Here is a 70,784-nt window from a genome sequence, read left to right as displayed (position 1 = left end):
CAACAGACAATCAGATATCTCATACCGCATAAGCATGTACTTAACAGTTTAAGCATTCATATTTTCCACGTATTCAGCATACCAAGTATATCACTCCATATCAATAATCAATCCACATACGACAACAAGGGTTAACGCCCTTAGGCTGCACCCTCTATTTGTCTCACTGACTCCGGCCCGCTTAAACCGAGCTCAGTGAATATTAAGCTGTCTTCGGCTACAAGTGGCTGAGCCGTGTCCTGTGCGCAAGTATAATTTACGGCACCTTTAGGCCGTTTTTCACAAGTCCCATGGCGTAATACAATCTAGGACATTATACAGATATCGGGAGCACTTAGTCCCATCATAAACACATAACCGAGTGCAGTTTTCTTACCTTTGGGTTTGCTAGCTTTGTTCGATTTGATCCTCAAGCACGATCCTTCTCGAGCCCTAGCGCACACCTAGTCACAATCATAGATTAGAATTATCACCAAACCTCAAGCCCAAAACCTAGCCTTGGGACCAATCCTGAGCCCTCGGGAAGCCCTAATTCCACCAAACGGTGTGGTGGAATCAAACCCCGAACCCCCAGGCAAAAACCCTTGAAAATAACCCAAAAACCCTTTTTCTGAAAACAGGGTAGCGCTACAGCGCTCTTTGGAGGGTGCTACAGCGCTACAAACAGAGCCTACAAATGCCCTAGAACACTTGGTTTAGCACTACAGCGCCCAAAGGCTAGCGCTATAGTGCTAGTCACAGAACAACGACCCTGCATTTTTTCCTCCTCAGATTTTCCTGAGCCAAACCTTACCAAAACTTTTCCAAACTTAAAAACAAGCTTATCAACATGTCTAACTCATCCCAAATGACCCAACCACATAAAACTTAAGCACATGCACTCCAAATCCCAAAATTCACCATGGCTAGACCTCAAACTCAGAAACTCAGCAAAACAACCAAAACCTCAAGATTTTAGAGCTAGAATTTCATACCTTCAATGGAGATTCGACCTTAAGCTAGCCTCTACACCTCCTTGGCTCACTCCTCCTCAAATCCTCAGCTGTAATTCCCTTAACTCCCCATAAAAAATTCAGTTCAGAAAGTCATCTCAGCCAAAACCAGAAACATAAGAGCAGACCCTATAAACTTACCTCAGTTGGATGCCTAATCCCTGCTGAATTCTCACACTTGATCAAGGTCTCAAGCATAAGGCCTTAGCCAAGAACTCCTCTGAATTTTAGCTCCAAAAGACCCCAAGGAATGGAGAAGAATCCTAAACCGACAGAGAGAAAAATGAACTTCTATTTTTCCTTCTTCTTTTCTTTTCCTTCCTTCAGACTCTAGACTTTTCCCACTAAGGCATAAAGTAATTTAACTCTTATCCCTTATAATCCAAGTGACCAATTTGCCCTCCCTTTACTTCTAAGCCTTTTAATCCACCTAGGGGAATTTTGGTCATTTCACCCGATTCCCGCTAATTTCTCAAATGTCTCTAATATTTACTGCTTAATTCCCAATACCTAAATAATCACCAATTATATTCCTCAATGTTAAAATTTACCCCAATGTACCCTCTATATTCTATAAATACCCCCAGGCTCACCCCGAGCCGGTACAAATCCCCTTCGTGACTTTTTCACTAAACCGCTCACTGGGATCGCCTCGAATCACAAATTACAGATATATCCACATAATAATATGGTCTCAACAATTTATCACATATATATACAGTTATGCCCTCAACGGGCCAAAATTACAGTTATGCCCTTCTAACCTAATCAGGGCCTACATGCATACTAATACACATAGTCATGCATCTCAGACATTCAAATAGTCATATAACATGCTTTTAAATCATTAAATCACATATAATCTAATTATGCCCGCACGACACACTAATCAAGGCCTTTAAGCCTTATTAGCAAATTTGGGTCGTTACAACACCCCTAGTTTCCTGGGTTAGAAAAATTCAAACCGAGTACCAAACATGGGAAAGTGTTTAGATTCTCATTCTCATCTCCAAATTCCTACATATCAAACGACCCATGAGAGTAACTTATGAAAACTCTATTTACATATTCTTTAATTGTTTGACACATAAATTTTATATTAATTTATTATACTCTTGAAATGTTGGACTAAAATTACGCAAGTTAGGGTGTTATCACCCACCGTCTCACTTGTAATGCCTTGGATACCAAGACTAGAGCTGTAAATATGGGGCGGACTTTCTTGCACAACACGAAACCGGCACGAGCACGACATGGCACGAAAAAATATGGGCTTGGGCCAAGCACGACATGAATTGAAAATTGGCACGGCACGGCACGACATAGGCCTGAGCACGACACGACACGACAAGCCCGAAGGCACGACACAAAAACACGAACAAACTAGCCAGAAAGTACGACACGATAAAAAGCACGATATTTTGACATTAATAATGATAATAAATTTTTATATGTCAATTATCTATAAATTAAAATGAAAATAAAAGTCTATTATTTTTCTCAATGTTTATATTTTTATAATTATATTAATTTATTTTAAGATTTGTGCGTTAAATTTTTTAGCATTAATTAGTAGATATTCAAATTCTAATAATTATCTTTGATATAATTTTGGGTAAAGTATTGTTAAAATGTATATAAAAATATCTAAAACTATAACTTAAACAAATAAATGTATTTGGATTGGTGGTGAGTCCATTGATTATTAAAGAGGAAGTGGAGGGTTCAATTCTTCATCCTCACATTTTTTGGCAATAATAAAATGGGCCTAAAAGTGGGTCGACCCGACACGGCACGACAAGGGCCGGGTCGTGCTAGGCTTACTCTTTCATATATGGGCTGGCTCAGCCCGATATGAATTGAAATACGGGCCCGACCTGAATTATTCGGAGGCATGAAAATGTGGGTCGGGCCGGCCAACATTTACAGCTCTAGCCAAGACCGTTACACTGTGTATTTAAATAGTGCTAGACTCGCTAAACGAGTCATTTGGACATAAACGTGTAACTAAACATGGATAATGACATAGGGTTAAATTTTTTGGATGAAATGAACAATCATTTTATTAAAACGTTAAGTTCGTACATAGGATCCCAAAATAATCATTTACAAGGTCGTTTACAGTCCCAAAAGGGTAATTACAACTTAAAATTTACAAACAACCAACCTAAGCAACAAAATAGGGTTTGACCCTAGTTCCTCTAAGAAAATCCAGCCATGGTGGTCGAGTAGCCGCATATGCACACGTCGCCACCGAAGCTCTCCAACTCATGGCTGGTCCAGCTTCCATGTTTCCTTACCTACACCACATATCACCCATGAGCCAAGACTCAGCAAGAAAACTTAAGCATGTTTATAAGCAGATAATAATCATATTACAGAATCATAATAAGCATGCCCAACAGTAATAACCTTACTCATGCATGCATTCTATTCAGATAAGTGACTGCAGCTTTACCCCGGGGTCCGTTGCCCTAAATAAATTATCAATGAGTCATATCGGGGCCTAACCCTAGGATATGGGACTTGTTGACGCGGTTCTTCGGCAACAGATAATTAAGAGAAGAAGAGAAAGAGATTAGTACTAAAAGTAGAACCGTCACAGATATGAAATCTTTTGGAAAGAACTAGGTGACTCAAGACACGTTTTTAAGTGGTTCGAAGGTTAAAATCCCTCTACTCCACTAGTCCATATTATTCATCTTTTCTGGGTATTTGGTTTACAAAGTATATAGTTCTTCAAAGACTATTTTTTCCAACCCCTATCAACTCCCAGGGTCTCCCTATTTATAGGAGAAGGCACCTGGAAGTTGGTAGGGAGGTCATCCCGTGACCTTACCATTTGTCATATCAAATCTATGACATTCATGATTAATTCCTAAACCTGACACACAAGTGTGGTCTAATCAGTATGGAAGGAGATAATGGGCCGCATGGCCCAACCCGTCCGCGGGTGTCTGAATACGCACGGTTCCTGCTGCGTGTCCGAGAAGTCAGGGGGATATCAGACACGTGATGGCAGGAATATGCACGTTTATCTTGCGTGTTGACTTCCCATAGGGTCGGAGCTTCCTGAGAAGCTCGTGACCGGAGCAGTTCATAACCCGAGCTGTTCCCGTCCGTGGCCTTCGGATGTCATTCTCAGCTCCTGGGAAACAAATGCGAGCTGAAAACAGGACCCCCTCGAGCTGACAAGGGTCCGTCCTGGAAATAGAGCCTCCGGCCTGCGGGAGCCTCGGACTAAACCTGATTAGTCTGAGGCTCGCCCTGCTAAACAGCCCGTGGGAAAACCAGGGCGTACATCTGCCCCCCAAGCTCCTGCTCGTGGTCTATGACGTCATATACAGGAGACCACAGTAGGGGCTTCTAGACTTCCCCCACAACCCTTCGCATTCCATTCTTTTCGCAGGCGTCTGATACGTGGAACGCCGTGGGTGGCGACGGTACACTCTACGAGAACCGCATTAAATGGCCTAGCCTACTGTCCAGCCGTCGTTTCACATTTCGAGTGGAGGGTCTCCCAAGAGCCTTTTACACGTGATCCTTCCCTTGTATAAAAGGGGGTGGTCATCCCACGCACGGGCCACCTTATCATTAAAAAAATTCCAAAATTTCCTTCTTCTTTCTCTGACCTTCCAAAGAACGAAACCCTCATCTCTGTTGTTCTCATCTTCTCCGTTCACGAAGCTTAAGCGTACGAGTTCCTTCAAAGCCTTGGAGGTCACTGTACCAACGAAGCTCCTACCAGCGCAGCAACCTCGCTCACCATCCAACCATATACTGTAAGCTCTTCTGACCCTGTTCACTTTGAAAGCATGCCACTGTAGCTTAGGCAAAAAATATTACTGTAGCCACATGCAGGGGTTTTCTGAGCTGCGTGAACACAGAGGGTGACAGCCCTTCTTAGGTTAGGGCACGCCTGCCATGGGACACCGTCTTAGAGTATGGGTTCATGGTGTTTCTTCAGGGACAATTTCTGGGTAGGACCTTTAGGAATTTTGGGTGCAAAACCGGGTAGCTTAGGGAATACGCCTCAAAAGCGGTTTTGCATGTTTTGCCTGTTGAAACTTTCCCCCCAAGGCAAATTTTTACTCTGAGCCCCCTGACACACGAATTCCGAGTAATCTGGGATCTGTTGAGGGCCTAGGCGCGTGTTCATTGAACCGCGTGGTTCTACTCTCCACGGGCTGGGCTTACCCCAGCTCGTGTAATTAACATTTGTTTCATCCTTCTGCTTGGGTCGCCTTTTCTAAAGTGTTTTCTTTTGTTCGATAGGCGACCAGATGGCCCCGAAGAAGAACCTGTCCCAGAAGAACATGGGAAGCTCGGCCTCCCAACAAGATAAAGGAAAGGCGGTGGTGCCCAGCTCGCCGATTCCCCACTTTGGCCCGGCCGTGGAGAAACAGGCCGAGGTGGCCCCTGACGCGTTTTTCGAGGCGGAGAGAATCGTCTCGAAGATAACCGAGCAGGCCAAGATCACCAAACTCTTCATCACCCACAACATTCCCTTGGGGAAAGCCTCAGTGATTGCCCGACCTGCCGCGGAGGGTGAGCGGAGCTGCACGCCGCTCGATGAGTCGTTCGCGGCCTGGAGCGGCGAACACTTCAAGGCAGGGGCCTTCCTCCCCCTGGACCAGTATTTTGCTGACTTCCTGAATTATGTGGGGCTGGCCCCATTTCATCTCCCCCCCCCCCCCCCCCCAACTCGTACCGTCTGTTGGCGGGGTTGAGGTATTTGTTTCAAAAGCATGAGTGGGAGGTCCCCACTCCTGCTGACATTCTATACTTCTTTTGCCTCAAAGCCAGCCCGGACCAGCGGGGGCGAGGCGACGGGTTCTATTACTTAACCCGCTTCCCTAATACAGCAGCGATCATCGAGCTGCCGAGCCATCCGAACGACTTCAAGGACCAGTTTTTTATGTCAACTGGGTTCCGCAACTGCGATCATCACTACTTCAACCGTCCTCGTAAGTGATCCTTGATCTAGCCCGCCTTCTAAAGGTTATCTTATTTTAGCTCTTCCCTTATTCCACTTCTGACTTCAACCATCCTTGCAGCCATCTACGCGAGGACCGAAAAGTCTGTGACCCTCGGGGGTCAATACGACACACTGGCGAACTTGCCCCCCAGTGAGAAAGACTACCGCGTGCTCGTGACGGACGAGACGATGGTATTCTGCAAGCTGATTTTCCCAAATCAGACTTTGAATTTGAAGAGGCCTCGGGGGCTTCCCCCAGCCCGCGACAACAGACCGATCACCGCGGAGGGGATTGCCGACGACGAAGGCGAGGAGGAGGGTGACGAAGTCCCTCTCGTGATGAACAGGAAGAGGACCTTGGAGGTCGCCCAGGGTATGGGCGAGGAGAGGGTCCGATCTGGAGCAGCCGCGGGTCCCTCCGGCCAAGGTAATCCTTACTTATTTAAGAATGTAGATAGGGCCACTGCAGACCCCCGGCTGGTTAGGTTCAACCCTAGGCAGCTCGTCCATCGTCACCCGAGGAATCCGGACCTAGACACGCTCTTGCTCCATTGCGTTGACCAGCTCGTGCTGGACAACCAAGAGAGTCGGCCTAGGGGTACCGTAGTAGTAGATAACACCCTAGCTTTTAGGTCGATCCTTTTTTAGGAGTATGGGACCAACTTACGCACGTGGCCGGCGCTCCAGAGGGGCATCTATGCCCCGGGGACTAGGCAGTATGTAGAAGAGTCCAGCCCCGAGTCGGAACCGGACCTAGAACCTGCACCAGTTTGTGAGACAATCGTTTTAGACTCTTCCAGCTCGGGGGGTAGGCTCCCTTAGTATTCGCTTACTCATTGCCTTCAAACCTTTTCTCTATTTCTGCATGATTGCTATCTATTAATAACCATGTTTTTTGTTCTTAGCAGAAGAGATGTCTCAGCCCGGAGGTATTCTGCGGGGCGTGGTCTTCGGTGGGAACCCCCCAGCAGGGCCGAGGTTAAAAAGGCTCCGCGAGTCCAAGAGCTCGGCTGGGACCTCCACCAAATCCCCGGCTAAGGAGAAGGAGAAAGCCCCGCCATCCCAGGTCGCGGGCGCGATCCTTCCTATTGCCAGGACAGGGCCCATGCAACCGCCACCCCAACGATCTCCATTAGCCACCCAGGACGGGGTAATAGAGATCGGGAATCTGGCCGCGGCAGCCCCGGATGTGCGTATCCCGGTCGATCCCCGGGCTCTGGAGAAGATGCCCGAAGCATTCCGGGGTACGGTGTATGAGTCGGCTAGCTATGCCGTCAGCCATTTCTACAATCTCAAGGAGAGGGAGCTCCGGGCCATCGAAACAACGAGCCCGGTCCGAGTTATGGAGTCTTCGATGGACATGACCCTAACGGTAAATTGCCCAATCTTTTAGAGCTTTAACATTCACACGCCGCCCCCCCCCCCCCCCTTTTTTTCTTCTTTCTGTTAGTTAATTTATCCTTTCTTTCTTGCAGGGCATTGCTGCCGCATACAGAGGCATTGCTAGGACCAAGGTCCAGCTCGAGGATTTGGAAGCTGAGCGCCAGACCGCCCTCCAGGAGGCTCAGGAGGCGAGAGACGCGCTGGCGGCCTCTAAAGCCGAGCTAGAGAAGGTCCGCTCCGATAACCGAGAGCTTAAAAACTCCCTGGCCGCATCGCGGACAGATCTCGAGGTGGCCAAGACCGAGGCCCAGGCTGCCTTGGAAGCCGAGCGGGCCGTCTCGGAGCAGTCCATGCAGGACCTGTTCTATCACTGCTGGGCCCATAATCCAGACGCGGACTTTTCTTTCATGCCGCCGGACCTCTGGGCATTCTTGCTACCGAAGCTCCAAGCCCGCCTAAATAAAGAGGTACCTCCCTCTGAGACTGGAGAGGCCTCTGCCGCGGCGGAGCAGGACGAGACCGCGACCTCCAAAGGGCCAACTGATGGGGCTTAGGATACTTCTCTTTTAAGTATTTTGAACTCTTACTTTCTATTGTAAACATTTTTTTTTATGAGGTGTTTCTACCTCGAGACAATTTTCTCAGCAATTTTAACATATATATTTTTATGCATTTGGCTACAATTCATCCCTTTGTTTTTATGAACTTAGTTCGGGTTAACCGTTATTTATATCCCGGACTTTTAAAGAAGAGCCACGATCTATAAATTTTTAGTTAAACTTCTAAGTTTTATGACCTGGTTAAGACCAGGAACTTATTTTGAAAACTTAGTTCGCGTCAACTTTTATCCATATCCCGGGCTCTTTAAAGAAGAACCACGGTCAATAAATTTTAGTTAACTTCCAAGTTTTATGACCTGGTTAAGACCAGGAACTTATTTTGAAAACTTAGTTCGCGTCAACTTTTATCCATATCCCGGGCTCTTTAAAGAAGAACCGCGGTCAATAAATTTTAGTTAACTTCCAAGTTTTATGACCTGGTTAAGACCAGGAACTTATTTTGAAAACTTAGTTCGCGTCAACTTTTATCCATATCCCGGGCTCTTTAAAGAAGAACCGCGGTCAAAAATTTTAGTTAACTTCCAAGTTTTATGACCTGGTTAAGACCAGGAACTTATTTTGAAAACTTAGTTCGCGTAAACTTTTATCCATATCCCGGGCTCTTTAAAGAAGAACCGCGGTCAATAAATTTTAGTTAACTTCCAAGTTTTATGACCTGGTTAAGACCAGGAACTTATTTTGAAAACTTAGTTCGCTTCAACTTTTATCCATATCCCGGGCTCTTTAAAGAAGAACCGCGGTCAATAAATTTTAGTTAACTTCCAAGTTTTATGACCTGGTTAAGACCAGGAACTTATTTTGAAAACCTAGTTCGCGTCAACTTTTATCCATATCCCGGGCTCTTTAAAGAAGAACCGCGGTCAATAAATTTTAGTTAACTTCCAAGTTTTATGACCTGGTTAAGACCAGGATAAGGCTTAGTTTGTGATAACTCTTATCCATGGATAAAAATTAACACCTAAGTCGTTAAGGAGACCTGGTTATATCCAGGTACCATATGCCCCCCAAGTAACTGGGAAAGGGTCTTTCGTGGTTACTTTAAAATCACACTTGCAAATAAAGAGAAACATTTGATTTTTATTTATACATGGAAGGTGACCTTCTAGGCCTTACAAGTGGATCATTGATAGTATTTCTTTAGGTGGATAGCATTCCAAGTCCGCGGGACCGCCCCTCCACCAAACCGAGCTAACTTATAAGTTCCCTCTTTGATGACTTCCATGACCTGGTATGGTCCTTCCCAGCTTGGTCCCAAAACCCCATCTTTGGGATCTTTCCCGGCCAGGAAGACTCTCCTTAAGACCAAATCACCGACGCTAAAGGCACGTCTTTTGACCTTAGTGTTGAAGTAGCGAGTGATCTTCTGTTGATAATGGGCGAGCTGGAGTTGTGAATTTTCTCGCCTTTCATTCACTAAGTCTAGGGAACTGCATAGGAGCTCGTGGTTCCTGTCTTGGTCGTAGGACTGGACCCTATGTGACAGAACTTTAACCTCCACGGGGAGGACTGCTTCACTCCCAAAGGTTAGGGAGAAAGGAGTGTGACCCGTGGGAGTCCGATGTGAGGTCCTATATGCCCACAGGACTTGGGGGAACTGTTCTGGCCAGACCCCCTTTGCCTCATCTAGCCTCTTCTTGAGGCTCGCCTTCAGAGTTTTATTGACAGCCTCGACCTGGCCGTTTGCCTGGGGATAGGCCACGGATGAGAAGCTCTTCACAATCCCGTGCCTTTCGCAAAATTCGGTGAATAGATCGCTGTCAAATTGAGTTCCATTGTCGGAGACGATCTTTTTAGGTAGGCCAAATCGACATATGATGCTTTTAACCACGAAGTCTAGCACCTTTTTCGATGTTATTGTCGCCAACGGCTCTGCTTCGGCCCACTTGGTGAAGTAGTCAATGGCTACTACGGCGTAACGGACCCCGCCCTGTCCGGTAGGCAGGGCGCCTACCAGATCTATCCCCCAAACGGCAAATGGCCAGGGAGACGAAATCATTTTTAGCTCGACCGGGGGAGCTCGGGCAACCGCAGCGTATCGCTGACACTTGTCGCACCTTTTTACATATGAGATCGAGTCTTTGGACAGAGTCGGCCAGTAATAACCTTGCCGGAGAACCTTCAAGGCCAGGCTTTGCCCCCCAGTGTGGTCTCCGCAAAATCCTTCATGAACTTCTTGCAGGATGGCCTTCGCTTCACTTGGAAGAACACATCGGAGGAGAGGTAGGGAATACCCACGTCGGTACAGCACCCCTTCGACTAGCGTGTATCTCGAAGCTTGATAAAGGACTCGCCGGGCGTCGTTGCGCCCTTCGGGTAACTTGCCCTCGATGAGATACTCAAGAATGGGAGTCATCCAGGTCGGCCTAATGTCAATCATTTCAATTTCCGCCTGATCCTCGTCTATGCTAGGATTCTCCAAGAACTCAACTGGCACCAACCCTAGTGTTTCCGTCTCGCCCGAGGTGGCGAGCTTGGCGAGAGCATCTGCGTTGGCGTTCTGCTCCCGAGGTATCTGTTCGATTGATCCTCGAACAAACGCAGACAGTTCGGACTTTACTTTTGCCAAATAGGCGGCCATCTTGGGCCCCCGCGCCTGATATTCGCCCAGAACCTGGTTCACCACGAGCTGGGAATCGCTGAAGCATTGGACAGAGCCCGCCTTTAGCTCACTAGCTATCCTAAGTCTGGCCAACAAGGCCTCGTACTCTGCCTCGTTGTTAGACGCCTTGAACCCGAACCTTAGCGCCGAGTGGAATCTATGACCCTCTGGGGATATCAGAATGATTCCGGTACCGGAGCCGTTCTCGTTAGATGAGCCATCAACGAAGATCTTCCACGATGAGCGTGAGGGAGCGACCTGAGACGAGTCTTCTGATGGAATCTCCTGAAATCCTGCGCATTCAGCCACGAAGTCGGCCAAGGCCTGACTTTTTATGGTAGTTCGGGGAGTATAGAAAATCTCGAACTGACTGAGTTCGACCGCCCACTTTAGCAAGCGTCCCGATGCTTCAGGCTTTTGCAAAACCTGCCTTAAAGGCTGATCGGTCATGACGTGCACAGAGTGGGACTGGAAGTACGGCCTGAGTTTTTGCGAGGCCGTGATTAGGCAGAACGCCAGTTTTTCCATCATTGGGTACCTTGATTCAGCTCCGAGGAGTCTCTTGCTGATGTAATATACCGGTTTCTGAGCCTGGTCCTCTTCTCGTACAAGAACGGCGCTGGCTGCGTCCTCAGTGACGGCCATGTAGAGGAAAAGAGGTTCTCCTACCTTGGGCTTTGATAGCACGGGTGGTTCAGCCAGATGCACCTTCAGATCGAGGAATGCGCTTTCGCACTCTACTGTCCATTCGAACTTCTTATTTCCCCGGAGCAGGTTGTAAAAGGGCAAACACTTATCGGTCGATTTGGAAATGAACCGGTTTAGTGCTGCCACTCTTCCTGTGAGGCCTTGGACATCTTTCCGCGACCCGGGGGAAGGAAGCTCGAGCAGTGACCTGATCTTGTCGGGGTTTGCCTCGATTCCTCGGGTATTGACCATGAAACCCAAGAATTTCCACGATGCGACACCGAAAGTGCACTTTTGAGGATTGAGCCTCATGCCGTATTCTCGCAGTATGACAAAGCATTCTTCCAGGTCGGTGACGTGGTTGCTGGCAGTCTTTGACTTGACGAGCATATCATCGACGTACACTTCCATGCTTTTCCCGATCTGGTCCGCGAACATTCTGTTAACTAGCCTTTGGTAGGTAGCTCCGGCATTCTTCAGACCGAACGGCATGACCTTATAGCAATAGACATTAGTCGGGGTCATGAAGCTGGTATGTTCCTGGTCTGCTGGATTCATCGCGATCTGATTGTAGCCCGAGTACGCGTCCATGAAGGACATGAGCTCGTGCCCTGCCGTGGCATCCACCAATTGATCGATCCTCGGCAATGGAAAGCAATCCTTAGGGCAGGCTTTATTCAGGTCGGAGAAGTCAATACAGGTCCGCCACTTCCCGTTGGGCTTTGGAACTAACACAGGATTGGCAACCCAAACGGGAAATTTGGCTTCGCGGATAAAGGCACACTTTTTGAGCCGGGCCACTTATTCTTCAAGGGCTGCGGCTCGGGTCGTCCCTAAACGTCTCTGATTTTGAGACTTGGCAGGGACGCTTTTATCTAGGTGGAGCGTGTGCATGATGACGCTCGGGCTGATTCCTATCATGTCCTCATGCGACCACGCGAATACGTCAAGGTTCTCTTGCAGAAACGCAGTCAGCTCCGCCTTTCTTTTATCGCAGAGGTTCTTTCCGAGCTTAACCGTCCGTGACGGGTTTTGTTTGTCGATGCTCACCTCCTCGAGCTCCTCAATAGCTTGTAGCTCGGACCTATCCTCGCCTACACGGGGATCAATATCCTCACTTAGGGCGGTCTTTTCATCTTCGGAAATCTTAGGTTTTTCAATCTCAGGAGCTGCCTTTGGTCCCTGAGATTCCCCTTCGTCCTGAATGGCCATCGTCACCTGCCCGGGTTTAGATTTTCCCTTCATGGAAATGCTGTAGCATTCCCTGGCAGCGAGCTGATCGCCCTTGATAGTACAGACCCCTGTTGAAGTGGGGAACTTCATGGTGAGGTGCCGGATGGAGGTGATAGCCTCGAAGGCTATGAGTGTAGGCCGGCCCAAAATGGCATTGTAGGCAGCGGAGCAGTCAATGACCACGAATTCGAGTAGTTTGGACACTGTCTGGGACTCCTCTCCTAGGGTGATCACCAGCTCGATTGTCCCTATCGCTGCTGATCCTTCTCCTGAAAAACCATACAGCATCATCGAGGTTGCCTTAAGCTCGGCAACAGTCAGACCCATTTTTTCTAAGGTGGATCGGAACAGGAGGTTCACCGAGCTCCCATTGTCCACCAATACTCTCCTTACTTTCCGGTTGGCGAGCTGGACTGTTATGACCAAGGGATCGTTATGAGGGAATTGGACATGGCCTGCGTCCTCCTCCGTGAAAGTTATCGGTTGTTTCTCTAATCTTTGCTGTTTTGATTGACGCACATCCGGGGCGAACTCCGCTCCGTTGTGGGCCTTTAATTCATTCACATACCTCTTCTGGGCGCCTCTACTCGTGCCGGCCATGTGCGGTCCCCCAGAGATGGTGGATATCTTTCCCTCAACCACGGGGGGGGGGGGGGGATGTCCTGATCTACCCGAGGTCCGGGCTGACTGGCTGGGACCTCCGTAGCGGGTCGACTTGTCGGGACCCTGTTCCGCGAGTATTGCGCCAATGGACCTGCTCGGATGAGAGTCTCGATTTCATCTTTGAGGTGCCTACATTCGTCGGTGTTGTGCCCGACGTCGTTATGAAAACGACAGAATTTGGAAGCGTCTCTCTTTCCCTTAGGGTGTTTCAATGGCTCCGGCCTCCTCCAGGGGACTCGAGTAGCGTTGGCCAGGAAAATATTTTCCCTGGTCTGGGTGAGTTCGGTATAGGTTGTGAACACGGGCTTGAATTTATCCACAGACTTATTCTTCTTTTGAACGTGCTGGCTGTTTTCACAATTTCCTTTTCTTTTGCCACCACCGGGCTGGTTATTCTGCGCGACGTCGGGAGTCGCCACTACGATCTCTGTTCCCGTCCCAGTGGGCTTTTCGGGGACCTGGCTGGTCCCTGCGGCTGAAGCTTCCGCTTCTTCCAGGTTTATCCACTCTTGGGATCTGTTAAGGAATTCACTAACCGAACTGACCCCCCTCCTTTGAATATCCTTCCACAGGTCTCCGCCGACTAGGATCCCGGTCCTCATGGCCATGAGTTTGGAGCTATCGTCAGCGTCTCTGGCTCGAGCAGCGACATTGGCAAATCTGCTCAAGTAGGCTTTCAGCGTCTCACCAGGTTGCTGTCTCACGTTAGCTAGGGAGTCAGCCTGGACTCGGGCGGCCTGAGAAGCGCGGAATGCCCTCTTGAAGTCAGTCGAAAAGGTCTTCCAGGAGCTGATTGACTGCCTTTTACTTTGCTTGAACCACTGCCTGGCAGGTCCAGTTAGGGTGGAAGGAAAGATCAAGCAACGAAGCTCCGGTCCGATGTTATGGGCCATCATTAGGGTGTTGAACATCCCTAAGTGGTCAGACGGGTCTCCATCCCCGTTGAACTTTGACAAGTGGGGCATACGAAAGCCAGAAGGGAATGCCGTCGCTGCTATATTGGGGGCGAAGAGTTCCATCTCATCCCCTGAATCATATTCGTCTTTTTCTTTTTCCGATAGGAGCTTCTTCATCAGCTCCTCCATCTGAGTTAGGCGCTCTAGGGTTTTGTCCTGAGATCCTGGGTTATTCCGGGGCTGTTCAACAGCTCCGAACTCGTTGTACATATTAGGCGGGTTGTTGCCCCTCCTATCTTGAGATAGGTCATTTGGGGCATTTCCATCGTTACGTACTTCGGATCGGACTCCCACTGAGCGGGCCTGGCTACCATCCCCAACTCGACCCTCTCTGTGAGAATTGAGTCGATCTCGAAGGTCGCCTCCCTGGGTAGTATGGTGACTTTGTGCTGAACTTAGTCGCTGGCGCAGGTCTCCTCCCGAGAGATTACTCCGTGCACTGCCGGTCCAGTGACTCCTGCTGGACAGACTCGGAGTGCGTCTTTGGCGGCCATGACCTGATCCTTCCTCCGGCACCCTGCCGCGCCAGGAGGGTCCAGCTGACGGCGGGCCCCTCCTGCTATTCCCGTAGGTCGGGATGTCTCGGACGGGCTGAGGAGACGGATATCTGATGGGAGAAGGAGGATGCCTGACCGGAGAGGCGATCCTAGTGCCGTCCGGACGGACTAAATTTGGTGGGGGCCTCTCGGCCCTGCCAGCTTGCTGGTCCCGCGCTGGGCGAGCTGGGCGAGGAACTGGATGTCCTTCGGGGACGGGCTGACGTCTCTGGCTCTCCTTGGCCCTTCTCCGGGAATTTCCTCGATCTCTCCTGGGCGTCCTCGAGGAAGGCTGAGAACTAGGGGTTGACGTCCTAACCGAACGGCTGTACTGCTGCTGTCTGGCCCGAGGCATTTCCTTGAGGTTTGCCTCCTGATGGTGTGATGAAGGGGTGGAGTTGGCTGCAGGAAGTCTACCCGAGCGGCTATGCCTGGATCGATTACTCCGGCGAGACTTAGGAGCCTCGCCTTGCCTCTCTCCAACGTTACCGTTGGTTGTGAGAGGGGGTAGTCGGCTCAGAATATCCTGGATTTGCTGACCAGCTGCTGCTAACTGGCTCCTCAGCTGAGCGTTCTCCATCTCCACCGCAGTGTAATAACATGGATTCAGATTAGGCGGCCGGGGCGCTGAACTACCAGTGTCGTCTTGGCCCGCCGGCTGCTTCCCGGGCCTCTGCTGGACTTCAGGATCTTGCTCATCAGGGAGGGCAACCTGGTGGGCCTCCTGCCCATCATGCTGCTCTGTCTCGTTGCCATGCCTGGATCGAGTGGTCACCATAGTTGGATGTTTGTGGTAGTACTAATCGGACTTGCTCTCAATGAAAGCACCAAACTGTTGACGCGGTTCTTCGACAACAGATAATTAAGAGAAGAAGAGAAAGAGATTAGTACTAAAAGTAGAACCGTCACAGATATGAAATCTTTTGGAAAGAACTAGGTGACTCAAGACACGTTTTTAAGTGGTTCGAAGGTTAAAATCCCTCTACTCCACTAGTCCATATTATTCATCTTTTCTGGGTATTTGGTTTACAAAGTATATAGTTCTTCAAAGACTATTTTTTCCAACCCCTATCAACTCCCAGGGTCTCCCTATTTATAGGAGAAGGCACCTGGAAGTTGGTAGGGAGGTCATCCCGTGACCTTACCATTTGTCATATCAAATCTATGACATTCATGATTAATTCCTAAACCTGACACACAAGTGTGGTCTAATCAGTATGGAAGGAGATAATGGGCCGCATGGCCCAACCCGTCCGCGGGTGTCTGAATACGCACGTTCCTGCTGCGTGTCCGAGAAGTCAAGGGGATATCGGACACGTGATGGCAGGAATATGCACGTTTATCTTGCGTGTTGACTTCCCATAGGGTCGGAGCTTCCTGAGAAGCTCGTGACCGGAGCAGTTCATAACCTGAGCTGTTCCCGTCCGTGGCCTTCGGATGTCATTCTCAGCTCCTGGGCAACAAATGCGAGCTGAAAACAGGACCCCCTCGAGCTGACAAGGGTCCGTCCTGGAAATAGAGCCTCCGGCCTGCGGGAGCCTCGGACTAAACCTGATTAGTCCGAGGCTCGCCCTGCTAAACAGCCCGTGGGAAAACCAGGGCGTATAGGACTAATAAGTCACCTCGGGACCCATTGCCCTATCCTCTGTATAATCAGCCTTGGAGCGGCCTAGCGTACCTGGTTCTTTGAATTTTCCTCGACCATTGGGTCGGACAAGCGTATGATGAGCTCCTGATCAGGCTTAACCATGTCAACCAGCGCTCAGCGCGCTATTGCCGCCCTTGACTTATAAGTCAATGCTTTTTAATAAGATAATGCAAACAAGCATACATCATTTAACAGTTATGCCAACATAGAGCATTCAAGCATGCTTAATCAATTAATCACAGACATACTCATAATCATGCTCATTCGTAGGGGCTCGAGCCCTAGTCAAACCCATATTTAACAATCGGGCCAAGCCCTAATCACATATATCACGTATTGGGAGCAATTTTCTTACCTTTGGTTCAAGCGCAAGCATATATGCAAGCAAGCACGACTCCCGAAAATGATCATCTCTCGAGCCCTAGCAGTAACCTAGTCACAACCCACAAATAACGTTCTCATTACCATTCGATTCCATAATTGAGCCCCGGGACTAACCCCGTGCTCTTAGGACCTCCAATTCCCCCACACTGGGTGGTGAAATCGTCCCCCAAGCCCCTGGGCCTATGCCCTAAAATTACAAAACTAAGGTCCCTGAAAAATGGCCTAGCGTTGCGGCACAACCTAACAGGTGCCGCGACACCCAGCTAGGGCCACCATGCCCTGGACCACCCCAGCGTTGCGGCTCGGAATAATAGTGTGTCGCAGCGCCCTTGCGTGAACCCAGAAAATCTGAGTTTTACCACTATTTTATCCAAGCCAAAACTACCAAAATCTCCTCCCAAAGTCATACCAAACCCATAAATGAATCCCAACACACTTTCAATACATTATAAACACCAAAACCCAACCTCAAACTTAACAAACTACCCACCAAATACAAAATTAAAGCTCATAGTTCCAAAACTCAAAAACACTCCAAAACCAAATCAAGATTTAGTAGATTCAAGAATTATAGCTCACCTCCACTGAGAATTACGACTCTAGGCTGGCCCTTGATTCAATCCCCAGCTCTAAACCCCTTCCAAGCTCACCAAAAAAAAAGTCTTTACTTCAAAATTCCACGAACTACAAGGCACGCCAAGGGAAAGAGAAAGGTAATGAGAGAGAGAAGAGAGAGAGCTGCTCAATATTTGGTTTCCTACCTCTGAATGAATCCAGTGATTAAGTCACTCAAGCTTGGTAAAAAGGCCAACCCACCCCTTGCTAAACCCTTACTCATCTAATGCCCCAAGGGCGATTCTGTCTTTTGCCACTTTTCCCCGTTAATCATAATTAACATCTAAAAAATTCTCGTTATCTTCAATATCCTCAAATAGTCTCTAAATAATTTCTCATTACACGATAAATCATGATAATGTATTAATTTATCAAAATACCCATAGGCTCACCCTGAGCCGGTATTTGACCCCATTATGACTAAACTGCTAACTTGCTCCCTAGGATCGTCTCATGCTAAATAACTCAAATATATCCACATAATAATGTGGTCTTAATTATATAACACATATATATATATATATTCAAATATGCTTTCAACGGGCCAAAATTACAGAAATGTCATTCCAATAATAAACGGGCCTACCTGCATGCTTAATACACCAAAACATGCAAATACAGTCATATTATAATATGACTCACATAATTCATATAATCATGCATATCATCACATAATAATGTAATTAAATCAACTATTGTCATTCTGGCCTCCTAATCAAGGCACTAAGCCTTATTAGGTCTAATACTTACTCTTTAAGGTTTCCCAAATCTCTTTGGCAGAGTTGGTGTTGGCGTAGACTAAAGGTCATAAAATATATCTGAAAATACATTAAAGATATAACCCGTACATAGGAGATTATCCTCTCTTTTTTGTCTAGCCTCCACTTCCACTATGGAGTCCTTGTTCATTGTCATACCACTTTTTTTCTCTTAAGTTCTTCCATCCCCCGGTCCAGTTGTCTAAGATCGATGATGCATCTGCCAGAAGAGGCTCCAAGGTGGGGTATAGGATGTAATTGATCTTGAGTATTGTCAAGAGAAATCTTACCTTTTCATGTCATTTTATAAAATTGGATTCATCGAATAGATCCAATCTCACAAAATCTTGGTTCATGATTTTAATTGTCTCAACCTCCATATGAAAGTAGCCTTTTGATTATTGGAATATAATTACACAAGGGGGGGTGTTACAACTATAACAATAAAGTACAAGAACAAAGAAGAATACAATGCAAGATAAGAATGAAAATTACAAATTCAAAAACAAAATATACAAATAAAGTGTCACAAGAACAAAGAAGGATGTTAGAAGTAGAACACATGAGATTTGAACAAGTCTCAAGAACACTAAGGCTATGTTGGTTCTTGAATTTTAACAAAGAATCCTATTTTTTTTAAGAAAAATAATAAATAAAAAATGGAGGAAAATATTCTCTAAATTTTAGAAAGAGACTTTTTTTAATATATTCTCTTTGTATATATATGTCTATATATAATGTTCTAAATTTATAGTATATTTAAGTTTTAATATTTTTAGAAAAAGAATTCTCAAAACTTTTTGTTTGAATCCAAACATTAGAAAATAAAATAATTTGAAATTTCTCTTTTAAAATCTAAGATCCAAATAAAGAGTTAAAGCAATGGGATTTTTTTTTTTGTAAAATTTACCTCCTTCCTTTGCTTTGCTTTTATCTTTGCGTTAACCATAAATTTATAAATGAAAACGACACATCGTTTTTATACAAAACATAAACGACAAGAAATGATGTCTTTTTAGCTTAGGAAACCAAATTTTTGTCGCTTTCCATCAAATTCTAAACGAAAGCAAAATTTTAGTTTACCACTTAACTTCATGTACTGTGGACCCAAACATAACCTTTCTCTGCCTATTCATTATCTTATCTTAAACAGAGAAAAATAAAACAAAAACAAACAAGCTTGAACAGGGTTTTGTTTCACCAAATTTTGATCTTGTTGAATTTTATTTTTGTTCAACTTTTCTAAATTTAATAAATGGGAAATAATATTATAATGCTGCTAGTTTATGAGGATAATATTAGAGGAAATTTTGTTGGTACAGTCTTCAAAAAGAGCCATGCTAATGAGATTCTTTTGTGTTCTCAACTTGTGAATAATTTTTATTATAATTGTGTATATTATAATTATTTAAAGTATCTTACAAATTTTTCAGAAAATTATGAATGTTTTACAGTGCCAAAAACTAGTTTAAAAATAGGTTGTTGCACGCATGATTAATTTTTTTATATGCGCGTAGAAAATAACATGTTTGAATCTAGTTTTTCATACTACAAATTATTCAAAATTTTATAAAAATTTACAAAATATTCTAAATAATTATAATATACACAATTATAAAAAAATAAAAATTATTTTCAGATCGGAAATAAAAAAAAACCAACGGTTAATACTTTTTTGAGGCCCAGCAGAAAATACTCCAATATTAGAAATATTTACTTAAAAAAAACAATGGTTGACTCACAAAAGTATTATCATATTTTTAGTGATTACTTATTATTATCTATAAATAATAATGATTGGATTATAACTGTAGAATTGAAAATTAAGCATATGGCATCATAACACCCTGTCTTATCATCCCACATGCTCTTATTTAGATCTTTTTCTAAAGAATAATATTACCTGCCATTATTAGCATGACAAAGTTGAAAGGTTTGGTGGGTGGAATGATATTTTTGCAATTTTTTTTTCTATTCAAAAGTGGAAAAAGGAAATATACTTGTAGAACATTCATTGGTCAAAAAGTTGAGTGTTTATAACTTACAAAATTCAAGTTCTCTATCAAAGATTTTGGTGTAATCTTTGGATTATGTTAAGCTTCACTTTCTTATTTTGTATTAGTATAATTTTTTATATATATTTTAACAAAAATGGAACATAAGAGATGCTTTTGAAAAGAGTGGTTTATACCAAACTCTCACACTCTGCAGAAACTGATGCACTTTTTATGTAATAGACACTTTGATGTTTCTTTTGCCAATGTCATGTTTCAAAAAATCTCATTTAAGATAGAATAAAGCAAAAACAGCTTTGGTTGTTTGGTTCAAAAATTTCCCTCCGATTCCTTCCTTCATTCAAATGGGTTTTTCCCACATTTTCAGAGAAAGTATTGAACTCAAAACACATTACATTACAGAGAAAAAAAGAGACCTTTAGCTAAAGGGGGGAATATCTAAATTTTCAGAAATATCAACAGCCTGTTGATGCACCAATAGATTTACCTGACTCAACTCTACCTAAATGGGACCAGGTTGGTAAAAAAAATACAAATAAAAATCATTGCAGTTTTGTGCATCAACTGGAGAAGAACAACATTTTGAGACAAAATGAAGTATGATATTTCACCAGATGGTGTTAAAAAAAGGAAAAAAATAAATAAAAATAAAAAGGCAAGTGCCTACTCTGTGTCTGTCCCAACTCCTGGCTCTGGTTTTGAGCTTTCAGCTTTGGCTCCAATATGTGGATGGCTTTCATTATCAATCCGCCGGACATTTTCTACCAGCTTCACAACATCACTGATTTTGGGACGTTGGTCCGGCATCCTTACCACACAAGCCATGGCTATCTGTAACATCTCAACCATTTCTTCCTCTATGTTAGGATACCTCATCAGCTCGATATCAAACACTTCATCTGTCCACTCCTCTCGAACAACTGAATGAACCCACCTGACCAAGTGAATAATCTCATCACCAGCAGTAGTATGGATTGGTGATTTTCCAGTGAGAATCTCTAGTATAACCACACCAAAGCTATAGACATCAGAAGATTGTGATGCTTTTCTTGTGTCTGTTACTTCTGGGGCTCGGTAACCAGCAGCACGAGATATTGGTGGCGCCAAGGAGCTCATTATGCTTGCCAAACCAGCATCTGAAACGCAGCCATACTGTCGCGTATTGAGAAAAATGTTTGATGATTTAATGTTTCCATGAACAAGCTTCCCACCATTTTCTGCATGTATACGTGCAATTCCTCTGGCAGCACCAATAGCTATTCTAAGCCGGGTATCCCAGTCTAAAGGAACTCTATCTTCTCCTCTTTTACCTGAACAAACAAATTATCATATGTCTAAGCACTTCAGAGGTTCAAATTTAGTCACCTATATATGATTAAATAACTAGATAGTGTAAAGATATGAAGGATGAGATTATTTTCTTAGATAGGATTTCCACACTCAATAACTCAACTTAAAAGACTTATCTACATTTGAGGGAAGAAAACCCTTCATGATTCGTATATGAATCAATACTTGTAAACACACAGATTTCTTTAAACTAATGGATAACAAAATTGACACTAAATTTAACATAGAACAGCTTTAAAAATAACTTAACAAGTCTCATCTCCCAGTAACGACATTTTATTTGTAAACTCACTCATCTCAACACTGGATCATCTTATCATCCCATTCATATAATTGCCAAAGCTATATCTTTCATTAACTAGCTCATACAAAGCAAAGAATTGCTAGTTATAGCAAAACAGAATGACAGATAGTAGCTAGTGCAGAGCATATGCAAGTTTCAGCGGTTTGTGATGAGACTTCTAGAGAAATGAAGGTGAATTGGGAGTTCAAATATTGACAGCAACAAACAGAGAATTGAAAGACAAAGTAACAAATAACGTACCATGTAAAATAGCAGAGAGGCTTCCCTGAGTAAAGAACTCATAAAGCATTAGCTTCTCTTCTTTAGAATAATAGTAAGCCTTCAGCTCAACCACATTCTCATGCCTGATACTCCCAACCAGCTCCATCTGTTGCTCGAATTCCCGCTTCCCAACATTCACATCCTTCAACCTCTTCACCACAATTGTGGCTGCATCCTCTAGTATTGCTCTATAGGCCGTACCAAAAGTCCCCTTTCCAAGTACCTCAGCAGAAGCTCTCAACAAATCCTCCAAATCAAATGCATAATTACAACCCTCAAAGAAAACCAACCTATTGTTTGCATCTTGACTCCTTGAAATCACTTTCTCAGGAGACATACCTCCCTTGGTCAACTTCCCAGATATCCCATCTTCCCTTTTCCTCCTTGAGCAGCAAACAAGCATTAGAAAAGCAAAAGCCACAAGCCCCAAAACACCACCAGCAACTATAATTCCCAACAATGCCGTTTCACCTAGCTTCCCACCACTCTTAGGTTTGGCAAAAGGTACTAAAGATGGTGTGATAACAGGAGTAAGTTTAGGAATGGAACTTGGGAAAGAAATGTTGTTACCTGTGAATACAGACTCTGGAAACCTTTCAAGTGACTTGGGCAGAGTACCATGTAGGTTATTGTTGGACAAATTTAACTGTTGCAATTTAGGAAGATTGAGATCAGGAATCTCCCCAGAAAGTGAGTTGTTTGCCAGATTTAACCCGGCCAACTGAGTTAAATTTGAGAGAGATAATGGGATACTACCATTGAAACCATTATGTGAAAGGTTAATAATTGTGAGGTTTTTCCAAACTGTGAAATCCAAAGGCAATGGCCCAGAGAAGTTGTTGAACTGAAGGTAGAGGAAAGACAAGTTTTTGAGATTAGAGAAATCAGAAGGGAAGTGCCCATTTAGACTATTGGATCTAAGACTCAAAATCTGAAGCCCTGAGAGGCGGCTGAGCGTGTTGGGAGGAATAGGGCCGTCGAATCCAACCCCAGGCAATCGAACGGCCACAACTCTAGTCTTGTCATCACTACATGTGACTCCAGTCCAGTGTTCACAAACTGGAGAACTCTCATTCCAATTAAGAGAGCGAGAGTGAGGGAGCTGGTTCACGAAATCCAGTAAAGCTTGCTTATCTTCAAGAGGGTCGGCTTTTCCTCGCAAGAAAAGAAAACCCAGAAAGAAAAAACAAGAGAAAACGCTTAAACCCTCCATTGCTTAGCTACCCACTTGAGAAAAAACCACCTCTAAGCAAATAACGAGATGTTTCTGCAAGGTTTCTCTTTCTTCATGGCCCTTCTAGCTTAGCTAGCTGAAATGAATATGAAACAAAAATAGCAGGTAGGTAAAGAAGAGAGATTTTTAAAACTCAAATGCGAAAGAAAAGAGAAGAAAGAGAAGGATAAAAAAAAGAAAAGGATCTCGATTCTTTAAGATTCCAAGATAAATGTCGAGAAAAGTAAGTGGAGACTCTGAGAAAAATTTTGACATAAAAAATTGAGCTTGCAGGCTTTGAATATTGGGTTTATTTGTATATAGTCAAAAAGGGTCTTATTTTATTCAGTAAAAAAATAAAAAAAGCACAGTGTAACATCACAAACCGAGCTTCTTTTTGTTCTTTGCTCTTTGTTTTTCTGTAACTTTCTACTCGAAAATATAGCCTAAACCATTTTAAATTCCCTTAAAAAATCATTGGAACCGAAAAACAAAGCACTAAGTACTCACCAATTCACACTCTTTTCCAGATCTGGAACCACTGAAAACCTCCAAGGAGCTTTGTGGCCAGAATAAAAACCACTCACAAAAACACTGCCATTAAAGAAAAAAAATCACAAGCTGGAAAATGCGACTATGTGGGGTTAGTCATAAGTGTTATTAGAGCACCAAAAAAAGTGAAAATAATAAGAATGTAAGTGAGATAATATGAATCAAAGTTCAACGTACTTGTTATGATTTCTCTAAATTGATGGTGCTAAGCTAAAGTGGCATCCAACGTGAAATGACCTGAAATGGCAATCATTCACACAAATTATAGCCTTAATAAAAATAAATAAATAAGCACATTAATATATGCAAACACTGTTTTGGATAAAAAAGATTAATTTTTTCTTAGGGAAAGTGAAAACCCAAATTCCAAAACGGCCATTAAAGCTCTGGCTCTATTCTGAAACCACCACACAAAAAATTTGGACTGTAATAAGGAAGATGGGTTTGAACACTCGTTACTCGTAGTCGTACGGACAAGAACTGCGGTGAGGAAAAATCATTTTTTTTGTTTTGGTCACCGACGGGTCGTTTTAGTGAGAAGGAATACCGCTAAGCTTAGGTGAGGTGGGTAGGTGGTTTTATTGGGATTGATGACGTGGCAGCACACTGTCCCAAATGTGGGACCCATTTTTATTTTATTTTATTTATTAGAAGGAGTGGGCCTTTTTAAATGCTCGTGTCGTCCTTTCCTGTCGTTTAACACGAAAATTCGAAAAGTGATCTGGACCGTTGATTTTGTGTGAGAGAAATCTTGAGATGGAGAACTGGCCGTTGGATTTGGGTGAGTAACAGAATTTTTGTCTGCTCTTGTCGTCGCTTCGGCACAACACGTGGCAACTTTTCATTGGTTTTGTCTTTTTCTACATTAGATTATGTTGAGTTTAGGGAAATTACGTTTATAGTAAATTTTTATTTTTTTTAGAGTAGAAAAAGAATATGATTTTTATTTATTTATTGCAATCGATAAAGATCTAGATCTAATACTAACCACCAATTTGGATCTTTCAAAGAAAATAAATAAAGAATTTGTTGAGAGGTAGATATTTGAGTCTTTAGAATTAGTGTTTGGTTAGTGGGAAAATTGAAGAGCATTTAAACATGAGACAGTTTTGTAAGCACTAAAATAATTGCATAAATTAAAGAGCTTTGTTTTGGTAATTTATTGAAGCTGGTCGTCGAAACTTGGTCCCTGTTTGTATATATATTTATATATATATATGTTGATTAATGTTGTGATTATAATGATAATGTATTGACCAAAATATTTACAATTATACCATTAAACCTGTAAAATAGTATATAAAGTTTCATTCTTTAGTTAAGGAATTAAGGCAAACTTTTTAATTTAAAGCATTAAATAATCAAAACAATTTAATATTAAATGATAATCTAATTGGTAAAAAGTAAAATTTTGTCAAAGATGACTAAGTGAGCAAGTGTGAAATTTTTTATAATGAATTTTATGAATATAATGTAAATAAAAGTGCCACCGTATGAGTAGATTTAATTGTTACATATTTTTATATTGCCACAAGTGTTATTAGATCAAATTAATTTAATGATTAAAATAAAAAATGTTCTTATACATAGAGATTTTTTTGGTCTTGAATTTATCCAAATTAGCAAAATAATCCTTAAACTGTTTTCTTTGCAATTACCTCCATATTATTAAGTTTTTAATAATTTTTTAATTCTCTTATCCTTGAATTCATTGCATCTTTAATTACAATTGTCAACATTTTACTTGGAGTTAATTGCTACAAAAAATCATTTAAGAACCACTTTACTAATGCGCAAAAAATTCAGGAGATAATTATATTTTAGGCTGATTGGTTAGGTTTTTAGAAGTCATTTTTTGACTTTTAAAACTTTTAAAATTAGTTAGATTTCTATTATATTTTTGGTTCAAGTTCTAAAAAATTCATAAAGGACCTCATGAATGATGAAGTTGTTAGCTTATTAGTTTCTTCTTAACTAATGAAATTCACTATTTAGAAATTTAAGGATGCATGACTTTCCACAAGGAATTTGGAGTTTAGAATTTTGAGAATTACACTTTCATTTCTCAAAAGCATTCAATAGCTCCTAAAGTCATCCTTCTCTCCCCTTTAAAAAAAAAGTCATCTTATTTTAATTATTTTAATTAATGAGGATTGATAGTATTTTAATAATATGTATTGCTCAAGTTTTAATAGTTTTTATTCTTAACTATAATAACCCAATTTAATGAATGATGATTTTATTAAATTTAATATAATTTAGGGTGAGATTGATAGTGAATCTAAATTCAATTTTATGATTTCTAAAACTAAAAAAATAGTAGAACCCACATGAATATTTGATTATTTATTTGTTTTCAAACTCTCAATCTAAATATTGATTATAACTTTAAGTTACAAAATAGAAAATATTTTTTTTCACGTTTTTTCCAAATCCAAATTATTATATCCTAAAATCCTGCAAATTTTTTTTTTTTTTTTTATATTTTCAGATTCTCTACCAATCACATATTCCATTTTTAAAAATTAAAAAACCGTTTTACGGATTCTGAACCAATCACATTTTTAAAATATATGTTTTAAGACTATAAATTCAAATTTTCATTTTAGAAACACACTTTTTAAAATTGCAATTTTTCAATCGCGAATCAATTAGAGCCTTAGATTTTATACATTTCTAGTTGAGTCATAATTTTTGAGGTTGTTAGTACTATACCTATTTGTTCTATCTTTTTTATTATTGGTAGCAATAATGGTAGTATATACATCTTTTCCACTCTCATATTTTTAACTCTTTATGTGTCAATTTTGTTATTTTATAATTCCAAACCACTTTAGTAGTCTTTTAATAGTATATTTTAAATTCATGATGCTGGACATAATTATTTTTGAATATAATGACTTTATTATTACTTTGTGTTATTTCACTTTTATAATCATGTTTAAGAAACTGAGGGGACTTACCATCACTTAGAAGTGTTAGACTATTTTTTTTATTACATATATTTGTAACTCATTAATTTTTTTTAGATCATTTTCAAATGTTATATATAAGATAAACAATAAGCTTAATTGGATGAAAGGTTTCATCCACCCATTAAATCTTTTCCATTCTTAATGTGATTCAATTTTTTTTTTTTTTTTAAAGTTCTAAAAGTCATTTATTTGACAAGAAACTAGTCTCAATGGTTTCTTAAGAAAGAACTTCTAAAAGTCAATGTAGAAACCCAACCAAACATGTCCAATTTATATTTTAATTTATTATTATAACAATTTGATCTAAGAGGACTCACTCAATAATGTAAAATAGATACTTTCAAAATATAGAAAAAATAGGTAAAAACTGCAGTTTAAATAGGTTTTCACTACATTTTAGATAATACTTTTATCCTTTAAATATATTTATTTTTTAATAATATTTCTCTTTTCTCTTGTATTCCATTCTGTCATTATTTTATATTTGAAATGAATAAAAGAGATAAAAAAAAATATTTAGTTAAAATAAATAGAGAAACTATTGTATGATATAATGTAAAAATTGAAGGTAAAATTAAAAAGAAAAATAGTATTTTGATATTATATTTTGAATGATAGAATAAGAAACCATTGCTCTATGGAAAAAATATATGTATATTTATTGAATTGATGTACTTATCTCATTATATAAATTGAGTAAAAACTTAATGAATATCCATGGTCTACTTAGGTTTGTTAATTCTAGTATGTAAGTCTCTTTCAAGCTACAACTAACTTTGAACTACCACATATGGTTTCAATGGTTCTCATACTCTAACCCTACACCTTGGCCACTTTATTTCCATGTGGTTGGTCACAATTCATTGTTAACAACTGCTATTACAAAAATGGTCTAATACTTTGAACCATAATAAATCAAATAATAAAAAAAACATACTTTTTCTTTTAATTTTATTTTAGGGTTTATACTTTTTGGACCCTGTATTTTGTCCCATTATTTGTTTGGATCCTGTGTTTTAACAAATTATTTTTTTGACCCTGTGATTTGTAAAATGATTCAAATAGAACCCTAAATCCGATTTTGGTCAAAATTTTATGAACTAAAATCACAAACAATTCAAAACAAAAATAAAATTATTCTGCCTAACAACAGTGTTGTTATGTGCAGTTTTTTATTCATCAAAATTGAGTTTAAGGGTCTATCTGAATTACTTTACAAAATATAAGGTTTCCAAAAAAGAATTTATCTAAACACAATGTCCAAACAAGTAATCAGACAAAACATATGGTCAAAAAATGTATAAATCATTTAGTTTACATCTACTTCTATACTCTCTTTTGGGAGTTTCCAATTATTAAAGCAAGCATAAAAATAATGTTTTGCAGTTGTAATTTTCCTAGAGTAACATACACACACATATAGCTTTTAAAACCCATTGGATTATGTTGTATTTTTTTTTTTCCTTTTCAAAGTTTAAAAATTTGCCTCATAAAGTAGTGAGTGGAGAAGCTTGAATTGGGGCCAAATATACACAAATCAAGAGAGTCAAATATGGATACACATCATATGCATTTGTCTACTTTCTACTACATGCTCGGCATTTTGATTTGCCAAACTTGGTTTTATGTGTTTCAGATGTGGAATAATATTGAATTGTCCATATCTACTAATTACGCTTTTAGAGTTTACAAAGGGACATTGCTTGTCTACAAATGGACTCGATTTGGTTTTTTCTTAATAAATAATTTGATTTGTATTGCTGCTACACACTATGGTATACATGTAATCGACACTTTTCGGTTATGTGTTGTTTAAATCCTTTTGTGTACGATACCTACCCTTTTCTGTGCTTATTTGGCTTGGTCTATCCAAACATGTCTTATGTCAATGTTTTTGTTTATCTATCATAAACATCACAATCGGCCCCAACAACCACATGATAAGCAAAGCCCAAAATGATTTATTGGGTTGGGCCAACTGGGATTCTGTCTCTGGCCCACTATTGATTACTGATCGAAATTGAAGCCCATGATAAAATAAAGAAAGGGAAAATAGACTAGAATAAATGTTAGATAATAATTTAGACTAAAACAATCACCAAATCAGAGTGGCGCAGCGGAAGCGTGGTGGGCCCATAACCCACAGGTCCCAGGATCGAAACCTGGCTCTGATAGATTAGAGTAGCTTCCTTTGCCAATTTTTTTTTCATTTTTTTTTATGTTATTTCCTTTTTTTTAAGTCAAATCATTAAAATAAAGAAAAACATAAAAGATTCTCCACTCATTATGAAGTAAAATATCAAAATGATTTATTGGGTTGGGCCAATTGGGATTCTGTCTCTGGCCCACTATTGATTACTGATCGAAATTGAAGCCCTTGGTAAAATTAAGAAAGGGAAAATAGACTAGAATAAATGTTACATATTAATTTGGACTAAAACAATCACCAAATCAGAGTGGCGCAGCGGAAGCGTGGTGGGCCCATAACCCACAGGTCCCAGGATCGAAACCTGGCTCTGATAGATTAGAGTAGCTTCCTATGCCAATTTTTTTTTCAATTTTTTATGTTATTTCCCTTTTTTTTTATAAGTCAAATCATTAAAAAAAAGAAAATCATAAAAGATTCTCCACTCATTATGAAGTAAAATATCAAACTCAAGTTTCTAACATTCATAATTGAAACAAAGAACAGAACTCAACAATATCAATTCAGTAGATGCCAACTCAAGCAATGTTATTATCAATGGTTGTGTATTTTCAGTTGAAACATACTTCATATTCTGATAATGGAGAGAATTACAAAAAACAGAATCTCCACTTCGATATGAAGCAAAAAAAGGAAAAAAAATCAGTATGGTCAGCAATCACCAAAAACAGTTGAATGAAATTTGTGTCATCATTAGTTAGGACTTAGTATCAATCACCATGGGGGGTCACTGCACTAAACTCGAATTGACTTGGGAGAGTTCCAATCTGCCAGTCCACTCCTCACAAGGCTTCAGAGTGATTGGTCTCTCAACCGCTGCACTATCCACGCAAACCATTCTCTTGTACTCATCGTCTCCAAAATCTGCTATGGCTTTTGATTTTGTTGCCCATGGATTCCAAACCACTGTAGCCAAGCAGAGTTTAAAACTAAGTTTAAAAGTCCTTGTGACTTAAGAGTCAAGTCACTTGAAATGGTTGAACAAAATGAAAACTAAGTTTATTGGTATGAAGTGGTCTGATGAGTTTTCTTACAGAACTTGTGTAAAGAAACAAGAATTTACCATACTTACCAACATCTGGAAGACCCTCCTTTTTTATGATGAATGATTTCTTTCTCTCATGATCAAGAATAGCTACCATACTTCCAGAACGAACATAAACTCGATCCACCTACAGAAAAAGGAAAACATTGGAAAGAAAATCACATCAAAAAGCATTATCCTTTGATATTGAAGATGAGTGTTTTAAGAAAGTTTGTGTTAAGGATTTCCTATCATGTTTTTACCTCAGATTCAAAAGTTAAGGAAGTATATTGCTCAGTGAAACGCTCTCTTTGATGTAAATTGTCAAGATAATCAAGTGTCTCAAGGCCTTCAATTCTCACTTCACTATTGGATTATGAAAGAAGATATAATAAGCCAACATAAAATAATTCTACTAAATATGGTAGAAAGAAACCAATTCTGATTAGTAATGAAACATTTTCCATACTTGATATCTGAAATGGAGAAATATGTATGGAAGGCAAATGAGAAGCTGAAAGGCTTGCTATCAAGATTCCTGACTCGTGGTATCAGGATGAGATATCCCTCTGCACTTAAACAGATCCTCAAGCGAAACTCGAAGCTGAAGAAAAGATTAATAACTCAAGTTCAGAATCAAAGAAACTTTTGGAATATTTAGTTATTGTGATATTAAACTAGAAATGATGATTCAACTGGAAGGGTTGGTACCGGTGAGGCCAGATCTTCATATCATCATCAGAGGGTATGAAAAGCAAGTCAACGAATGTTTTTCCAATTGAATCAGAAGGAGGCAAAGGTGGAGGATTCTGTTCAATGGTCCAAATCTTATTCCTGACAAACCCATGTTGCTCCAAAGTTCCACTGTTTCCAAACTATCATGTTTAAACATGAATAAACTTTAGTTAGAAGAGGCATATTCTAATACACATTACACATACATACATATACATGTATGTTTATATATACCTGTGGAAAGCAGATTGGGATCCCTCCTCGAACCGGTTTTGGGGGCTTAAAGACTGCCTACAATAGTTGAAATCAATAAGCAACAAACGATATTACTAAACAGAAGTTTAAGTAAAAAAAGAAAGGAATTAACTCGTTCAAAATTATGAAACCAAGCAGCAAAATTAACTTTTCTCGAATAAGATTGGTACAGAAATGAATTCTTTTAATTGTGAGAACATACATCAAATAGTTTCAGAACAAAATGAATTAAGGTAAAAAATTTCCCGGTTTCTTGGAAGACTTTTACCATTTTTAGAACAGAACCTTTTTTAATTACTTCTTGGTTGATCACAGAAATGAGTTCACACATGTCAATTCAAAACAAGAACAACTTTCTTTGAATTATAATTTTTACCTTACTACTAGTGAACAACATCTCATGCCCACGCTCATTCATCCATGAACGAACCTGACCTCCATGCAAACTCACCTGTACAAGTATAAAGATTTTTCAATGTTATTTTGACTCATTGATCTTCAAACCAATTCAGAAATTGAGAAAATGGAAGCCATTAACAAAGAAAAAGCGAAAAAAGAAAGAATCACCAACCCGAACAGAAGCTCCTCGAGGATTCTTGAGAAGAACTTGTTCGACTCCATTTCGGTCTTTCACAACGTCCACAGAAGAAGTTCCCTTTGAACTTGTTCCCGCAGAACTATGCATTTTAAGATAAAAAAAACAGAAGACAAAACACTTTCTCGCCAAGAAAACGGAAACTACTAAACTTTCTCACACTTTCTCTAGCTCTATACGTATACATGTATATACATACATATATATATATATTTATATAGATATAAATCAGCTGGAAAAAAGCCGAGCCAGATCACTGAATCAGGTGATAATCTCTCCCGAATTTCTCGTGAACTGTATACCAGAAATCCAACTACCAATTAAACTAACTAACAAGCTCGCTCAATCAATCTTTTTCTTTCTTGAAAACCCAATAAATAAGAAATGTCTCAGAAAAATACCATTTTGGATTAAATCAAATCATAATTAATAGATATTAAATAAAACTAAGAAAAAAAAAAAGACAAAGGGAACGAACTTCAAAAAAACGGTTAGTAGGATGACTATATTGAAAGAAAAAAAAGCAGAAGAGGACTAAACTACAGAAATGCCCACTATCAGAATCAGAACAGACTACTGCTTTGCTGGGATGAGAGGGTAAAATTGTAATTTCATTACTTGTTATAAAAGAAATAAGAAGAAAAAGAAAAGAAAAGAAAAGAAAAGAACGTAGACTTGGCCGTTGGCTTGTTTCCACATCTGACGTAGACTAACTGAATTAACTACCCCTTATACCAAAAGATTACTTAGTTTTCACTTCTGACCCTTATATACCATGTCAATTTTATTAATACAAGCCACCTTTAACTAATTTTAATTAAAAGCATTGAGAAAGTGGGATTCAAGAAAGGAAACTTGTCAAAGCAGTTGAAAATATTGAATCAAATAATGTTGTTATCCATAGGCTTAGTCAGAACCCATTTTCATGCAAAATTCCACAAAATAAAATAAATAAATAGATTTGGGGGACGACAAACAGTTGCAACCCTTTTTCAAGTTTTTTTTAACAAAAAAAAAATAGATGCATGAATGAATTCATTTGTAGGAGTTGGGACCTTTTTCTTTTCTTTCTCTTTTCTTCTTTTTCTAGAAAAAACAAACACACCATACGACCTAGCAATAGTAATAAACAAGTCAAAATTTGAAGTTATTGGACGGTGTAAGTAGTAGTAGAAGACGTAGTCCAAAACTGTCAGCAATGACATCAAATTCAGTTCCACATTTTTGAACGCTTTTCTAGACAATGATAGGTCTTTTGTCGCTTTAAATTGAAAGCCACAACAAGCAGACATGGCCTAGTTTGAGCTTTTTAATAAATGGGGTCATGATATTAATTTTTTTCCTTTTTCTTTTTCAACTTGAAATTGATTCAGACCATATTTCATAACACATTCAGATGTTGTGATGGATCCCAAGTACAATGATCAATACAAATAGCTTTCTTTCTAAATCTATTATGTCCTGAACCTGAGCTAATATTCGTAATCATAAGGTGATACACTTGGAGCTATCCTATGTGTTGCCATAGTGACCAGTACAATGATAAATCACACAATGGGGAAAGGAAAAACCAAATTGTGCACTTCTAGCTACCTAATCTAGTAGCTGTTACTCATTATCGATTAATTGTGAAACTCAAACCTATGACAAGCTAGCTTGTTGATCATCTAGCAGAAACTGCATCAGTCCTTGAGCTTGATTTTAACAGCTGATGAAGGTTGGTTTCAGGATTATCTGGGTTCTCATTCCTACTAGAACCACTAGAGATTTCGAGTACTTTCTCAGTACTATTCAGTAGTGCTGAATCAGATTCAGCCTTATCTGAAACTGTGTCTCCTTGATGATCCACCGCTGTGCATCCCAGCTTCACCTACAAATTCAAACTCAGGGTTAACAAAGGAGTAGCTCAATCGATACAGCTTGGTTGGTTGGCTTAAACTAGCATGGAAAAGTATGTGTGGCAAAACAGAGAACATTATTATGAGGATGTTAGAAGTACCATTAGTGCAGCATTTTCGAGCCTCAATTTTTCTGAATCGTCTTGCAGTTGTCGTAATTCAGATTTAAGGGCGCTATTCTCCATATTCAAGGAGTCCCACCTTCTCACTAGCTCGTCGTACTCGGCCTGCTTCCTCAACCTAGACCTCCTTGCAGATTCTCTATTGGCCTGTTTCCTTCTCTCACGTTTCAAAAGCCTTTCATCCTAAAGAAACCAACATCGAGATGCATAACGTAAATATATAAGATCACTTTTAATCTTTCAAGTGTTCTTATAATTCCAGCTCAGCCCAAAGTCACCAACTACTCAAAACAATGTTTCAGAATAACGGCCCTGCAGGGTCTTAAGGTTGGCTCTTTTTCAGCAAAGCCAGCCTCTAAAAATCTGAAGAAATTCCAAACCTCTTTCATTAATCCCATAGCATCTCTTCAAACAAGTGGGTGAGTGATTCAAACAAGCAGACTAGTACTGAAGGTTCAAATCTTTACAGGGCTCATCATATTTCACAATAAGTCAGCAAAAGAACTAAATTGTCAATTTTTACATACCATAGTCATGCCATTAGAATACGTCCCTGCCCCCACAGAAGCAACACAGTCCGACATATTTCCTGCTTTCTCGCATGAGGATCCACCATAACCAATAAAATTCATATGAGGCACCGTATTGTCAGAAACATTGGAAGAAGTCTCGTTTGCCTCCCAATCGGTTGAAGAATTGACCTGAGTATGGACTTTCAGATCAATATCTGCCACCCAAGTGATTGAGCAAAGAAATCAGTCAGCATGAAATATATCCATATGGCTCAAACGATTTCCAAATATTTAGAACCAGAAGCATAATTATCATAATTCCCGAGCTTGCATTCAAGTCGACCCCCAAAACCACAAAACTGACATTTTTACCCAAACTGGAAAAAGGAAGGGTGAAGCAAGTGGGCATGGGAAGTACGCCATGACACAAGAAACCAACCACTGAGGCCAATAATGCCTTCCAAAATGAATGCAGATAGAAATGTCTAACAATAAAAATATTGACAATGCAAGATAATATATATAAGATGAAACTTCGCCGTACCACTGGTTTGCTTGCTCTCAACCTCAATATTCCCTTGAGTTTTGTCAGCCTGCAAAATGAAGAATACAATTACTTTAAAGTTCATTATTTGGTATTTGGTGACTCAAATACCAAAAGATAAATATATGTAGGTATTATACATGTGTGTGTGTGTGTGCGAAAGAATAATAAAGATGTGGGATCCATACATCAGCGTTTCCATAACTTCCGGCTGTCGGGCCATCCATTTCACGTTCAAGTCTGCATGCAACATAAAATCAGCATTAGAACGATTGAAGTTAAGACAAGTTAATTAGCTGGGAGATTCTGAAGAAGGTATTATCTAAACTTGAGGAGCGGAGCAAGAATACAGAGCAGTAAATCTCCTTCCCAAATTAATACTCTTCCTCCCCTAGATCTCTTTGATTCCCGAGAAAAAACAAAGAAAAAAAAGACATAAAACAAGAAGAATATTGGTAAAAGAATACTTTATGTACACATACCTTGGTAATACTTTATGGACTGTCCCTCCAGCATCACTTTTGGGATCATCATGTCCAACTGGCACTGGAAGCCCATCTGACCCTTTTAACTTTTTTGTTAGGCCTTGCTCCATTTGCTCTAATAAATCAAAGTTCTTTAGTACATGAAAACTTCACCAGCAGTTCACTGTCACTACGGCAAACGTGAATTTCTTCTTAAAGCTACACACTATTGTTTTTCCTAACAATAAGTTGGCTAAAACCACCACGAATCCAAAATCCAAACAAAACTTAGGCTAATATTTCATTAGAAATCGTAATTATATATTATGAACGGACAAGGGTGTCAAACTTTTACATCAAGTTACAAGCTTTCCATTTCAAAGGCGATTTTAGGTTCACGCAAGAGTACCAAATCTTTCACTAACCTGATATAGAGACAAAAACAAAGAAAAGGGAATCAGTACAGTAGCAGCATTACCAAAGCTTTGGGTTTTAATTCTCATAATTCATTCAGCCTCAGTTATGATGTTTGCTTAACATAAAAGGTTTAAAATTAATCATAGAAAAATTGCAGAAGAACTGACCATTACCCACCTTCAAATGGCGCTAAATATCCATTTGAGTAAACTCATCTCCACTCGGAGCTTAACCCTATACTAATGGAGGTTAGTGGTTGAACATTGCTTGATCTCAAGTCTTAACATTATCTTGAGCACTTAGCAGGACTTTTTTGAGCCTAGAAAAAATCGACCTTAGACCCTTCTGTAACTCGCTACACGACAACCGTCAAAGTTGGCCTTTTTGGAGAATAAATCATTGCATGTATACATACAAAAGGAAAAATCGCCTCATTTCTACTTTATAAATGCATACCAACCATTGTTTTTTTCCTAAAAATTCATGGAAAACAGTCTTCACCCTAGCACTGCTGATTGTTTAGGCATCCAATGAAAAAGTCCTAAATTTTATCAGAAAGAACCCTTGATTTCGACAGTACTTCAAGTTTCAGTTCATTTCAATATGTCTATGGTCTAAATTTCTAATACCTCAGTCAGTTTTAAGAAAATACAGCATATTAATGGAAAAATCAAACAAAAAAAACATAACAAAAATAAAATTAATTTCTATTCTGCACCCTTAAACATCCATGGATTCAAAATCAGATCGACCACAGTTTCAAACATACCTGAAAACTTGAATCACATTTGAAAGAGCAGAGAAACAGTAGCCCAAACCCAATTTTTGTAATTTTTTTTTTCAGTAGTCGGCTGCCCGGACGAGAGCAGAGAACGCCGATTCACGCGGCGGCGCGTGCGTTGTAATCATGTATGTCTGGGTCAGTCACGCGCAAGTGGTGGTGTCGAACACGGAGGAGAGAAGAGGGTTTGTACGATATGTGATGAGCTGATTGGCCCAGATTTGGAAGTTCTGGTTGTCCACGTGTCGAGATTTGATGGAGTTACATTAGAAATAGGGAAGTAAGCTCATCATTACCAGATCTTTCCTCCTCACGCGGCTTGGGTTGGGCCGAAAGAACAAACCCCATGTAAATCGGACCGACTTTAATGGTGGTTTTTAATAAATAAAATAATAATTATTATTATTACATTAGTTTATACTTTTTTTTAATTTTACGTCGTTATTTATTTAGATTTTGTATTTAAAAAATTATTTATTTATTTTGTAAAATAATTCAAATAAATTTATAAATTTAATTTTGATGAAAAAAAATTAAATTTTTAAACAGAATAATTATACTTTTATTATAAATTATTTATAATTTTATTTCAATTTTTTTTTTAAGTTTAACGTCTTATTTGAAATCACTACGAATATCGTTCCTCTTATTATTATAAAAAATTATACATTGATATGACAATTTTTTATTTATTTAGATTACTATAAAATATTTTTTTCTCAATTTAAAAAAAAAAATATGCTCACCACCTGTGCCGACCTCTATTCTCATTATTACTGTCTATAACTAACTAGTGACTGTTACAAATAGTGTTTTCAAATTAATAATTAAAAAAAAAGACAATTTTAAAAGGGAAATTTCACTTTTTATCTCTAATAATACTTAATATTACCAAAAAATCCCAACATTAATAATATTTTCAAATTAATGCTAAACTTTCCTCCCATACCCAAAATACCCCTCCCATTATATCAAAAATTCACAAAACCTTCTCTTCCACTCTCCTCCCTCTCTCTCTCTAATTCTCACGAAATCTCCATAAAACCTACAGTTTTGTATAATTTTCTTGTCAAAATCATTGTTAGTTATCTCCATTGTTTCTGTGAATTCGTTAATATCAAAGGCAACATCTATTTTGAGAGTTTTTGGAGGAGAAAAACCATGGGTAATGAGATTTTACATTTTGTGTTGGGTATTATTTGTTTACATTTTTTTTGGCTATTTTGAACAGATCTGAGCCTATATTGGTGTATTTTTCGGGATTTTTTGAGAGATTCCGCGATCTGTGTTTTTCTGGGTTTTCTGCAATTTTTTTGCTCGATAGAAGCTCGATAACGGTTCGATAACGGTTCGATGGTATGTAGAAGAAGGTCTTTGTAAGAGCTCGATGTAGCTCGATGTTAGCTCGATAATAGCTCGATAGGTTCGGTTTAGTGCTCGATGGAAACTCGATAAGGGTTCGAGAAGGGGTCGAATGGATCTATAATATGTGAGCTCGATAGTAGCTCGATATGAGCTCGATAGGGTTCGATTGAGGGTTTGGTTGTGTTTTATAGTCGGTTTTGAGAAATGATAGCTCGATGCTAACTCGATAATAGCTCGATATGGGTTCGATGGAGGGTTTGATTAGGTTTATGTTCTGTTTTGAGAAATGGTAGCTCGATGATAACTCGATAATAGCTCGATAGGGGTTCGATGGAGGGTTTGGTTAGGTTTGTATTCTGTTTTGAGAAATGGTAGCTCGATTCCAACTCGATAATAGCTCGATAATGTTATTTTTTATTGCATTTCTGGAAAAATGACAGTTTTCCTGACAATGTTAATGTTTTTTTTTCCAACACAGGCTCTATTGTCTACGTTTTTGTATCCTACAATGGTGTTTGGGAATTACAAGGGAATAAGTGGATTTTCAAGGACCCTCAATGCACGGTGATACCGATGGAGGATACTGTAACGTACTTGCAACTTCTTGACATATTGCACAAGGAACTTAAAGTTGATAAACAGATGTATGAGTTGAAATTGGAGGTTCCTTACACTTGCGGCGACCAACCGTTTACACCCGTTCATGTTGAAAGTGATCTTGGTGTCCGTGCATTCATAGGAGTAACATCTAAAGAAAGGTTGGCCTTGTGTGTCACTCCTGTTAAAAAGATTGTCATTGCAGACCCATATTCCACTCCCGGACTTGAGGGAGCAGCCAGTACTTTAGGATTTCCTATTGGTGACCTGAGGGACAACCAGTATGAGTACAACCCCTATGTGAATGACGATCCGGTAGCCGAACACAATGAGGAATTAGGAGACAATTCGGTGGATGATGATCTATTAGCTGAACATTTGCAAGTAGAAGAAGCACAAGAACAACCAATACGTCATATTGCACGGACGAACCCACCAAGTCAAGGACGCCGAACACCTGGCACCAGCTCTAGTCGTCATGGTGGAACAGAATATAACAATACAGGGAACATTTCAATATGTTCAACAGAAGATCACAGAAAATGGAGTGCTCCCATGTTTACAAAAGAAGATATCATAGCTTGTAGTCGTTCTGAATCACCCTCATCCGGTATAGCGTTGGGGGAATTACATCTTGGGAAGACATTTGAGAACAAGATGGAATTGAAAACCAAAGCGGCTCTCTTTGCAATGAAGAATAATTTTGAGTTTATGGTTAAGAAGTCTGGTACTGATGTGTTGTATATCACCTGCAAGGATCCTGATTGTGGTTGGAGAATAAGAGGGAAAAAAGTAGCGCGATCAGAGATGTTTGAGATCACTGTTTATAATAGTGTACATACTTGCTCACTAGAATTGCGACAAAAAGACCACCGTCAAGCAGCACCTTCTGTCATTGGGCACCTTATCAAGAACAAATATGCTACTGATGGCACTAGCTATCCACCAAACAGCATAAAGGAGGATATGAAGAATAATTTTGGGATCGATATGAGTTATATTAAGGCTTGGAGATGCAGAGAGAAGGCACTCGGTTATGTTAGGGGGACACCTGAAGAATCGTACTCCAAGTTACCTTCTTACCTGTACATGCTGCAGCAAAAGAATCCAGGTACAATTACTGATTTTGTCATAGATGACGGTCGCTTTCTTTACTGTTTCTTCTCACTCGGAGTTTGTAGAAGGGGATTTACATCATGTCGTCCTGTTATATGTGTGGACGGCACTTTCTTAAAGTCAAGGTACGGTGGCCACATGTTGTGTGCTGTCGCATTGGATGCGAATAACCACATTTATCCAATTGCATTCGCGATTGTTGACAGTGAGAATCATGCTTCTTGGAAGTATTTCATGATGAAATTGAAGGAAGCCATTGGAGTTGTTGATAATCTGTCTTTTGTTTCAGACAGGCATGCTAGCATTATTCATGCTCTTGAGTTGGTCTTCCCTGATGCCTACCACGGCGCATGCTACCATCACATAAGTATGAATGTAATCGCTAAGTTCAAGACCGATCACTATCACAAGGAGATGTATAATGCGGCATATGCATTTCGGAAGTCAAAATTTCACAGGTTCTTCAATAATATAAAGCAAATGGATCCTGCCATAGCTCAATATCTCGAGGGTATTGGCTTCGATAAGTGGACTCGTGTATACTTTCCTGGGAATCGATACAATGTAATGACAAGCAACTACGCTGAAAGTTTCAACAACAAAACCAGAGACGCAAGAACCTTCCCAGTCACTACTTTTGTGGAATTCATTCGTTTCACAATTCAGTCATGGTTTGCCGCGCGTCGTGAGGAGGTAGAGAAGTGCACATCGAAATTAGCAACAACATATGAGAAAGATGTCTCAGGCATTGCGGATGATGCAAGGTACTTGAAAGTCCATCCTCTTGGACAGTTTGAATTTCATGTGGTAGACCCAGAAGGTGATGGTGAGGTGAATTTGATGACCAAATCATGCTCTTGTGGTCAGTTTCAAATAATGGGTTACCCTTGTGTTCATGGTGTGGCTGCGGCCATGTTGCGCAATGTCAACATTTACTCACTGTGTTCACCATATTACACTACTGAGATGTGGAGGGAGTCTTACAAAGAAACAATTTACCCAACTGGGAATGAGGATGATTGGGAAGTTCCCGAGAACATAGAGAAAATGCAAGTTGGGGTTCCCGTTGAAAAACAACCAGTTGGTCGACCGAAGAAGAATAAGGTGGGAAGAAGGAAGACAAACCGCACTCCATCGAATGGAGAAATCATTCCCAGTCATCGCAAGTGTAGCATGTGTGGTGGTCTTGGCCACAACAGGGCTACATGCAAAGCTAGGCTTTAAACTTTTTTTTCCCATTTGAACTTGTTGTATTAATAAACTCTTTTTATTTGATTTTTCTGAAAAGTTATGTTTATGGCAAAGCTAGGCTTTAAACTCTTTTTTCCCATTTGAACTTGTTGTATTAATAAACTCTTTTTATGAAGGTAACAAATTTTGATAATTCAATAACAGTTCGATATAGCTTGATATTAGCTCGATAACAGCCCATGAAAATTATAAAAAAATGTGAACAACAAACTGTACATGTAAAGACCCTGTATATATACAATCATCAAGGTAACAAATTTTGATACCACAAGTCTGTGGTCCACTTGTTCCTGAACACCTCCATATTTTCATCGCAGATAGCTTCCAATGGAAGACCGACCATTAGATGCTCAATATACTTGATAGCATACACACCACAATCCCCACTGTAAAAAAAAATATATATATATTAAGTGCACATTACTATAAATTTAGTTAGAAACAAAATTAGTATGAAGATGATGTTTGTTACCTTCTCTTTGACTGAGGGAGCTCGTGTTTCTGTTTGCGACGCAATGTGAACTGATGCGGCCTATTTCCTGCTGATGGAATCTTCAACATCAAGCTATCAGTAAACAGTTTACTCTGCATTAACAGAGAAGGTAGCATAAAGCACCATGGACTCATAATATCCTCAAGCTTTGCGTCACTAATCACCGAGTTGTCTGAATCGTAAACAGTCAGAGTCCAACTAGAAATGGAAGCCTCAATGGCAAACCAATGTTGTTGTCCATAGTTCTGGCACCAATATACATCCTCAACTCCTCCCCAAGATGCCAGAAACTGCTGCTCGATGCCGGTCAACATGGACATAATGTCAGCATCCCAATAATACTTTGTTTTGTCGGCTGTTTTCTTGAACTGATCATATCGGGCAGGTATCACTTGTGAGAAATAACTGTTCATCACAACTCCATTCTGTCGATATATATTGGGAAAATACTTGCGACGCATACGAAGCATGTGTTCTGCCGCATCAATATGCTGCAAAAGAGAGTACGATAAAAAAATTAGCAAAAACCATCATAAAATGCTGATGTCGAGCTCCATCGAGCTCACATTGAGCTCATATCGAGCTCACATCGAGCCAGTATGAAACAGTAAAAAAAACAAACTACTTTAACATCCCTATCGAACTACCATCGAACTACTATCGAGCTCACATCGAGCCAGTCTGAAACAGTAAAAATAACCTACTTTAACATCCCTATCGAACTACCTATCGAGCCATCATGAAATAGTAAAGGCAACCTATTTTAACATCCCTATCGAACTCCCTATCGAGCTCCATCGAGCTCATATCGAGCCACTTTGTTAAGGGAATTTTCACTATCGAACTCATATCGAACTCACATCGAGCTTTTAACATCCCTATCAAACTAATATCGAGCTCACATCGAGCCACTCTAAAACAGTAAAAAAAAACAATCTATTTTAACATCCCTATCGAACTACCTATCGAGCTCCATCGAGCTCACAACGAGCCACTCTGAAACAGTAAAGAACAACCCCTATTTTAACATCCATGTCGAACTACTATCGAACTCCTATCGAGCTCACATCGAGCCAGTATGAAACAGTAAAAATAACCTACTTTAACATCCCTATCGAACTACCTATCGAGCTCACATCGAGCCATCATGAAATAGTAAAGACAACCTATTTTAACATCCCTATCGAACTCCCTATCGAGCTCCATCGAGCTCACATCGAGCCACTTTTGTTAAGGGAATTTTCACTATCGAACTCATATCGAACTCACATCGAGCTTTTAACATCCCTATCGAACTAATATCGAGCTCACATCGAGCCACTCTAAAACAGTAAAAAAACAATCTATTTTAACATCCCTATCGAACTACCTATCGAGCTCCATCGAGCTCACATCGAGCCACTCTGAAATAGTAAAGAACAACCCCTATTTTAACATCCATGTCGAACTACTATCGAACTCCTATCGAGCTCACATCGAGTCAGTAAAAATAAAACATGTAAAATTGAAAACAGTCCATAATTAGGTATAAATTGCTTACCCCATCATTGAGCCACGACTGGGGTGTCTTCAACGTCAGAAACCATGCTGGACCGTGACTCCCAGTCTTTACATCCCGCGGGGTCTTGTTGGGCATGTCTCCAAGAAGCCACTTGCACATTGTCCTATACTGTTTGGGATCTGGCTTCTTGAGAGGGTCCAGCACATGTGTAGCCTCTTGTGTAGCCTCGTCTGCTGGTGCAGCTGCAGCAGTGCGAGGTCTTTTCCTCGTGGGATCCGTATAGTCCTCAAACCAATCTGGCTTGCGTCTTTGGCGTCTAGCCCTCCGAAACTGAACCCCAGCAACATCCTCAGGGTTGACAATAACGACTCCCGGAGTCTCAGCATCTGGTGTCACAATGATGGTAGGGGGCGTCGTTGGATCATCAACATAGTCTAGCGGAAGATCCAATGACTCTGACTCTGAATCTTCATTGGACCCCCTCGGTTTCTCCTTAACAAATGTCAGGATCTGACTGAGTACGTCCAAGATCACTGACTGGTTCTTCAAGAGGGTCTCCTGTCGACCCTCGACTCTGTCCAACCGCTCAATCAAGTCGGCCAGCTCAGGGGCTGAGGCTGAGGCTGGTGGTGGGGTTGGTGTTGGGGCTGACACTGAGGCTGGGGCTGATGTTGGGGCACAGGTTGATGCTGGGGCTGAGGCTGGGGCTGATGTTGGGGCACAGGTTGAGGCTGGGGCTGAGGCTGAGGCTGGGGGAATAGGAGGGGTGGGACCTGCAACCTCCTCCCCCGGGGCAGCATCAATAAATATCTTGGCTGCCTCGGCAGCCTGAGAAACTTTCTCTGCCATTTTCTCAAAAGTCGCATCCTCCTCCTCATCAGTCTCCGAGGGATCCTGGCCAAGCCCAGGATAAAGGGGAAGATCTCCCTCAGTCAAAGACAAGTAATAGTCTTTTTCTGCTGGCCGAGGCTTCAACATCGGAAGAACAATTAACTGCAAACAACATAAAACATTTGGTTAACTCAAATAATGATAAAATATAAGCATATAGATAAAAAAAAACAACATAACTTACATTCTTCTTCAATAATATCGGTGCGATGACGGACTTGGTGAAATCCTTGTTCTTCCGATGCGACCAGCTAAGCATCCTCGGGAACATGTTTCCCGAGCTCACAACAAGCTCCACCGCAAGCTGTTGGATAGCCTCATATGCCCAGTACTGTAAGGCGGGGGCATAACCATACATACTGTATTTGGACTCTTGCTGCACCTTGGCATCCTTCTTGGCATCATAGTTGGCCTTTTGCTTCACCATGTCCTTCTTACAAGAATGCAATAGCCTCCTATAAGAGTACTTCCCCCATGGATAGCTGAAGAAGTACTCTACATTCTCAACAATTTTTAGAATATCTCGCCAAATGTGCAGTTTTCCCTCAATGGCATTCAGAACCCCCTCAACAAACAGACATAGACCAAGCTTGTACACATCTTCCACAACCGTACAAGTCTTGAAAGCATGGTCCACCTGTGACAGCTTTACTTTCTCAGCATCGTTGAAATACTCCTTTATCAACCGATCGCTGAGATTACGCCCTTCCAACTCTTCTGGTGACGGGAAGGCACTGAAATCCAACCCCGTCACCAGGGCAAACTCTCCCATGCCGAATCTACAAGACTTCGACCCCAAGAAAAAATGCACCTCATCTTCGTTGTTGCTGGCGATTTTCCTCAGCAACAGTTGATGCACCAAGACTCCGGAGAAATTAAACTCCGAAGCCAAAAAGAATTGCTTAAAAGGGGATTCCTTAGCCCTTTCAAGCAGCCCGAGCTCCAAAAACCTGGTCTTGATGTGATTTAAAGTACTACTACCCCGATATGTCACTCGACCAGGAAAGTGATCACTGAACGGAACAAGCAACTTAGGCATCTGTAACAACACATGAAAAAAAATTTGTAAGAAAACAGAATAAAGAAAATTTCAAAAAAACACTGAAATAAGTTTTCATCGAGCTCTATCGATCTCTATCGAGCTATCATCGAGCTGCAACATACCCTATCGAGCACTATCGAAAAAATATCGAGTTCCATCGAGAAATATCAACAACCTAAATTTATCGAGCCTATCGAGCCAGCATCGAGCCTATCGAGCTAAGAAAAATCTGTCTGTCTAGATAAATAACCATCGAGCTACAGTCTAGTCTCATATCGAACCATTATCGAACCTATCGAGCTATGAAAAATCTGTCTGTCTAGATAAATAACCATCGAGCTACAGTCTAGTCTCATATCGAACCATTATCGAACCTATCGAGCTCTTGTAATATAATACAACATATCCTACTGAGCTCTTATCGAGCTCCTATCGAGCTCATGTCGAGCTCATATCGAGCCATAATCGATCCATCATCGAACTGTTCAAACTACCTTATCGAGCCTACTATCGAACCATAATCGAACCTATCGAGCCACTGGTTCAAACCCATAAAAAATTTCCCACAAAATCGGACAACCCATTCCACAAATCACAGATTCAACAACGATATAAAGCAAATATGGACTTGGGTTCAAGATTGATGGACCCAAAACGGGTATGTTTAAAAATTTATATATCGCAAGCGCACGAATCGTCCATATAGAATAGTGATCGTAAGCAAGGATGTCGAACCCAAAGGAGTTGTCTAAAATCGAAAATGAAACTATTTTAAATCAAAAGTAATAAATTCTAACCTAGTTCCAAATATTGATGAGTTTTAATAGTATGAACATAAAATGAAATATTGAAAAATAAAGCTTTTTAAGATAATGAAAATAAACCAATAATGAGTTGAAAATAAGTATTAAAAGAAAAGATTATTAAGATACTAGAATCCACAAAATGTAAGTTTAATAATATTTATTAGTATATTGATTCCCAAGTTTTAGTGATAGTTAAAATAATTTAAACTATCATTTTCCAAAAATATTTATAATTTTAAGCACAATTTTCTTATAAAAAGATAGGATTTTTCTTCACTTTTCAAAATTATAATTTCAAAGCATTTAGTGTAAATCAATCTAATGAAATAGCAAATAAATCAATGAACATTATTTATAAGGCAAAACATAATATTTTTGTTCTAAGCATGGATGTGTACAATTTAATGACACATCTTACACAAAGAATATTATGTTTATGCACTAATGAAGAACAAAGTGTAAAAATGTTCTAACAATCTAAAATACAAGATATTTAAGATGAAAGAAATATATGAAGAAGAAAAATCCATAGACTTTGTTGCATTACAAGGGAAATCAACATACAACATAAATATTACCTAGTTACAAGTTGCTTCATCATGATCTTAATAATCTTATGAAAAAGATTAGAAGCACATAACTAGAATAGAAATTACAAAATAAATGACATACATACTTGCAAAATGCTCTTGAAAAACCCAAATGGAAGAGAGAATGGTAGAGAGAAAATGAGAGAAAAAGATGGTAACCAAAAAATTAAGCACCCCAAAAATGGTCTTGAAAGTCCATATTTATAGCCAAAGTGAGTTTATTAAAATAATCAATTTAAATTAATTAAATTGATTAGATTAATTAAATAAAATAAATATGGTATGTAGAGGTAAATTATAGGGTGTAATGATGATGTTGTGGTGAAAATGTGTAGGAAAAAGGGTAAAAAGTTGGCATTTTTGTCATAGGGGACAAAGGGACAAAATGCATTTTTGTTGGGCTCAATAAGGGAAATGGCAGCAATGTGGTGGTTGGGTGTTGGAGGGGGGGCCACGGGTTGGGCCTAGAGTGGGCCTCACGTGGTTGGGCTTTTGGAGAAACACCATTTTTCTTGTTACTTTCTTTCAAAATTACCATCTTTCCTTTGATTTTCTTGCTTTTCAATGGCAATAATTTTCCTACACAATAAATTATAAACTAAATTAAAATTAAATATTTTCATTAATAAAATATATCATATAACTCCCATGAAAACATTAATTAAAATTTAATTTACATAACATTTAATTTCAATAAAATCATATTTTTAGCATTCAAACTAACAATACTAATTTTAAATAATTAAACTACAACATATTATAATAACATATCTATAAAAACATATAAAAATCTAGAAAACTACAATAAGACTAATAAATTAAAAATTACATAAAAACTTAATAAGTTAATTAAAAACTCATGAACTAAGCAACAATTAGCATGTAAAACATGGTAAAATAACTCTATTTTGTAGAGTTATCACACCCCCAAACTTAAAGTTTTGCTAGTCCTCAAGCAAAAGAAAAATTAAAATACACATATATATATATTTTTTTTTATTGGTGATATAAAAATGATTTTCTCAAAAATTGCACAATGAAAATAACTCTCAGAAATTATTATGAATAAAAGTTAAGCTTATATAATTAATTAAATTGTCAATTTTGCTTTTAGAAAATATGTTTTTATTAAAATTATTTTTCACTTAAACTTATAGGAAATAAGAATTTTTATGAAAAATGTAATTTTTGTTACAAGCAAAATTGACCCTATAATTAAAAACAAAGCTTAAAAATTATTCATATTTTTAAGAGAATTAATTTCAAACTCAATCAGAATTTTTATCATTGAAAATGAAAAATATCACCAAATTTTTTTTTTTTTTTGTAAATAATTTTTTTATTTTTTATTTTTTTTTTGAATTTTTATGAAAATGAACAAATAAAAAAAAAAAAAAAAAAAAATTAACAAAACCACAACATATAAATAAATAAAAAAAAAAATTCAAACAAACATTTTTTTTCTTTTCAAACAAGCATACATAAAATAAAACACAAAACATTAAAAACAATGCAAAGCAAACATAAATAAAACACAAAACAAACACAATAAAACTCGATACCCCCAAACTTAATTTAAGCATTGTCCTCAATGTGTCAAAATATAAATATAAATTAAAATTGACAAGAGTGTAAAGTTTAGAATGGTCGTACCTCGATATTGTGCATTGCGAAGATAGAACAAGATAGAACAGGATACAACTAACAAAAATTAAATCGCACATAAAACAACAATTCAAATAAAACACAAGTTATCAAGATCACACAGGAATCAAAGAGCATGGTAAACAGGGTCCTCAAGGAGTATCTCATCCACTTCATCAGTTTTTAATTCCAAAAATGGTTTTAATTTTTGTCCATTAACTTTAAATATATTACCATTTTTAGGATTTTCAATTTCAATAGCTCCATGTGAAAAAACAATACGAACAATGTAAGGACCAGACCACCTAGAGCGTAACTTTCCCGGGAATAAATGCAAACGAGAGTTGTATAAAAGGACTTTCTGACCTGGATAAAAATCTTTTCTCAAAATATTTTTATCATGGTAAAATTTCATGCGATCCTTATACTTTTTTGAATAGTCATATGCATCATTCCTAATTTCGTCTAGTTCATTGAGTTGAAGCTTTCGTTTCTCACCTGCTTTGTCTAAAGAAAAATTTAACTGCTTAATTGCCCAGAAGGCTCTATGTTCTAACTCAACAGGTAAATGGCACGCCTTCCCATACACAAGTCTGTAGGGTGACATGCCAATGGGCGTTTTGTACGCGGTACGATACGCCCATAATGCATCAATGAGTCTTAAGGACCAATCTTTCCTAGTTGGATTCACAGTTTTTTCTAAAATGTGCTTAACTTCCCTATTAGACACTTCAACTTGACCATTAGTTTGTGGGTGATATGGTGTTGAGACTTTATGTGTAATGCCATATTGTTTCATTAAATGTTCAAATGGCTTATTACAAAAGTGAGTACCGTTATCACTAATTATAGCACGTGGTGAACCAAAACGGGAAAATATATTTTCTTTCAAAAAACGAAGCACAACTTTGTGGTCATTAGTGTGGCATGCAATAGCTTCAACCCATTTAGATACATAATCGACTCCAACAAGAATATAAAGATTACCAAAAGAGTTAGGAAATGGTCCCATAAAATCAATGCCCCAAACATCAAATATGTCAATAATAAGAATAGGATTTAAAGGCATCATGTTTCTTTTAGTTAAACTTCCTAACTTTTGGCAACGTTCACAAGCTTTACAATAAACATATGTATCATGAAAGATAGTAGGCCAATAAAAACCACATTGTAAAACTTTAGCAGCTGTTTTCTTACCACTAAAATGTCCTCCACATGCATGATCATGACAAAAAGATATGATTTTAGACTGATCACAGTTTGGAATGCATCTTCTAATTATTTGATCAGGGCAGTATTTAAACAAGTAAGGATCATCCCAAATAAAGTTTTTCACCTCAGAATAAAATTTAGATTTATCATGCTTAGACCAATGAGATGGTATTTCTTTAGTGACCAAATAATTAACAATATCAGCATACCAAGGTAATGAAGAAATATGCATTAATTGTTCATCAGGAAAAGTTTCAGTGATAGGAGTGGAATCATGTATAGTTTCAACAACTAGTCTAGATAAATGATCAGCAACAACATTTTCAGATCCTTTTTTATCACGTATTTCTAAGTCGAATTCTTGTAAAAGCAGGATCCAACGGATCAAACGAGACTTAGCATCTTTTTTCGATAAGAGATATTTTAATGCAGCATGATCAGAATAGACAATAATTTTAGATCCTAACAAATAAGATCTAAATTTCTCCAATGCAAAAACAACAGCAAGCAATTCTTTTTCGGTTGTGGAGTAATTTAATTGAGCATCATTTAAAGTTTTGCTAGCATAGTAAATTACATGAGGTATTTTTTCAAGTCTTTGTCCTAAGACAACACCTATAGCATAATCAGAAGCATCACACATTATTTCAAAAGGTATTTTCCAATCAGGAGGTCGAATAATGGGTGCAGTAGTCAACAAATTTTTTAATTTTTCAAAGGCAACATGGCAATTACTATCAAAGACAAAAGCATTTTCTTTTCCAAGTAAATGGCATAAAGGCCGAGAAATTTTGCTAAAGTCTTTTATAAATCTTCTATAAAAACCGGCATGGCCTAAGAATGATCTAATTTCTTTCACAGTTTTAGGTGGGGGAAGTTTTGAAATAAGGTCAACTTTAGCTTTATCAACTTCTATTCCATTAGATGAGATTACATGACCTAAAACAATTCCTTTTTTAACCATAAAATGACATTTTTCCCAGTTAAGCACAAGGTTTTTCTCTTTGCAACGAATTAAAACAAGTGAAAGATGGTGCAAACATTCATCAAAAGAGGAACCAAACATAGAAAAATCATCCATAAATACTTCAAGAAATCTTTCAACCATGTCAGAAAAAATCGAAATCATACATCTTTGAAAAGTCGCAGGTGCATTACATAATCCAAAGGGCATGCGACGATATGCAAAAGTTCCAAAAGGGCATGTAAAAGTAGTCTTTTCTTGATCTTCTGGGGCGATGGGGATTTGGTTATACCCCGAATACCCATCAAGAAAACAATAATATGCATGGCCAGCTAATCGTTCAAGCATTTGATCAATAAAAGGCAATGGAAAATGGTCTTTTCTAGTAACATTATTCAACTTTCTATAATCTATGCACACTCTCCACCCTGTTTGTACTCTAGTAGGGATTAATTCATTTTTCTCATTTTCAACAACTGTGATCCCAGACTTCTTAGGCACAACTTGAACTGGACTAACCCATTGACTATCAGAAATAGGGTAAATGATACCTACGTCTAACAATTTTATGACCTCTTCTCTAACTACTTCTTTCATATTTGGATTTAATCTTCTTTGACATTCCCGAGAGGTTTTAGCATTCTCTTCTAGATGGATTCTATGCATACATATGGATGGGCTAATTCCTTTAATGTCTCCAATGGTCCAACCTATGGCTTCTTTATGTTTTCTAAGGACATCTAACAATTTACCTTCTTGTTCTTTATCTAAAGCGGATGCTATGATAACAGGTAAGGTTTCAGACTCTCCTAGAAAAGCATATTTTAAATTTTCTGGCAAAGGTTTAAGGTCTAACTTTGGAGACTCAGAAATTGATTGAACATGACCTAAGGGTGAAAAAGGTTCAACTTTGGTTTCATTTAAGGGTATAGGCTCTACCAAAGAATTCACATCATCATTAGAGTCATCAACATGCAAGTTCATACCAAAGTATTTTTCACAAAAATCAAATAAGTCATTTCCATCATTTTCACAAATACTATCTATCATGTTAACTTCATGCGCTTCTTCACACTCAACAGATTTAACCACATTAAAAACATTCAATTCAACAGTCATATTTCCAAAAGATAATTTCAAAACACCATTACGACAATTTATGATTGCATTAGAAGTAGCTAAGAATGGTCTACCTAAAATGATAGGAATTTGAGCATGCATATTTTCCACAGGTTGAGTATCAAGAACAATGAAGTCAACAGGAAAATAAAATTTATCAACTTTTATCAAAACATCCTCTATAATGCCTCTAGGAATTTTTACAGAACGATCGGCTAATTGAAGAGTTATAGAGGTAGGTTTTAGCTCACCAAGACCAAGTTGCTTATAAACAGAATAAGGCAATAAATTTACACTAGCACCCAAATCAAGTAAAGCTTTGTTAATAAAATGATCACCAATAATGCATGAAATTGTGGGACACCCAGGATCTTTATATTTAACAAGACTCTTATATTGAATAATGGAACTAGCTTGTTCAGTTAAAAACGCCTTTTTAGGAACATTAGTGTTTCTTTTAACAGTACAAAGATCCTTTAAAAATTTAGAGTAGGCAGGAATTTGTTTAATGGCATCTAAGAAAGGGATATTGATACTAACTTGTTTAAAAACTTCTAAGATGTCATTATATTGGCTGCCTTTTTTAATTGGAAGTAATCTTTGTGGGAATGGGGCTTTTGGAATGAAAGGATGGATTGGAGTTTCTTTGTTTGATGAGTCATTGAGATTAGAACTAGGAGGCTGACTCTTTTCTTTTTCTTTTTCATTTTCAACCTCGGGTATGTAATCGGGTTTGACAATTTTCTTTCCAGACCTAAGAGTTGAAATTGATTTGACTTCTCCATTATGACTAGACTTTCCTATCTCATATTGACCTTTTGGATTAGGGATAGGTTGACTAGGGAATGTTCCTTTTTCTCTATCAGCTAAAGCAGTGGCGAGTTGTCCTACTTGTGTCTCGAGTTTGGTAATAGATTGAGATTGATTTTGTAGGATTTGTTGGGTAGATTGCATAAATTGTTGTAAAGTATCTTCTAAGGAAGGTTTTCTTTGTTGCGGATATGGTTGATTTTGTGGGGCATGAGCTTGGTTTTGTGTGTTGTATTGGTGCCCTTGATTCATTTGGGGTTGGTTTTGTCTCCATGAAAAGTTCGGATGGTTTCTCCAATTTGGATTGTAGGTGGACGAAAATGGGCTATCATTTGGTTTCCCATAAGTATGAAGTGCATTGGCCTCCTCAGAAAAGGCTTCTTGGTAGGAAGGGCATGATTGGGCATTATGGCAAGGACTAGAACATATAGAACAAACATCTTTTCTAGGTTGAATTGGAGAGTTTATAGTTTGGCTTATGGCTAAAGCTTCTACTTTTCTCGCTAATTTATCTAAGGATGTTCTTAAGTCTAATTCTTCTTTTACTTCATACCTTCCTCCTCTTTTTGGTGAATTAGTTGACCTAGACCTAGGATCAAAATAATTCCATTGTTGTGAATTGACAGATAAATCTTCAAGGGCGTCCCACGCCTCTTGTCCTTGAAATTTTAAAAATTTTCCAGTATGCATAGATTGAATCATTTGACGATTAGAGGGAGTCAAACCATCATAAAAATATTTTACAAGTCTCCATTTTTCAAAACCATGATGAGGACATTTTAATAATAAATCTTTAAATCTTTCCCAACATTCATAAAACTCTTCATTATCTTTTTGAAAAAACTCGGAGATTTCTCTCCTTAGACTATCAGTTTTAGACATAGGAAAAAATTTCAGTAAGAATTTATTATAAAGTTGATCCCATGTAGTTATAGACCCCGTGGGAAGGGAATTTAACCAGGCTTTTGATTTGTCTTTTAATGAAAAAGGGAACAATCTTAGTTTGACCGACTCATCAGAAAAATTTTGAAATTTAAATGTTGAGCAAATTTCTAAGAAATCTTTGACATGCATGTAAGGATCCTCTCTATCTAACCCATAAAAAGATGGCAATAATTGAATGATTGCGGGTTTAAGCTCAAAATGAGTAGCAGAAGTAGTAGGTAAAACAATGCATGAAGGAGCATTAGATGAAATAGGTGCAAAATATTCAAGCAAAGTTTTTTCAGGCACAACATTTTCATCAACAATATTAGCAATAGGTTCCATGATGCTCAAATTTTTACTAACACTTTCAATTTCAAACAAAGATAAACGTCTTTTTACTAATCGTTTTTTAGAGTTACGTTCCCAATGATGCATACAATTTTTCACAAACAAGGCAACAAGGATAATCTCAAACAAACAATTTTCTGATGTGGAAGATCAGTTAAAACCGCAACCACAGAGCATACTTAGAATTTTTAGAGATTTCACAACAATATAATTCTTATGGTTTACTTGTCCCCAGGCCTATTTGATTCCACTTACTCGCGCACTACTAACAACTCCCCGAGGTTAATTAGTAGAGGCGGATGGGAATTTTGGTCAAATTTCCTTTAAGCAAGAATTGCTTATGGTGAAAGGACAAGATTTAGGTTTTTTTTTTTTTTTTTTTTTTCAAGTATTTTTCACAATATTACGCTAAAATATTAAAGAAGACAAAGAAAAATAAGGCAAAAATTAAATAAGACTAAAATTTAAGCAAGAGTAGGGAGGCATAGCATGCCATCAACCATAACAAAATTAAGGTAAAAACTAGGAGGCACAAGTGCCATCAACTTAAACATAAGATAGAGGACTAGGAGGCAAAAATTGCCATCAACTAGCTAGGAGGCAAAATTGCCATCAACTAGTAATTTGCGGAAATTAAATAAAATAAAAATTACAACAATATAAATAAAGAAAATTACAACAAATGTCAAGAGGCACAAGTGCCATCAATTAACAAAGATATAAAAGAAGTAAAATTACAACAAAATTATAACAAAATTAGGAGGCACAAGTGCCATCGACTATAAAAATTAAAAGGATAGATAGGAGGCACAAGTGCCGTCAACTAAAAAAAAAAACAATAAATATAAATATAAGTATATATTTTTTTTTATGGGTGGTTGAACCGTCCCAAATTTCTTTTTATCTTTTTTTTTTTTTTAAGATTTTATAGATATATATTTTTTTGTTTTTTTTTTTTAAGTGTAAAAAAAATTAAAATAACTAGTAGAAGAATTCACTAACCTTGAGATAAATTCGTTTCTTTTCTCTTGCAACTCCCCGGCAACGGCGCCAAAAACTTGATGGACCCAAAACGGGTATGTTTAAAAATTTATATATCGCAAGCGCACGAATCGTCCATATAGAATAGTGATCGTAAGCAAGGATGTCGAACCCAAAGGAGTTGTCTAAAATCGAAAATGAAACTATTTTAAATCAAAAGTAATAAATTCTAACCTAGTTCCAAATATTGATGAGTTTTAATAGTATGAACATAAAATGAAATATTGAAAAATAAAGCTTTTTAAGATAATGAAAATAAACCAATAATGAGTTGAAAATAAGTATTAAAAGAAAAGATTATTAAGATACTAGAATCCACAAAATGTAAGTTTAATAATATTTATTAGTATATTGATTCCCAAGTTTTAGTGATAGTTAAAATAATTTAAACTATCATTTTCCAAAAATATTTATAATTTTAAGCACAATTTTCTTATAAAAAGATAGGATTTTTCTTCACTTTTCAAAATTATAATTTCAAAGCATTTAGTGTAAATCAATCTAATGAAATAGCAAATAAATCAATGAACATTATTTATAAGGCAAAACATAATATTTTTGTTCTAAGCATGGATGTGTACAATTTAATGACACATCTTACACAAAGAATATTATGTTTATGCACTAATGAAGAACAAAGTGTAAAAATGTTCTAACAATCTAAAATACAAGATATTTAAGATGAAAGAAATATATGAAGAAGAAAAATCCATAGACTTTGTTGCATTACAAGGGAAATCAACATACAACATAAATATTACCTAGTTACAAGTTGCTTCATCATGATCTTAATAATCTTATGAAAAAGATTAGAAGCACATAACTAGAATAGAAATTACAAAATAAATGACATACATACTTGCAAAATGCTCTTGAAAAACCCAAATGGAAGAGAGAATGGTAGAGAGAAAATGAGAGAAAAAGATGGTAACCAAAAAATTAAGCACCCCAAAAATGGTCTTGAAAGTCCATATTTATAGCCAAAGTGAGTTTATTAAAATAATCAATTTAAATTAATTAAATTGATTAGATTAATTAAATAAAATAAATATGGTATGTAGAGGTAAATTATAGGGTGTAATGATGATGTTGTGGTGAAAATGTGTAGGAAAAAGGGTAAAAAGTTGGCATTTTTGTCATAGGGGACAAAGGGACAAAATGCATTTTTGTTGGGCTCAATAAGGGAAATGGCAGCAATGTGGTGGTTGGGTGTTGGAGGGGGGGCCACGGGTTGGGCCTAGAGTGGGCCTCACGTGGTTGGGCTTTTGGAGAAACACCATTTTTCTTGTTACTTTCTTTCAAAATTACCATCTTTCCTTTGATTTTCTTGCTTTTCAATGGCAATAATTTTCCTACACAATAAATTATAAACTAAATTAAAATTAAATATTTTCATTAATAAAATATATCATATAACTCCCATGAAAACATTAATTAAAATTTAATTTACATAACATTTAATTTCAATAAAATCATATTTTTAGCATTCAAACTAACAATACTAATTTTAAATAATTAAACTACAACATATTATAATAACATATCTATAAAAACATATAAAAATCTAGAAAACTACAATAAGACTAATAAATTAAAAATTACATAAAAACTTAATAAGTTAATTAAAAACTCATGAACTAAGCAACAATTAGCATGTAAAACATGGTAAAATAACTCTATTTTGTAGAGTTATCAAAGATTTTACCTTAGTTTTTTAAACTTTGAAGGAAATATGCTCCGTGGGTCTCGGGTTTGACAGAAAAATGGGAGTTTGCAGTGGGCTCGAGATCGCCGGAGAAATGGGAGAAGGTGGGGGCTCGACGGAGAAGGTGGGAGCTCGACGGAGATGCGGGCTCGACAGCTCGACGGAGATGGCGGCTCGACGGCTCGACGGAGGTGGAGGTTCGATGGTTTTTGGGGGATTTTTGTGAGACTGAAAGAGAGAGAAACCGAGACTTAGAGAGAGAAGGCTGAGATTGAATGGGAAGGGTATTTTCGGTAGGAGGGAAAAGCTTAGCATTAATTTGAAAATATTATTAATGTTGGGATTTTTTGGTAATATTAGGTATTATTAGAGATAAAAAGTGAAATTTCCCTTTTAAAAACTAATGGTTTCAATTACTTTAAAAGTATTCTTGAGCAAAAATCTTTATTTACCAAATATAATTATTTAACTAACAGTTACACAAATATAAAAAAAAAACTCATCTAAAATTATGGAAATAAAAATAGTTTATATCGGTAAAAGTCTCAATTTTATTTAAAAATATTACGACTTAAGTCTCAAAACTTATTAAATATATATCACATATGTAATTTTTGTTAAAAAAAATAATTTATAGAATGCATGATAAAAAATAATTTATGACCTAATTAATTACAAAAAATTAATTGAGTTATAAATTGCTTTTCTAATAACTATAAATCACTTTTTGTTGCACATTTTATTAGAAAATGATAAATGTAATGCACGTCTAATAAATTTGGAGACTTAGTAATACAAAATAAAATTTGGGACTTAAATAATACATTTTAGAAAAATTAGGGTCATTTACTGATATAAAGCCAAATAAAAAATTTAGCATGTCTTAAATTAATAATTACAAAAATAAAAATTTGGTAAATATGTGGGATGAGAAAATCATAATAGGAGTTGGTGTGTGAGGTTGCTTCAATTGTAGCCCTGCTATTTATTGATTGAAGAGGAAGAAAGAGTGGGGTCGAACTAAGATAAGCCTTGAGACGTCGTAGTCTTGCTCGCGGTAGTGGGTGAGTCACGATTGGCGTTATAATGAAAAAAATTCTCATAATGAAAAGAAATTTCAAAAGATTCTCTCGTATCTTCAAGAAATAAAAAGGTTTAACTAAACAATTTGGACACATTTATTTTATGATATTTTTTACAAATTAGACAATAAGATGATAAATTTTTGTATTTTTTTTTGGTGGGGTTAGGAAAAAAGTGATTATTGTAGAGAGCCATACAGTAGACAATCATCCAAATGAGTATCAATATCTACATTGCTATGTCACTACATGAGGATCAAACTCTACATCTGACGCTGCCAAAAAGTAAAACAAATTATTCTCTTATAAACCACATTCCAAAGGCACTATTGGAGACCAATGGTCAAATTGAGGTGGGTGACAGATACATTGTACAAAAAATAAGAGTCTAAAGGATATCCGAGGATGAGAAGATATGATCACTAAATTTGGAGGAGCCTTTAGAAGATTCCCAAAACAACATTTCATTCCACTTTATCTAGTTGAGAAGTCTTCCTCTATATGAACAGATCCACCATCTTTGAATCTGCCTCCGAAAGACAAAAACTCGCAAGAACTGGGATCAGAAAAGAATTTTTGCTTTTTTCTTGGAGGAGACATATAATTGTGTTTTCAACAAATTTTTGTGAGGAAGTAAGACCGTGTCGTCACCACGCATTTGCACATACTGCTCCTGAAAAAGGAAATGGCATATATAAGTTAAGGAACAGTTGTTGAATTGGGATATAAACTCTGTCTGAGATGAAAAATATAAAGTTCTACAATGCACACAGTTTGGCCATTTAAGGAGATCTTTTGTTTTTTTACAGTGTGCTTTACTTGTCTGTTTATTACATTCTCAAACTATCAATTTTTTCTCTGTCCATTATTCCCAAGTTGCTATAGCAAGAATGAGCTAACAACTACACATAATAAAATGAAGAAACCCCAATATTAAAATCTATAGCTCTTTTGTTTTTGTTTGTATGTATGTGTGCTTATTGAAAGAGAATAGTGGGAAGCAAGAATTTCCGTACGTCTAAACATAATCCTTCATGTTATCTTACTTATTTTGGATTAACACTCTAACTATCCTCCTAAATCCACTTACTAAAGGAAGCCCTGCCATAAGGAATGACCAAGTATAGAAACTAATGGGTCAATATTTTCTATTTGATTAATTTCTATCTTCTCTACAAACCAACCTTCAGACTGAGATGAGCAGCACAACTTCTGTTCATCTATATGGTCGATGTCAAGCCCAATAAACCATGATCCAACACTGACAGCATCACAAGCATATGTACGAAGAATAGACCTAATCAAACAAGGGAAGACAGTCTCTGAGTCCTGCCATCTGTGCTTGCATTCTACATAATGTTAATAAGAAAAAGAGGGCAAATGGGATGGAAAAGTACCTGTTTATTGATACATACCGAGCCAGATGTCTAGAAATGGCGTATATCTCACCAGAGGCGTGTCTAAAATATCTGTATCATATGAAAAATAAATGTAATTGTTAGCCAATCCAATACTCTGTGCCAACTGCCCTTCTTGGTTGTTACTATAATGCTTGAACAAATATTCAGAGTAAGAATTATAGCACCACGCAGAAAGATTAGGACACTTAAACATGAGAGTTAATGATAAAACTGAAATATAAGAATTTGATTTAGTCAAATAAAAAGAATCAGAATCATCATATGTTATGCACTGTTTCTATTCCAGGAAGGTAATAAAATTAATTACTCACGAGTTTGCATCACCAAACTTCCACCAGTCTGGCTCGTACCATTTGTTGGTCCTGCATTACCAAAACAAATGCTGAGCTATTCAGCATTGAAGTATATGACAAGCACATTTACCAAATAAAAAGTATGTCAGCTAAACTCACGGCTCAGACAAGACGTGGCCTGATTTCATACACCCAATATAGATATCATGTTTGTCCAAATGACTGTTTAAGATCGCTCCCAAGGCATCTGCAATTTTAAATCAGAGGAAAATTGATGATCAGAACTTAATAAATAATTACTTTAGGCCTACAGACTTTTTAGTACTGACATAAATAAACAGCCGAGGGTGCTTCGTTTGATCTGCAATAAGCTTTCTCAATTTGCCTGACAATTAAAGATAAGCCATATTTTGGGACCATAGACAAAATATTTGAGCAATTACGTGGTAAGAAGGGGAAAAAAGATACTTGTGTTAGTTGGGATTTGCATATCCGCCCACATACATTAATATTAGCAACTATTCTCAAAAGTTATTTGAGAAGAATTTGCTCAAGCATTGAGTTCAGATACACTATTTGCCTATGACTAATAACAATACACAGGTTTGGATCAATCCAGAAAATAATAAGAAACAAAGCATCCTTTATGATGTGGTTAACATTTAAAGTGTCATTAAACATAAATCAGTTAGATCACAAACTGGAAACTACAAAAAGGGAGTAAATGGTCATAAATTTGTGTGTATGAGTGTGTTTTATCTACATAAAATAACCATAGAATGGAATAGATTAAGTGTAGAAAAGGATTCCACATTCTTTGGTACCACTATTAGAAATTATTTTACAAGGGTAACATACCAATATTAACAAAAACATCATCATTGACCTTAACAATAAATTTGGCGTCCCAATTCTCTACAGCATGAATGAGGAATGACTTTATCTTTTTGGGACGCTCCTCAGGTGATTCCACTTGATCCTCCTATATTCAAAAAGGTAGAATAAGAATCTGATACTGATGAACTAAATATGTTACTGATTTGCAGCAATCTTTTGACAAAATGTTTTGACTTCCAATTATAGATTTTTAGAATTATTAACAAATAAAGTTCAGTTAGATCTTGAAATTGTGCATTTTCAAGTACTTAATGTAAGTTCAGATTATTATATTTCCACATATAATAAATTTCTATAAATCACCAAACATACAAGAACGATGAAATCGTTGGTTTGCCTATTTTCTTCTTCAATCTCTCTGTCCAAACTGTCTCCACGATTTGAACTGCAAAAATCAAAATATAACTGAACAATAAACTCGAAGCAATTATTGTTGTTATTCTTTTTGTCTCTATGTAGAGTTCCTGTTCTAATTCTAAATCATCATTACAGACCTTCGTCCAATTACAAACTGCACAATGATGCCCTTTTCATCTGCCAGTTTCTTTAAAGCTGATCCTACACATACGGTATCTCCAAGTTAATAGAAAAGGAAAGAAATTTGGAAAAGTAACATTAATATATTCATGATGTGTAGATTACTGATTCCTGTACCATGATAGTTTAAAATTAACAAAAGTTACCAAAACAATTTTAATGGATAACCATGGCACCCCAATTTTGTTTGCACTATAATAATTGATTCAATCCTAAGCGTGCTAGCATTCAATTTAACTAGTGTTCACACAATCAAACATTTACACACATTTGCTACATATCAATGTGGAAGGTACCCTAAGCAGTTAAGCCTTTAAAGTTTAAATCAGCTTATTTGTTCACAACAATAATACCTCTAGAATCATCATATAGAATTTATGTCTTGTATCAAGTTTTTCCCTGACAAAATTAAGATTGAAGGGTCCAAGTCCAAGTTAAACTTACTAGATACTTTCCAGAATATAGAAATAATTTATAGTATGGAGAACATTTATAACAGCTACCTCCATGTAAACATGCAATTTTATGAGCCTGCAATATTGTTTGACAGTTCTATAACTACTTTTGCGTGTATAAGATATCGATTGTTACTTCACTCACAATTCTAGTTCTAATATGAAAAAAAAGTAACATTTTTGGAGTCTACACGAATGGCATAAATTATTATTTATATCAAATCCCACTGTTAAAGTAAAGGAAAAAAATGAAACTCAGAACAGTTACCAGTTGGCATCCACGCCTTGCGAATCGCATCTCTATTTTTCCTGCGCCCAAATGTTGTAATGATTCCTATTACAGCTATAAGATTTCTCGTAGGACGAGTCTCATCATTTTTTGACAGGCTCTTTAGAGTGAAACCCTCCTGTCTAGCTGCAGTCAGCTCCGTTTCAAGATCTGATAACTTCCTCTGTTGTTCACTAGACGATAAAAGTGTCACTGTTGGCCTTTTTAAAAATTTTATATGGTCTCATAAAGTCATAGAAGGAAAAAAAAAACATTGATTACCTGCAGGGTATAGTTTTGAAAGTTTCATCATCTACTGATAGCACAGATTGACCCTGAGAAATGACATTTTCCTCATCAATATAAAAGCTGCATCCAGCTCAATCAAAGATTTAAAGTTTTATATGATCATTAACTTTTGATATTTCGAGTCTCCAAACTTTGAACCATACACTTAGGAAAATAAAAATGCAGAATTAAACTAAAAATTTAGGCCAGGAATTCATGACTTATAATCAATGAAAACAGTAAAATGTAATGTTTTGACCAATTTAGGAATATGTCATCAGGCACATCTCACTGAACAATTACTACTGAAGGTTGAGTATGCCCTATATGAGTGGGAGTAAAATTATTTGGGACTGTTAACAAATGGTGTGTTTATAAGTTGTTTAAAGATCCCATAAACTGAATCAACCAATTATCTTATATAGCATTGGAAAGCAGAAATTGCTTTAATGGAAACACCACCACAATGCCCCCTATACAGTATAAGGAGAGGGGGACAATCCACAAAACTCTGAAATGTTCTAATGTTAAGGGAGATGCTTATGAAGCAATGAATTCAACAACCATATTGATTATTATTTTTTTTCAAATAAACATTAAATTGTGCCATAAGTAATCAAAATAGATGATTGATTTCCATTTTAATTATCCATCTTCCTAAAAAGATTGACATCTCTACCATCTCCACAATGAGGGTATCAATGTTGAGTGCAGGGCATGTAAGGCTATCTTTCTCCATGTCCTCAAGAAATGTCAACTTATACTAGTTGGAGTCACTTATATACTATTTTAATACTTTTTTCCTCACAAGTCTCTATCTAGCTTCAGACAAAAGTAAGTTGGATTTAACTAAAGAAACAATAGATTTGAAAGAGCCACTACATTAGGAAAAGGAGTAAAAGTAAATAAACAAATAAAATACCTGACTAGCTCTTTCATCAAGTTCTTGAATCAAATAAGCTCTAACCTCTGCATCCTGCCACAGACTATCAACAATTCATCTTCATCAAACATCAACTCGTGATCAAATTCTCCAACGACAAAGCAAATCAATTTTATCAGTTTTAAGTAAGCAACACTGGATCAAATATAATAATCCAAAGAAGAAAATGAAGCTCACCGGCCGGCAACATAAACCGTAGCCATGGTTGCCAACATTGTCAGAAAAAGAGGTGAAACTCGCGAGCGAGGAGCGGAACCAGATAACCGATTCTGAGAACTCCGGCTATGCATTTTGAAGATACGGAGATTCAGTGAGTTGAAGCTGTGATTTCAGATCTGGAGGAAATCAAAGCTAGCCCTAGCTAGCGGAGATTGACATTTGAAAAAAAAAAAGGGTAAACAGTATATGGTTGGTTCGAGCCATAAACGATTGAAAATCAGACCACAACAACACACGAGAATATCAACTTCTAACCGAACAAGATCTCTCAGTCCTCACTGTCGACTTGGCGGTTTGGTAATTTTAACGGTTTTTTTTTACTCATATGGGCGGTACGTGGTAGCATAAGTTTTTTTACTCGGTACCACAGGATACTATTTTACTAGTTTGTTTTTGTTGAGCAATGATATCTCCCCACCAAAATATTGTTAGTATTATTTAATCAATTAATTAATAATTATTATAAAATATGATAAACTAACTTTCAATTAAATTTCATTTTATATGAATAACTCTAATAATTTATTGTGTTGATAAAATTTCTAAAAATATATTTTATGTATTTAATAATATATAAATACAATAAAATTATAGGGAACGACAACACATTCTTTTTTTTGCAATATCGATGCATACTTTTCTATTTTCGGCACCTGGATAGATATAATGCCAGATTTTTTTATATGATGGTGTAAATTATAGGTAATTAGAATATCCTGTAAATTTTCAAGAAATTCTTAATAATTTACGAAGTCGAAAACAGAGTTCAAACTGTCAAATTTTACACGTGTACACAAAAAAACAAGCACGCGTGCAACAGATAGTTTAGACTCTGTTTCGGTACCATAATTTATTCAGAATTTCTTGAAAATTTATAAGATGTTCTAGATACCTATAATGTACACCATCATATAAAAAATTTGCGATTATAACTATTCAGGTGCCGAAATAGTAAAAAAATGCATTGATATTGCAAAAAAAGAAAATGCGTTATAATCATTCCCTAAAATTATATATATAAAAAATATAAAAATTAAATAAATAAACTAATTATTATATATATTGGGACGAAATATGCTAATACCATACCCACACCATAACTGTATATGCGGGTGATTATTCATCACCTTGGTCATTTTTCTCCACCCCATTCGGATCGAAGAACCTTGGGTATCTGTAACCATGGGTTATATTGTCATCCTTATAGGTGAAGTTCTCGCGTTGTTTCTCTGTTTATGATTCTCCTATCTCAGTATTTTTTATCGAGTGGTTCTGATGACATATCTATGGGTTGTTTTCGTATGGGGCCGCAAAGTGAAGGCATCTCTATTGTGTGCAACTGGGTTGCTTCCCGTCTTGGAGGAGGGTCAGTGGTTTCTGGGTGACATGGATTTGTTATGTACGTTGTTGGATTGTGTCTATTAATGAAAATTAACCATTATTTTTTTAATAAGAAAAACTTAGGATATTTACTTTTATATTATTTTCATACATGTATATGTATATCATTGAGGTGAATACATTTTATGTTTCAAATAATTAACTCATTTATTTATTTTTATTAAAATAATAAATGATTTATATCAGTAAAGGTCCCTAATTTTTCTAAAAAGTATCACTTAGATCCCTAATTTTTATTTAGTATCACTTAGGTTTCCAAATTTACTAAATGTATATCACATATGTTTTTTTAGTTGGAAAATAATTTACTGAATGCGCAACAAAAATCGATTTATGGCCGAGTTAATTACAAAAAATTAACTAGATTATAAATTATTTTCCACTGGGCCATAAATCGTTTTCTACCACGCATTTTGTAAGCTATTTTCCAACTAAAAAAGCTTATGTGATACATATTTAACAAGTTTGAGTACCTAAGTGATACTTTCACAAAAAATAGAAACTTCTATTAATATGAATTCAAAAATAAAATAAAATATTATCTACATCCCATCTTATCATACCCTCCAAACAAGGCCACAAAAATAACAAAAATGTAATGCCCCGAAATTCCTAATAAGGTTAGGACCTTGATTAGGAGGCCAGGAGGGCTATAATTGATTTATTATGTTATTGAATGATAATATGCATGTGTTAGGTGTATTAAATATGCATGTAAACTCATTTGTGATTAATTGGGTGATTTCCATATTTTGGCCATTTTGGCATATATGTGAAATGTGTGTAGTGCTTTATTATTGTTTGGTTATGCCAATGTTACCCAGCACAAGACGATCCTAGGAGGTAAGCTAGTGGGAAAGTCACAACGGGATTTATGCTTGACTCGGAGTGAGTCAATGGGTATTTAGTGCATTACCGGGTTATTGGGTAATGAGAATTAATATTTGGTGATAAATTAGGAGTTAGTAAGATCAGGGGGAAATTCTAGAAGTTTTGACTATAATATCCCCGGGGGTGTTTTCGGGACCCCGAGCACTAGGTTTTATTGGAAGCTACTTAAACCTGAAGTAACATTTTAAGAAATAAAAAGAACGTTCTGTACGTTCTCTCTCCCTCAAAGTTCCATTTTCGTCTCCCGATCGCATTTTCGAAGGTAACTTGAGTTATAGGACTCGGATTCAAGCAAGGATCGAGGCATAGCAATCCTAGGGAAGATTAGAAGCTTATTAACTGGAGGATTTAGTTGAAAACAACTCAATCAGAGGTAATTCAAGTTTTAAGTTTTTAAAAGTTTTAAGCTTTAATTGGATTTTGTGAATTGTTGAGTTTTTGGTTCGTTTGAGCCTCAGGTTTTAATGGTTTTGGACCATTGGGAAGTTTGGGAACTTTGATTTTTGGATTTGGAGGTGTTTAGGCATGTTTTTGGGAGGTTTTAAAAGGTTAAAAACGAAGAAAAATGGCTGCCCCAAAGTTGGGCCGCGGCCCTGTTCTTGGGCGCTGCGGCCCTGGTTCGAAGAAGCTGGTGGGGGCTTGTTGGCCTTGCTGGGCGCCGCGGCCCTGTGTGTGGGGCGTCGCAGCCCTTGCCCCTTGGGATGGCTGGGGGCCGCGGCTCGGGCAGGTTTTTCAGCCCGTTTGCGTGTTTTGACCCCGGGAACATGGTTTTAAGCCTTGGGATTATTCCTACTACCCGGATTAGTGAGGATTGATGTCTTGAAGGCTAAGTTTTGGTTCCGGGATTGGTTTTAGAACTTGAACTCATTGGATCACCATTTGTGGTTGTGACTAGGTTATCACTAGAGGCTTGGAATCAGGATCGTTCTTGTGGCTCGTTTGTTGGTAACCTGTGCTTGAACCGAAGGTAAGAAAACTGCACCTCATGTGTGACATGCATGATTATTTTTTATGCATGTTGGATGTTTAAATGTAAACATTGATAACATATTGAATGCTTAGCAATCTTGCTCATTTGCATATGGTTATTATTGAGGCATGCTGAATGATTAAGTGTGATGCATGTGATGCACGAGAAACATGTGATTAGGGCATGCCATGAATATTGATTGTGAGATTGATCAGAGCTTGAGTGTCTGTGTTTGTGCATGATCATAATTGTGCTAGCAACTGTTAAGTAAGCATGTTGAATGCCCTACGTTTGAATATACGACATATGATATATGTTTGGTAGCATTGCTTACTTGTGCATGGTACTGACTCATTAGTCAGAATTGGCAAAGGTATCAGTATCAACTGTGAAGCTGTGACTCATTAGTCAGGTTCAGCAGTGTTACTGGGCACTGGTCACACAGTGCTGACTCATAAGTCAGGACGGCCTTAGTGTGTTCAACGCAAGCTAATAAAGATTAGATCTAATCGACATTCTGCATTAGATGACTCAACAAGAGCATTAATGCCGGACCGACCTCAAGTTCGATGAAAACTAAAAGCGCTTGTGTGACTTACCCATCAGTCACTCATCTGTTAAAGCTAGTGACTACCCATCAGTCACTCATTTGATTAGAGCCATTGCAGGAAAGCCCAAGTAACGGGTTCGCTACACGGCTATGGGCACTGAGCCCTGTAGTGACTTGCTTGCCAGTCACTCAGTATGGTTAACAAAACCTCAAAGTGATATTCACTCATCTGTTCAAAGCTATAAGCTCTGTATGATCATTTTGATCATCATATGCATGGCTTTGGGTGCTGAGCTCCGTAGTGACTTGCTTGTTGATTATTTAGTATGGTTTGTCAGAACCTCAAGTGTCGAAACACTCATCTGATTAGGATTGACTTGATAGTCATTCAATCAGAAGGGCATGATTTCTTATCCTGGATACCCCAGCATTGTTTGAATTCATTTGCATGCTTGAATAAAACTATGTTTGCTAGGCATGCCATATATGATTTGATATCATGATATGACTGTTCATGAGCATATGAGTTTTCTTGCTGGGCTTCGGCTCACGGGTGCTATGTGGTGCAGGTAAAGGCAAAAGAAAGCTGGACCACCCTTGGGTTGGAGAGCTTAGGTGACGATGTGTACATATGCAGCTGCTCGACCGCCACGGCCGAGGTTCTGTAAGGAGAGGAACTAGGGCTAAACCCTTGCCACTTAGATCGACTGATTGTAAATATTTTATTGTAATAGACCTTTAAATTATATTTTTGGGATCCTAATGTATATAGTAAACGTTCTAGTGAAACGTTATATCTTAACCGAAATTTTTAATCCTTAAACCGCTAATCATACTTAGTTACACGTTTATGGTCAAATGACTCGATTAGCGAGTTTAGCACTATTTGCAATGTGCACCGTAACAGTCCCTGGAGTTGGAGCGTTACAAAAAACCTTCCATTTTTTTTGTTAAATTATACAAATTACATTAAAATTTTGAAAATTACAAAAAATCCCTTTATATTTTATTTTATTTTATAAGTAAATATACAATTAATTTAAATATAGTAAAATAAAAAAAGCAAATGATATATCTTTTAAATTTTATTTATTTTTTCTATTCTGTTAAATATATTTTTATGTCAGATTTTGGTAGTCTTTTACCCTTTGTGAAACTATATGAAACTTATTTTGTGTATTTAGTTAGAAATAAAATTTGATGGAATTTATGTGTAATTTTTAAAGATTGAGGATGATTGTCTCAATTAGCCAAAACTTGAAGAATATTTGTGCTATTTTTCTATAATAATATATAATAATGTTTATTTTACAACAAAAAAAAAAAAAAAATCGTGATCTGATACGTAGTGGAAGGAAGAGCATTTATAAGGTAAACCCCTGTAATTTTCTGTCCCAATAATCGTGGTCGAGGAAGTTTCGCTCTCAGTCTCATACACCCCTTTGCTCTCTTTCTCTCCGATATTTTCCGATTCAAATCCACCGTCGGCCAAGATGAACGACGCAGATGTCTCCAAGCAGATCCAGCAGATGGTCAGGTTCATTCGCCAGGAGGCGGAGGAGAAGGCCAACGAGATCTCAGTCTCCGCTGAAGAGGTACTCTTCGCCAATAGCCGGGGGCTTATCTTTCAAATTTTCAATCTCTTTTCGTATTTGCAGGGGTTTATTTTTTTTGAATTGATTTGTTTGATTTCTTTATATGTATAGATGTATATATTGCGAGTTTGTATGGCGTTCTTGATGTTGATTTTTCGTGTGTTTTTTTGTATCAGGAATTCAACATTGAGAAATTGCAGTTAGTTGAGGCTGAGAAGAAGAAGATCAGACAAGAGTATGAGCGGAAGGAGAAGCAAGTCGATGTTCGGAAGAAGATGTAAGATTTTACTTGAATTTCTTTGTGGTTGAAGTGGTTCGAAATTAAATGCAAGAATCAGGTTTGAGATTAGTGTAAAAAAGTTGAAAATTGAAAGATCTGATAGGTTCATACTTGAATCGGAGGGTATAACCTTGTCGAATTTTTTCGAATTATAATAGGATTCCCTTGTAGATTTTGAATAGTGATGTCTGTTACTTATCAGTGAAATTCAGATTCCGAAAGAGTAAGCTGCAAATTTTGGATACTTCTTGGGAAATGGAAACAATGAGTTTGAAAACAGTGTAGTGACGTTAAGTGTAAGGAATACACTGATATATTATTGCAGCGAGTGGGAGAAAAAGTTTAATTTGTTTTCGGGAACTGTATTCATTCTTGTTTGCTGTGTTATATATTTGTTGAGTTGATGCACAAGTAAACAAATGATCAATCTCCGGCAGTGTTCAATTTGTGTGGTGGAGATAGATTAAATCGGGCTAGTCTCGATAAGCAACATAGATGAAGGCGTGTAGGTGCACTGAGAATTTGCCATTTCTCACTTAAGGATGGAACTTTTTTTTCTTCTTGAGAGGATCCACGAACTGAATGTCTTTTTTTTTTGTTTCAATTTTTTGTCATTTCTTCTCCCTATGAATCAAACCCTTTCTTGCCATAATGACTTAATTTCTTTTAGTTTCAATGATAGAATGCAAGTTGGAATCTGGGTGTAGAAATATAAGAAGGCGGGTCCTCTTTTTGCTTTATCTTGCTTTATTGTAGAAGTTGTGTAGATGTGGAGAAATAATAAACTTTTCTTTTATTGGTCTGCTGCAGTGAGTACTCCATGCAACTCAATGCTTCTCGAATCAAGGTCCTTCAAGCTCAAGATGATGTTGTTAATTCCATGAAGGATGTAGCCTCTAAGGAGCTTCTGAATGTCAGCCGAGATCACCATGTCTATGGAAAGCTTCTGAAAGGTCTTATTGTTCAGGTCAGTAAAGCTATCTTTTCAGATGACATCACTTTCTTTGCAGATACATTTTTTTTTTCCTATCATTTGTATCTAGTTGCCTTGAAATAAATTTTATGAACAACCGGTAAGGACTGTGGGAATTTGGGAGTATCTGCAGCCTTGCCTAGTACTGAAACGTTTTAAGTTTCTTTTGCAGAGTTTGCTCAGGTTAAAGGAGCCTGCTGTGTTGTTGCGTTGTCGTGAAGCTGATCTTAGTCTGGTTGAGTCAGTAATAGAATCAGCTGCACAGGAGTATGCAGAGAAAGATAATGTTAGTCCACCAGAGATTATAGTTGACCATGATGTCTATCTTCCGCCTGCTCCTACTCATAATCAATCCCATGGCCTTTCCTGGTATCCGTCCTTTTCTGTAGCCTAAACTAGATTCTTAAATTCTCGTATATGAAATCAGCTGGTGTTTTCTTTAGCTATGTGGTAGCCATCATACGAGTACAAGATTCAAGTTGTCTTGCTATTTATTGTCTATCTTTTCGATCAGTTTTTTTTCATGAGATTTCTTTTAGAATTACAGCTGCTAATTGTTATTCTTTTGGTTTGTGCAGTTCTGGAGGCGTGGTGTTGGCTTCTCGAGATGGGAAGATTGTGTTTGAGAACTCCCTTGATGCAAGATTGGATGTTGTATTCCGTAAAAAGCTTCCAGAGGTAGTTTTATGTACAACGAAACATATTATAACATATGTTTGCCTTCCTGTCTTAGTAAAAGGTGCAAAAGAATAGAAAATAGATAATTGAACACAATATTCATTGATGTACAGCAGTTCTCGAAAATCAATAGTAGAAACAAAAAGAAAATAGTAGGAAAAACTAACAAAACTATCTTAGGAAAGTGATTGATGTCCTGTTCGTTAACTTTTAATTTCTCTTGCTTCCAAGTATGGGACACCGTGGGTGAACTTTCATGCTTAGATGTGATATATCATGTATTCATGCGTAGTAACAAGTGTGAACTCAAGTTTCATGGTTGAAATGATATATCACGCATTCTAGTGTGATTATTTAGTAATTAACAATTGTGAACTCCGAGTGAGACGTTTGTCGTAATAAAAATCAAGCCAAGTTAAGTTTCTTGTACTGTTTTTTTTTTCTTTATTGCAGATCCGCAAGCTGCTCTTTGCTCAGATTGCTGCATAATGGGATGGAGTTTGTTTGCATGCTGATCGAAGAATATTTAAGATCTAAAACTTGGTCATGGACCGACCATGCGGTGTATTTTTTTATTTTAATTGCCTGCCTGTGGTATTCCGATTTTATTGACTCCGAATAACTTATTTGCCAATTAGCGCTGTATTTTGGTTTGGCTCTCTCTCATAATATCGTCTGCTGCGTTATACTCATTCTTAGAACTGATGATATAAATAAAATTTGCCAGCTTGAGAAGTAGCATTTTGTTGTGACATAATTACCAGCTGCTGAATATTGCATTTGAAGTTTATTTCAGAGTGACCAAGAACTAGAATAACTTATGATGTTTGCTTAAATCACCATTCAATAACCTTAGACTCTTAGAATGACCTTTGTCATTCAGTTGACCGGGTTTGTGAGCCTGATTTTTGCGGGCATTATATTCATTTGTATTATTATTATGTGATAAATATGAGTTAGAGACTTGAATACAGAGCAATACAGGTAACGAAAAACAAACATTTGCATAGAGTGGAAAGTTATGGGCCTGGTGAGAGTTGTCCACTAGCACGAACGACATGTTGTCTGATGGTTTGTACTTAATTTTCTTAGCTCTCTAAGCCTCTCTAATAATTGCCTGTCCTCCTCTTCTTCTTCTTCTTATTCATTTACTGTTTTAAATTTTACATAAGTGACCCACACTACCTTAATTGTCTTCTTGGGTGGGTTTGATGTAGAACGATTTCGTTGTATTTCGTAAAATCACATTATAGTAAAACTTCTATGCATAAGTACAATTTTTTTAAACACTTTAAGTTATCGAATTTAACAACAATAATAATAAAAACTTCCTAATACATATTTAA

The 70,784-nt window shown here is 37.7% G+C and overlaps 5 protein-coding genes and 3 non-coding genes across 16 annotated transcripts; 4 read left to right on the top strand and 4 right to left on the bottom strand.

Annotated features, from left to right (window-relative positions):
- Positions 1-20,402: 20,402 nt before the first annotated feature.
- On the bottom strand, positions 20,403-24,230 carry LOC133778553 (probable inactive receptor kinase At4g23740). 4 transcript variants are annotated; one of them, XM_062218520.1, is made up of 5 exons: positions 24,107-24,219; positions 23,925-23,984; positions 23,706-23,789; positions 21,962-23,292; positions 20,403-21,377 (listed from the first exon to the last, which is right to left on the bottom strand). In XM_062218520.1, exons 4-5 carry the CDS (start codon positions 23,193-23,195, stop codon positions 20,731-20,733), a joined length of 1,881 nt encoding a protein of 626 aa, XP_062074504.1. In that variant the 5' UTR covers positions 23,196-23,292; positions 23,706-23,789; positions 23,925-23,984; positions 24,107-24,219; the 3' UTR covers positions 20,403-20,730. The 4 variants fall into 4 exon arrangements, with proteins under 4 accessions (XP_062074504.1, XP_062074505.1, XP_062074503.1 ...); XM_062218521.1 differs by having other exon boundaries at positions 23,706-23,816; positions 23,925-24,230; XM_062218519.1 differs by having other exon boundaries at positions 23,925-24,230.
- A 4,594-nt stretch (positions 24,231-28,824) lies between these two features.
- On the top strand, positions 28,825-28,896 carry TRNAM-CAU (transfer RNA methionine (anticodon CAU)). The gene has a single exon. It is a non-coding gene; the product is annotated as a tRNA-Met (tRNA).
- A 276-nt stretch (positions 28,897-29,172) lies between these two features.
- TRNAM-CAU (transfer RNA methionine (anticodon CAU)) lies at positions 29,173-29,244 on the top strand. The gene has a single exon. It is a non-coding gene; the product is annotated as a tRNA-Met (tRNA).
- Positions 29,245-29,413: 169 nt separating this feature from the next.
- Positions 29,414-32,249, bottom strand: LOC133778551 (putative glucose-6-phosphate 1-epimerase). The gene is made up of 8 exons (XM_062218512.1): positions 31,514-32,249; positions 31,319-31,393; positions 30,922-30,978; positions 30,664-30,827; positions 30,422-30,556; positions 30,216-30,318; positions 30,001-30,100; positions 29,414-29,834 (listed from the first exon to the last, which is right to left on the bottom strand). The coding sequence occupies exons 1-8, from the start codon at positions 31,625-31,627 to the stop codon at positions 29,656-29,658; spliced, it is 927 nt and encodes a 308-aa protein (XP_062074496.1). The 5' UTR covers positions 31,628-32,249; the 3' UTR covers positions 29,414-29,655.
- Positions 32,250-32,862: 613 nt separating this feature from the next.
- Positions 32,863-36,606, bottom strand: LOC133778552 (G-box-binding factor 3-like). Of its 5 annotated transcripts, none has more exons than XM_062218513.1 (8): positions 36,264-36,606; positions 35,433-35,502; positions 35,096-35,267; positions 34,802-34,853; positions 34,614-34,662; positions 34,085-34,284; positions 33,537-33,740; positions 32,863-33,407 (listed from the first exon to the last, which is right to left on the bottom strand). In XM_062218513.1, the coding sequence occupies exons 3-8, from the start codon at positions 35,206-35,208 to the stop codon at positions 33,201-33,203; spliced, it is 825 nt and encodes a 274-aa protein (XP_062074497.1). In that variant the 5' UTR covers positions 35,209-35,267; positions 35,433-35,502; positions 36,264-36,606; the 3' UTR covers positions 32,863-33,200. The 5 variants fall into 5 exon arrangements, with proteins under 5 accessions (XP_062074497.1, XP_062074501.1, XP_062074500.1 ...); XM_062218517.1 differs by having other exon boundaries at positions 35,096-35,213; XM_062218516.1 differs by lacking the exon at positions 35,433-35,502.
- Positions 36,607-52,436: 15,830 nt separating this feature from the next.
- On the top strand, positions 52,437-52,543 carry LOC133780912 (small nucleolar RNA R71). Its single transcript, XR_009869718.1, has one exon. It is a non-coding gene; the product is annotated as a small nucleolar RNA R71 (small nucleolar RNA).
- Positions 52,544-56,986: 4,443 nt separating this feature from the next.
- On the bottom strand, positions 56,987-62,498 carry LOC133778549 (hydroxyproline O-galactosyltransferase HPGT1-like). Of its 2 annotated transcripts, none has more exons than XM_062218511.1 (12): positions 62,059-62,498; positions 61,861-61,924; positions 60,933-60,985; positions 60,651-60,844; positions 59,885-59,942; positions 59,703-59,775; positions 59,352-59,475; positions 58,653-58,740; positions 58,512-58,562; positions 58,177-58,248; positions 57,964-58,076; positions 56,987-57,452 (listed from the first exon to the last, which is right to left on the bottom strand). In XM_062218511.1, the coding sequence occupies exons 1-12, from the start codon at positions 62,169-62,171 to the stop codon at positions 57,427-57,429; spliced, it is 1,029 nt and encodes a 342-aa protein (XP_062074495.1). In that variant the 5' UTR covers positions 62,172-62,498; the 3' UTR covers positions 56,987-57,426. The 2 variants fall into 2 exon arrangements, with proteins under 2 accessions (XP_062074495.1, XP_062074494.1); XM_062218510.1 differs by having other exon boundaries at positions 59,885-59,948; positions 62,059-62,496.
- A 4,757-nt stretch (positions 62,499-67,255) lies between these two features.
- Positions 67,256-70,179, top strand: LOC133778548 (V-type proton ATPase subunit E-like). The gene is made up of 6 exons (XM_062218509.1): positions 67,256-67,507; positions 67,684-67,784; positions 68,598-68,754; positions 68,933-69,129; positions 69,339-69,438; positions 69,892-70,179. The coding sequence occupies exons 1-6, from the start codon at positions 67,406-67,408 to the stop codon at positions 69,925-69,927; spliced, it is 693 nt and encodes a 230-aa protein (XP_062074493.1). The 5' UTR covers positions 67,256-67,405; the 3' UTR covers positions 69,928-70,179.
- The last annotated feature ends 605 nt before the right edge of the window (positions 70,180-70,784 follow it).

Source organism: Humulus lupulus, chromosome 5, assembly GCF_963169125.1.
Source record: "Humulus lupulus chromosome 5, drHumLupu1.1, whole genome shotgun sequence".
NCBI classification, from domain to species: domain Eukaryota; kingdom Viridiplantae; phylum Streptophyta; class Magnoliopsida; order Rosales; family Cannabaceae; genus Humulus; species Humulus lupulus.
This window is presented reverse-complemented; position numbering and strand designations above follow the sequence as displayed.

Bases quoted from the DNA above. Each gene is read 5' to 3' on its own strand.
- LOC133778552 (XM_062218513.1), bottom strand. From the start codon at position 35,208: ATGGAGCAAGGCCTAACAAAAAAGTTAAAAGGGTCAGATGGGCTTCCA. The intron at 34,854-35,095 runs GTATGTGTACAT...TGTTGCATGCAG, and splicing joins GTCCATAAAGTATTACCAAG to ACTTGAACGTGAAATGGATG. The intron at 34,663-34,801 runs GTATGGATCCCA...TTCATTTTGCAG, and splicing joins GAAGTTATGGAAACGCTGAT to GCTGACAAAACTCAAGGGAA.
- LOC133778548 (XM_062218509.1), top strand. From the start codon at position 67,406: ATGAACGACGCAGATGTCTCCAAGCAGATCCAGCAGATGGTCAGGTTC. The intron at 68,755-68,932 runs GTCAGTAAAGCT...TTTCTTTTGCAG, and splicing joins TGAAAGGTCTTATTGTTCAG to AGTTTGCTCAGGTTAAAGGA. The intron at 69,130-69,338 runs GTATCCGTCCTT...TGGTTTGTGCAG, and splicing joins CAATCCCATGGCCTTTCCTG to TTCTGGAGGCGTGGTGTTGG.
- LOC133778549 (XM_062218510.1), bottom strand. From the start codon at position 62,171: ATGCATAGCCGGAGTTCTCAGAATCGGTTATCTGGTTCCGCTCCTCGC. The intron at 59,776-59,884 runs GTCTGTAATGAT...TGATTTTTGCAG, and splicing joins CAGTTTGTAATTGGACGAAG to TTCAAATCGTGGAGACAGTT. The intron at 57,453-57,963 runs GTTGGTTTGTAG...TTCCTTTTTCAG, and splicing joins CTGCTCATCTCAGTCTGAAG to GAGCAGTATGTGCAAATGCG.
- LOC133778553 (XM_062218521.1), bottom strand. From the start codon at position 23,195: ATGGAGGGTTTAAGCGTTTTCTCTTGTTTTTTCTTTCTGGGTTTTCTT. The intron at 21,378-21,961 runs GTACGTTATTTG...TTGTTTGTTCAG, and splicing joins CCTCTCTGCTATTTTACATG to GTAAAAGAGGAGAAGATAGA.
- LOC133778551 (XM_062218512.1), bottom strand. From the start codon at position 31,627: ATGCATAGTTCTGCGGGAACAAGTTCAAAGGGAACTTCTTCTGTGGAC. The intron at 31,394-31,513 runs GTTGGTGATTCT...ATACTTGTACAG, and splicing joins CTCGAGGAGCTTCTGTTCGG to GTGAGTTTGCATGGAGGTCA. The intron at 30,828-30,921 runs GTATATATAAAC...TAAACATGATAG, and splicing joins TCCCAATCTGCTTTCCACAG to TTTGGAAACAGTGGAACTTT.